We start from the raw sequence: 71,120 nt of genomic DNA on the forward strand, positions 1-71,120 counted from the left end.
CTTTCTTTTTTTAATTAAAAAAAAAGAATCTTTATTTTTGAGACAGAGAGACAGAGCATGAGCAAGGGAGGGGCAGGGAGAGAGAGGGAGACACAGAATCTGAGGCAGGCTCCAGGCTCCAAGCTGTCAGCACAGATCCCGACTCGGGGCTCGAACTCAAGGACCGCGAGAGCACGACCTGAGCCAATGCTGGACGCTTAACAAACTGAACCACCCAGATGCCCCATGTCTTTGCCCGTTTTCTAACTGGATTTTTTGCTCTTGAGTTTGAAGAGTGCTGTCCATTTTAGATACACATGTTTTGCTGGAGATGTTGCTTACAAATATTTGCTGAGTCTGTAGCTTGTGTTTTCGTCAACTGAGTAGAGGATTTCGAAGAGGAAAGGTTTCTGTTTCGAAGAAGGTTAATTTAGCAATTTTTCTTTTAATGGATTGGCGCTTTTGGCCTCAAGTCTAGGAACACGTGGCCTTGACGCAGAGACCAAAGATCTCTGCTTTGTCATCTTCTGGGGTCTTGTATTTGACATTTTTTTAAAATTTTTTTTTTCAACGTTTATTTATTTTTGGGACAGAGAAAGACAGAGCATGAACGGGGGAGGGGCAGAGAGAGAGGGAGACACAGAATCGGAAACAGGCTCCAGGCTCCGAGCCACCCGCCCAGAGCCCGACGCGGGGCTCGAACCCCCGGACCGCGAGATCGTGACCCGGCTGAAGTCGGACGCTTAACCGACTGTGCCACCCAGGCGCCCCGACATTTTATAATTAAGGCTGTGATCGATTTTGAGTTAATTTTTGCGTGAGATGTGAGGTTGAGGCTGACGGCCGTTAGTTTCTTCCCGCCTGTGGCTATCTACTTGCTTCAGCACCGTTCGTCGAAAAGGCTGTCACGGCCTCTTCGTCAAAAGGCAGGTGGGCGTCTTTGAGAATCCAGTTCTACATTGTCTGTTTCGTCCCGTTGATCTGTCTATCCCTCTGCCAAAACCACACTGCCTGGATTACCGTAGATGATGTCGTGAAATCAGATGAAGCGATTCCTCTGCCTTTATTCCTCATTTTCAAAATTGTTCTAGCAGCGGCTCCTGGGTGGCTCAGTCAGTTAAGCGGCTGACTTTGGCTCGGGTCATGATCTCACGGTCCATGAGTTCAAGCCCGTGTCGGGCTCTGTGCTGACAGCTCAGAACCTGGAGCCTGCTTTGGATTCCGTGTCTCCCTCTCTCTCTCTCTCTGCTCCTCCCCTGCTCCTTCTCTGTCTGTCTGTCTCTCGAAATTAAATAAACATTAAAAAAAATGTTTTAGCAATTCAAAGTCCTGTGACTTTTCCATATAAATGCAAGAATAATCAGCGTGTCTAGGTCTTTTTGTACAAAAAGACCTTTGATGGGATTTTAATCTAAATTGTTTTAAACCCGTTGATCAATTGGGGGATAAACTGATATCTTTCCTACGTTGAGTCTTGCAACCCATGTACGTAGGCTGTCTCTCTACATTTATTTAGGGCTTTGACTTCCTTCACCAGCATTTTGCAAGTCCTAGCATCAAGTCCTGCAAATGTGTTGGTAAAGTGGCACAGAAGTATAATCTAAATGCTTTTTGGAGCAATTGTAAATGGTATTGTGTTTTTAGTTTTGGGATCATTAATACATAAAAATGTGGTTGCTTTTTGTTTGTTGGGTTTTTTCCCCCCTGCAACCTAGCTAAACTCAGTTATTGGTTCTGAGTTTTTTAGCAGATTCTTTGGGATTTTCTCTGCAGGTGACCATGTCTTCCTCAAATAGGCACTAAATTTTACTTCCTCTCTTCCAATTTGTATGCCTTTTATTTCTTTTTCTTCCTTGTCACTGGTTAAGCTCTGTGGTAGGAGTGGTGAGGAAGAAATAATGGACATCTTGCCTCGTTCCTGATTGTAGAGCAAAGCCCCGACTTTCATCAGTGTGATGGGGTCAGTGGCTCTCTGTAGTTGTTGTTTATCACTTTGAGGAAGTTTACGTTCATAGTTCACTGAGAATGTTTGTTATGAATGGGTGAACGGTTTTGTCAAATGCTTTCTCTGTCACTCTTTGACAAATGGCTCCATTTCTTGTAAGATTTTGCACTTAGGATCATATGTTCCTAGTATTCTTTTGCTATCCTTTTTTTTACTGAAGGGTCTGTAGTGATGTCCCCTGTTTCAATCCTGACATTAATTGGTGTTCTCTCTCTCTCTCTCTCTCTCTCTCTCTCATATCTTGCTAGAGGTTTACCACTTTTGATGATTTTTGGGAAAAACCAGCTGTTCATTTCATTGATTTTGTGTGTTGCTTTTGTTTTCATTTTGTTGATTTGCTTTTTTCCGTCTTTCTGCTTATTAGGTTTATTTTGCCCTTTTTCTAGTTTCTTGAGAAAGAAATTTAGATTACTTATGTGAGACCGTTCCTTTCTAGCTAAGCATTTAGTGCTGCATGTTGTCCTATTAGACCTGCCTTAGTTACACCCCCACCGACCTTGACTCATTACGTTTTTGTTTTCATCTAGTTCTATGTATTTTCTATTTCCTTGGAGACTTCCTCTTTGACCCATGGATGATTTAGAAGCGTGTTTTTAAATTTTCAAGTGTTTGCAAACATTCCTGTCATCTCTCTGTGATTTTTAGTTGATTCCGTTTTGGTCTGAGAACATATTCTGTGTCATTTCAATTTTTTAAAAATATTTTTGAAGCCCTGGATGTGCTTTATCTTGGGGAGAGTTCCATGAGAACTCGAAAATATTTACTAGTTGTGAAGGGATTGAAATCCTGTATTAATTCCCTTCCTGGCGAAAGATACTTGGAGAAGCCTTTTTCATGACCAAACCCTGAGTGATACAGGACAGTTCCATCCCACACCGCACTGTCTGTTCCCAAACTCTTTCTCATCGGCTGCCGCATTGCTGAGTGTCTTCCCTTTTGGCCCCTCATGACCTTGTCAGTCCCCCTGGTGCCTACCTTATCTTACCTTATCACCCCCACTCCCCATGACAATCAATTCTTTTCTTACCTACGGAAAATTTCCCTCTCTCAAATTAAAAAATGTGTGCCCTCCTCCTCACCCCCATCGTCTCATTAAGAACCTTCTTTGTGATCCGTCCTCCTTAGAATGCAGAGGGGACTATAAGTAGCAAATAACTCTCTCCACTTCCTGGGGGCTGAGCTGACCCCACCCTTGGATCGATGGTGCACGTGTCTTCTTCAGCATCTGTTCTGAGATCTAAGTTGTGGGAAGTGTATTCTAGAGTCTATAATCCTTCTAGACTCCTTGGACAACAACAGCAGAATCTTGGTGTTCTTGATGCCCTGGGTTATTTTGAAACCTGCTGCTGATAGTCCATAGCTCTCTCATGGGAGTAGGGAGCATGCTGTTGTTGATTTGCTCTTCCTGATACTAACCTCAGACACGACGGAGTCAAGAAGGATCAGGATACAAATCTATTCTCTGCCACCGGATGGCCGCGCAACCGTGGTGTGTCATGTAATCTCACACTGCTTTAATCCTTACCTGTAACTTGGACGCCTGCAAAATCGTGAGAGTCACCTGATACACCATGATGAACGCTGGGCATGAGACGGCTCAAAAGATGATAGTCATTCTCATCGTGTGCTGTTTCGTCGTTATGTTGTTGCTATGACATCGCATGTCGGTATCCCTGGCTTCTCTCTCTTCCTAGCTTTCCTCTTCCGTTCAGAGAGCTGCTTGCATACCTGAGAGCATGAGTAATTCCTGGGCACACTGGCAGCGGTCTGTTGAGCCTCTCTTGCGTTTACGTGTGGTTGGATCAGTGAGTTCTAGCCCATGGAACTGGCCGAACGTGATGTGAGCAATCTCTAGGCCTGCTCACAAAACCCTTTCATGCCCTTTGCCCCACCTCTTGGGCGATACGACTTTATCTATTTTGATCATGGTGCCGACTTCAGTGATATCAGACTCAACGATATGCAGGGTGCCTTGCTCCCTAAATTAAGGATGGGAGGCAGACGGCCACTAATTAGTGATCCCGATTAGCTATGCATGATCCAGAAATGCATGTTTAAGTTCATCATGCATTTTGAAATTTGTTTGTCGGTAGACAGCATTTTCTTTAAAAAAAAAATTTTTTTAAGTTTATTTATTTATTTTGAGAGAGTGGAAATGCGAGCAGGGGAGGGGCAGAGAGAGAGAGAGAGAGAGAGAATCAGAAGCAGGCTCATGCACTGTCAGTGCCGAGCCCGATGTGGGGCTCAGACCCATGAACCGTGAGATGGTGACCTGAGCCAAAATCAGGAGTCCGCCACTAAATCGACCGAGCCACCCAGGCACCCTGGTAGAAAATGCTAGCATCTTCTTAACTGATGTAAAAGTTGGTACCGTGAAGTGGTGCCATACAAAAACCATAGTTTCGGCTTAATGTTCAGGCAGTGGGCAAAGAGACTGATCTGAAGAACCGTGAAGACGTGGTTTCTGGCGTTGGGGGCAGCGGGAGGGGTGGCCAGCGAAGGGGCACAAAGAATCTCTTTGGGGTGATGGAAACGTTTATACCGTGACTGCGTCCCTTGTTTCCCTGGATCCGTACGAGTCCCGAAATCCATCAAATTGTAGACATTAAACAGATGCAATTTATCGTCCAGAACCTGTATCTTAACAAGCTGATGCGAAAAAGCAGCTGTCATCTCTGGTAAACTCCCCGTCTAATATCGGGTTCCCAGACCCTGGGGTGGGGGAGGATTCATTGAGCCCTCTCAGGAGAAACCAGCAAGCAAGGGGATGAGTCAGCAGGACAGGGAGGGAGGAATCCAGGACTGTGAGCTCAGGTGAAGTCCCCCCTCTGCCCTGACCTGCGCCTTGTTATAAGGAGGCATCATGTGCACATTTTCTTCAGGTTGGTGTTTTAAGAAATGCAAGGGTGCCTGGAGGGGAGCTCAGTCGGTTGAACGTCCAACTTCGGCTCAGGTCATGATCTCGCGGTCCATGAGTTCGAGCCCCGCGTTGGGCTCTGTGCTGACAGCTCAGAGCCTGGAGCCTGCTTCCCATTCTGTGTCTCCCTCTCTCTCTCTGCCGCTCCCCCGTTCATGCTCTGTCCCTCTCTGTCTCAAAAATAAATAAAACATTAAAAAAAAAAAAAAAGAAATGTAGCATCTAAGCACAGGTGTCCTGATCTAAAAGTCGGCTGCTGGGGTGTGGGTATGGGCTGCTGGAGAGGGACAAGGGGGCCCCCAGCCCAGCCGTGAGCCACATCCAGACCTGTAGGGAGGTGGCCGCACAGTGGGGCTAGAATCAGGCAGAAGGGGGATCCCGGCCCAGCCCCACCGTGTTCTGGTGATGCGATCTTGGACTCATTGCTTAACCAACTTGCCTCAGTTCCTCCTCCGAGAGATGGTAAAACACAAGTGCACTTACCTCGCAGACTCGCCGAGAGAGGTTTACTCCGCACGAACCGCGGAAAGCCTTTAGCAGAGGCCCTGCTGTGATGAAAGTGCTCAGGAAAAGCTGTTTTGCTTATTGAACAGTCATTTCTCTGCCCCTCGTCTCCTCCTGCAACTTCCCCACCGCGGAGGCAGCCCCCACCCCCTGTCACTCCTGCAACAGTCCGAGTCCTTTCTGTCCCCTCATACTGGGGGCTGACGGCTCTTTGATCTTTTCCACAGTGGAGACTTAGGCGCATTTTGTGATTCGTTCAGGATTCGTGCTGTGCAACACAGGCAGAGGCTTGACACGTTTAAAAAGTATCCAGACTGGGGCGCCTGGGCGGCTCAGTGGGTTAAGCCTCCCGCTCTTGATTTCGGCTCAGGTCATGATGTCATGGTTTGTGAGTTCAAACCCTCCATCAAGTTCTGCGCTGGCAGTGAGGAGCCTGCTCAGGATTCTCTCTCTCTCTCTCTCTCTCTCTCTGCCCCTCTTGCGCGCGCGCGCTCTCTCTCTCTCTCTCTCAAAATAAATAAATAATTTAAAAACAATAGACAAAACGTATCCCGATTAATCTTCCTCTGTGACAATGAACCCTCAGGCCTGTCCACCCCAACGTCACACTTCTGGGTGTCCTTCCAGCCACCGGGGGTCGCAGAAGCCTCCCAAACGCCATGCTCCTGAGTCGTGCACAAAGCAGAAGTGAAATTTTCTCTCAGGGGAGAAACATTTCTGGCTGCTATTTGGGCGAAGGAGAAATGAGCTTAAAGATCTGTTATCTGCCGTCCCTTCTATTTCCTGTCTCTCTTGTCTATTTTTGTTAATGTCTATTTGTTTTTGAGAGAGACAGAGTGCGAGCAGGGGAGGGGCAGAGCGAGAGGGAGACACAGAATCCGAAGCAGGCTCCGGGCTCCGGGCTGTCAGCACAGAGCCCGACCCGGGGCTCGAACCCACAAACAGCGAGATCACGACCTGCGCCGAAGTCGACGCTTAACCGACTGAGCCAGCCAGGCGCCCCATTGTTTCTGTAGGCCTTTGGGCTTCACAGGAGGGCAGTGTGCAGTGGACAGAGGGAACCCAGAAACACCCTGGACCCCCAGCGAGCCAGAAGCAGGCCGTGCCGGCTGCAGAAGCCCTCCCACGACCCCCCTGGGAAAATGTGGGTGAGTGGAAGCGTGTGGTCCGAGCTCAGTCTCTGCGCCCCAGCTGGGCCCCGAGACCTGGGGCCCAGGAGCTGGTGACCGGAAGATGGGTGACCCTCAAGGAAGCTCGGACGCTCTACTGCTCTGCAATCACTTCCTTTCACACATGCAAGGCTGAGGTTGACCTGAGCTCTCCTGCAAGAACCTTCTGGCCACCCCCCCCCCCCACCTCCCCGCCCCGGAGCTTCTGAAGGTTCTGTGTTTGTTTCTCCTGCTGATGCCCCTATATTCCCAAGCTGCCTTCTGTTCGGTTTGATTTGTGGCTGTTCCTCTGAAATGTTTCTGCATTCGTGTATGTGACCTTGAGAATCTGGAAGATCACAAGGTATTGGTGTTTGGGGCCAGGTTTTCCTGTGAGCTTAGTGCCTCGAGGAGCAGGGAAGAAGCACCCCAAATCTCCTGGCCCTCCCAAGGCTGAACAAGCCACTCGGGACCTCGGGGAAACCTTTTTGGGCTCTGCCTGTACATTTGGCCCCAAGGGCGTCCTCATCATCAGCTGAAGCTCGGCAGGCACGGGTCCCCCAGCTGGTGGGATAGTGCGGGAGAAAAGAGGAACTCAGTGGATAGTCTACACTCGGGGGTGGAGAGCAGCCCTGCCCTTCACCCTCTCTGTGGCTTTTGCCAAGTCCCTCGCGGACTCTCCATTTTGTCGTCTGCGATGTGAGCATCCCTGCTGACCTCGCGGGCTGCGCGATAGATAGATGATAGAATGGGCCAGAAAGCAGTTTGCAACTGCAGTCATCAGACCGGCATCTCCCAGAGTTCTAAGGAATCCTGGTCTTAAAGAATGTTAACAGGTGCTATTTGAAAGAACACATTTCTTTTTTCTACATTAAAAATAGGATTGGGAGGGGCGCCCGGGTGGTTCAGTCGGTTAAGCGTTTGACTTTGGCTCAGGTCATGAACTCATAGTTCGTGACTTCGAGCTCCACGTAGGGCTCTGGGCAGACAGCTCAGAGCCTGGAGCCCGCTGCAGATTCTGTCTTCCTCTCTCTCTCTCTGCCCCTCCCCGGCTTATGCTCTGTCTGTCTCTCTCTCTCAAAAATAAATAAACATTAAAAAAAACTAAAAAAAAAGGAAGAAGAATCATAGGTGGCTGTGTTTACCCTCACATAAATCAGCCCCCATCGTAAGCTTCTCTAAAGCTTAATCTCTCAATTGGTAGGAAGACGTTGCCCTGACCAGAGCACCCAGGAAGGGCTCCCATGGTTCATTGCTTGCACGTGGAGAACGCTCTGGGGTCCCTCCCGGGAAGATCCAAGCCTCTCCTGAATTCCATATTCCCCGTCGACGTACCCCGAGGTGATTCCGGAACCGTCACCTTTTTAGGCCTCTCCGTGTTGACTTCCCTCTATCGCCATCGCCAACGGCTGGCGTGTTCCACAAGGTAAAGAAGTTCTTCGGTTGCTGAAATCACTCCGGGAGAATTCTAAGTCCCCAGCGAGGGGGTGGAGACTGAGCTCAGGGGCGGGTGGCCACTTACCAGACAGAAGTCCCAGCCCCGTCCCTGCCGGCCACCCTCCTTCTCATGAAGGACACTCAGTGTCCACACCAGGCTTCCACCTTCCCCGCTGCTGGAGGTGCGGTGACTTTTGAACTTGGGGAGTTTGGAAAGGATAGCGGGGAAGGCTTCGCTCAGCCCTGTCCTCTTCGCCAGGAAAGGGAGCTGCCCGCGGCCCTTGGGGTTGCCTTTGCCTCCGTAGATAAAGCATCCAGTTCTGCGGTTTAGTGAACGGGGTCATGTGTGGCCCCTTAATTTCTTAACATCCTCAGAACCAGAGAGGATAAGGGGACAGGTGAGGAGCGCAGGGGTGCTTTTTTCTCTTCCGATGATGCTGAGCACCAGAAAACTGAGGTCGGCCAGAAATGCCATGGAAGTTTAGAGGAGGGGCGGGCAGTTCCAAGCACCTGCTACGTTAAGACACCGTCATCGTGGTGGGGCCCTGGTTGGGCCTTTCCCACAAGCAGGCGGGTTTCATGGGCCACCTCACCTGACCCTCCCGTAGATGGAGGTGTTGTTCTCACCTCCGTTTGCAGATGAGGAAGCCAAGCACCGTTCCAGCTGCCTGGACCCAGGAGTCCAGTCTTTCTAAGCAGAAAAGGATGTCCTCACGGGGAAGCTGGGCCTTCACTGCGGACGGGGTGCAGACCAGCAGAGAGGGGAGAGGGTGAGACTGCCCGAGGCATGTCTGGACCAGTGAGTCCCCCGTGAGGCTTGAATGGGAGACTTGGGGCGGAAAGAGGGTCCCCAGAAATGCAGCAGGAAGCCTTGGAGTTAGGCAAGGCCTCTGGCATTTTCTAACCCAGCCTCTCACCTGTGGAGAGCGTTTTCCTCATTCTCTGGTCCCTGTGGCTGTGGTCCCTGGCCCCCGGGAGCTGCCCTCGCAGGGCTGAATACGAAGGCCACTCAGGCCATGCGTCCCCAGCTCCATCAGGGGGCTCCCAGGATGGTCCCCCTTGTGGGACACGTTGCAGAGACTTCTTGCTCTGTGGGTCAGATATCTGCCTCGTGGCAGCCTCTCCCCACCCGGGGATGCCCCACAGAGCCCAAGGGAAAGGCCGACTCTATCATAATATAGCACAACTTCCTATCTCTTTTTTCCTACCAGACGTTTCCGGTTTCTCTAACTCTTCTCTGGCAAGGCTTCTGCTGACCCCCCTGACACCGAAGCCTGGCTACCAAGCTGGCTCAAACTCGAGCCTCCGGGATGTCCATGAGCCCTCCCGACAGACTCCTTCCTTCCTCCCCCCATCTTTTCTTTGCCATTGGCAGTGGGTGTCACAGTCCCGCCTACATAAGAGATGTTTGATAGACGCTTGGCGAACTGCTTTGACGTCGTCCACGTGGCCAGTTTGTCAAAGGTCACGCCTCTAAGGTCAGAGCTCTTCCCACAAATGTTGGGTGATGCCTGCGCGGTGCCCAGCGTCACGACAGGCGCCCCGGACCCATCAGCACCTAGAGCCCGCACACGTGTCACGGTGGTAGCCTAGCCACAGCTCATGTTTGCTCAGCCCTGTGTATCCTACAGAGTCTTTCTTCCGTATTTATCTTAGTCGATTCCATGGCAACCTGATGATTTACAGGTGAGAAGGCTGAGGTCCAGCACGATCTGCTGATGAAGGTTATGGAGCTATTCGGTCACATGGAAAGGCACTTCTCGGGTCTTCTGGGGACGTCTAACCCTGCGCTCCACCTCGACTCATCAAGGTATCCTCTAGAGCCCTGGGAAATAACTAGGTTATCCCGCGGTCCTCATCTTGCCTTCGCGGGAAAGTTCTGATTTAATTTAAAAACTCCCTTTGGTATTGAAGTATAATTGACGTACAACGTTACATCCGTTGCAGGTGCACAGCCTAGTGATTCCAACTACATTCCCTACCTTATTTCATGCTCACCACGATAAACGTAGTTACCGTCTGCCACTCGATTTTACTTTTTGCCCTGCCCCCTACCCCGGGTCAAAGCAATGTTTATTCAAGAATTATCGGGGCGCCTGGGTGGCGCAGTCGGTTAAGCGTCCGACTTCAGCCAGGTCACGATCTCGCGGTCCGTGAGTTCGAGCCCCGCGTCGGGCTCTGGGCTGATGGCTCGGAGCCTGGAGCCTGTTTCCGATTCTGTGTCTCCCTCTCTCTCTGCCCCTCCCCCGTTCATGCTCTGTCTCTCTCTGTCCCAAAAATAAATAAAAAAACGTTGAAAAAAAAAATTAAAAAAAAAAAAAAAGAATTATCTGCCCCCCTCCAAAAAGAGAAAAAGAGAGAGAGAGAGAGAGGACAATGCCAAGAGAATGCAGAACCCCGAAACGGCTGCTGAACATCAGCAGTGTTCATCTCAAAGATTACTCAACTGAGGGTTTAGTATGTAATTCCAGCAGCAGAAAAGAAGAACTGTACTGAACTTGATAACTTTCTGAAAACTTGCAGAGCAGCGAGCCTGTTGAAAAGGGGAAGCCGTCTTGTGTCCTACCTTCCCAATGCCTCTGATCAGACGGCTTCTCCATTTCGTGCGTGGCAAGACCTAAGCTGTCCCCGGGTGCATAAAGGACTTTGCTAAAGTCACAGGTACCATTTGCCTTCTTTCTGTTCTCTTCCGGGCAAGAACTTACTACATTGCGATAGAAGTCGCTCGCTTAAAAGTGATTTCCGGGTAGACCGCCAGGTTTCCAGGAACAAGGAGATGGAGAGAGGGGTCCAGGCAGGGCAAGCGGTGCCTCTCCAGAGCGCTCTTGGATTGCGGAGGCAGAGGAGAGGGTGATTTAGTAGGTGGTATGGGGCCAAAGTAGGAGAGTTTGTTGTGACACATGTCCATTTTCTTCTTGCTTTCTCCCACTTTCCTTCTTTCCCCCACCCATGCTGTGATACCCTTGCCTCTCCCAGTCATCCACACTTGGCCTTTTGTACCTCATCAGTCAGCTTGCCCACGGCTGGGCCCATCGTGTGTTCGCCGTGCCTTCATAAATTCTCAACTACTGAGGACATGACCGCTCCAAGTTAGCCATTTCGCGTGTATCGATGTTGACTTCGTAAGAAACAGTCCGTGAAAATAGAACTTGCATTTACGTGTGTACATACATCTACATAGTGCAGTTGTATATATACATGTGTATTTTAAGGGTTCATTGAAAATCCACCCTAAGTCAGGCTATGATGATGAATCAGTGAATCAAATGATTTGGTCTTCGTGTCTGGATCTGCAAGGTTGACTGTTTGTTTTTCCTAGACCTGTCCTAGAGGATAGGGGTAGAAATCCCTCCTAATCTTTTGGGAAACCTTGGATTGATGCGGGTGGAAGTTAACAGTTGTTTGACCGGTGTTTAGAGGGAGGGTGATGGGAGTATGGGGACTTTGGTACACGGAAGTGATGGGGGTATTTGTAGCTCTTTTCAGACGGTGGTGATGATTACATTGAACCAGGTAGGCTGAGTTATTTCTCTTGGGGCAAGAATCGTATGACTCAACAAGAAAAAAGCAGATGTACCCAGCATAAAATGGGTAAAGGGCACCGCCAGATAATTCACAGAAAAGGAAATATGGATGATTACCAATTACAGTTTTAAAAAATGCTCAGTAATTAAACAAATATTAGTTACACCATAATGACGTCTCTTTTGCCCATATACGTGGCCAATTTTTTTCTCCTTTCTGTCTTCTTGGTGTTGACGGATGCTTGCTGAGATTAGAGCCATCACCTACTACTGCCCAGAATATATACATCGCTGAACACTTCCTGGAAGCAATTTGACAAAACGCATCAAGAGACTTAGAAAACAGGTAGAAATTGTGCCTTGGGAAACCTACTCTAAGGAACTAATTTAAAAAAATACAAAGATGTTTATTACAGTATTATTTATAAAAGTGTAAATCTGGAACAACTTAATCGCACACCAATAAGACAATGATTAAATAGCCATGAATATCTATACAATACGTTGGTGTCTTTTCAAGTTATATTTCCTTTATTTAAAAAAATTTTTAATGTTTATTTATTTTTGAGAGAGAGAGCACAAGCAGGTGAGGGACAGAGAGAGAGAGAGAGGGAGGCAGAGGATCTGAAGTGGGCTCCACGCTGATGGCAGAGAGCCCGATGTGGGGCTCAGACTTACGAACCATGAGACCATGATCTGAGCTGAAGTCGGACGCTTAACCGACTGAGCCACCCAGGGGCCCCTACAAATTGTATTTTCAAATAATTACTAGCCACATGGAACAGGGTGCAAGATATAACATTTAAAATGTCAGAATACAGAGGGTCACCTGGGTGGCTCAGTCGGTTGAGCGGTTGACGTTGGCTCAGGTCACAATCTCGTGGTTCATGAGTTCAAGCCCTGCGACAGGCTCTGTGTGGACAGCCCACGAGCCTGGAGCCTGCGTCACATTTCGTGTCTCCCCCTCTCTCTACCCCTCCCCCACTCACACTCTGTCTCTCCCGGTCTCTCAAAATTGAAAAAATGTTAAAAAAAAAAATCAGAATACAGAAACGATATAAAAGTGTGATATGGTACCTAGAAAGGAGATCTGGGGCAGAGGTTCTTTCTCCGTTTTATGTGGTTTTACCCCAACCATGCTATTTTGACTACACAGTCATGCCTTCCCTATGAAAACATATTCCTCACAATCATCTCTTTCAACTAAATGGCAGATCAACCTGCAATACGATTAAAATTCAACCACACTTGAAACACCCCATGTTGAAATATAAAGAGTCAATCTAATCTTTGGGCAAGAAAGTTGGTAAGAATATCCAAAATCACCGGGGCGCCCGGGTGGCTCGGTCGATTAAGCGTCCGACTTCGGCTCGGGTCATGATCTCGTAGTCTGTGAGTTCGAGCCCCGCATCCGGCTCTGTGCCGACGGCTCGGAGCCTGGAGCCTGCTTCGGATTCTGTCTCCTTCTCTCTCTGCCCCTCCCCTGCTTGTGCTCTCTCTCAAAAATCAATAAATGTAAAAAAAAAGAAATTAAATAAAAAAGAATATCCCAAATCACTTGGCAGGTGAATAAAACCAAGTCACTTAAAATGAACTGACCACACTCCAGCACGGAGTGTAGCCTTTGCTCTAGTAACTAATGATAATGATCAGCAGATGTGGAAGTCCTTGTGCTGCCCTAAAATACAGTGCTGAGAGGTTCTTGTGTGTTTCTGGGGAGGGAGCTTCCCGGCTCGCCAGGCAGCCCGTTCTGTTCCCACACAACCTGGTAGTTCCCACATGTCCTTCCCCAGGTGGGCCTGACTGTAGTCTCCTCCAATGCCATCAAGTTTCTGCGCTCTGGGAGTCTACTCCCTCTTCTGCAGGAAAAGCTATCACATCAGTCCATCTCAAAGGGACCTAAAACATTGCCTAATCCAAACCTTTCGTAAAAAAGATTAGAGGGACGCCTGGGAGGGTCAGTCCGTTGAGCTTCTCACTCTTGGTTTTGCTCAGGTCATGATCTCATGCTTTGTGCATTCAAGCCCACCTTGGGCTCTGTGCTGACAGTGTGGAACCTGCTTGGGATTCTCTCTCTCTCTCTCTCTCTCTCTCTCTCTATCTCTCTCAAAATAAATAAACTTAAAAAGAATCTTAAAAAAAAAAAAAGATTAGAAAACTTGGGTCCAGACCAAAGACAAATACTGGCAAAAACAAAAACAAAAACAAACAACAAACAAAGAAACAAAAACTAAAATTAATCTGAGGATTTGAAGCCTCTTATTTTTCATACAAAACATTCTGAGTTCTGTTAGCCACGGCTGATGTTTCTGGACCTTTCTCACCCTAGCCTGTCCTGTACTCCAGATTGACATTAACCCTCTTAACATGGGGTACCTGGGACAGAACATCATATTTCAAATGTGTAGTCTGAACCGTGAGAAGCAGGGCGAAAATTATTCGATTCAGTCCGGAAGTGTTCAGTAAGCAGCTGTCACTTGTCAGGAGTCCTACGGGCACAGTGACCAGTTGCTAGTTCTGCACTGTCCACTCTGGTGACGACTTGCACATGCGGTGACTTCAATTTAAATTCACTACATTTAAATAAAATGAAAAGGTCAGCCACATTTCGAGCGCTCAACAGCCATTTGGCGAGGGGTGCCTCATTGGACAACACAGACCCAGAACATGTCCATCATTGCAGAAGAGTTCTGTTGGGTAGCACCACACCAGATAATTCTTTTGACCATTCCAGGTTCTCTGTAAAAAACCAAAAAACAAAAAAAAAAGTGAAAGGTTGGGAGGCCTGGCTTCACTGTATAGTGGGAAGCAATCCAAGTAGCTAGTTGGAGAGGTAATTGGATGAATAAATGAAGGGGCAGCTGGGTAGAGACGTCGATGGAGAATCAGGTACGTGGATTTCCTTTCTTCTGGGTGATCTATTAATACAGATTAAAATTGGGGCACCTGGGTGGCTTGGTCGGTTAAGCGTCCGACTTCGGCTCAGGTCATGATCTCACGGTGAGTTCGAGCCCCGGGTCGGGCTCTGTGCTGACAGCTCAGAGCCTGGAGCCTGTTTCAGATTCTGTGTCTCCCTCTCTCTCTGCCCCTCCCCTGTTCATGCTCTGTCTCTCTCTGTCTCAAAAATAAATAAACGTTAAAAAAAAATTAAAAAAAAAACAGATTAAAATTGAGTTCGCTCTCAGGGTTGCTGTGTCACAGCGTTGACATTCTTTATTTTGCTTCTTGCCTAAGCTCGAGGAGGTTGGAGGGTATATAACTGAGGGACAGAAAACAGCTTCATAAAATTCAGGAGAGATTTCATGTCCCCTGAGAGTAGGGGAGCTGTAAGAATCAGGGTGGCCCAGGAGCGTCTGCGTGGCTCAGTCAGTTAAGTGTCTGACTCTTGATCTCGGCTCAGGTCTTGATCTCAGGGTTCTCGAGTTCAAGCCCCGCTTTGGGCTCCACACTGAATGCGAAGCCTACTTAAAAAAAAAAAAGAAAAGAAAAAGGAATCAGTGTGGCCTGGGTCCTACCTCCAGAAATTCTGGTTTAACTACTCAGGGGTACAGCCTGGCATTGGGATTGCAAAATCTCCCCAGCGTTTGCCAAGAGCAGCCAGGGCTGAGAACAATTGCCGTAGCCAACTTCTTCTGTCTGTGGAAATCCCCTCCCGTAATGTCCCTATCAGGCAGCCACCCACCCTCTGCTTAGGCGTCTCTAGTTACAGTCTGCTCAGCACCTCACGTGTCCTTTGGGATGATCCCCCTCAAGCTCTTTGTTTCTTTTTTTAAAAATTTTTTGGCTGTTTATTTTTTTGAAAGAGAGAGAAAGAGAGAGACAGAGAGAGACAGAGCGTGAGCAGGGGAGGGGCGGAGAGAGAGGGAGACACAGAACCCGAAGCAGGCTCCAGGCTCTGAGCTGTCAGCACAGAGCCGACTCGGGGCTCGAACCCATGGCCTGTGAGATCATGACGTGAGCCGAAGTTGGACGCTTCACCAACTGAGCCCCCCGGGCGCCCCTCAAACTCTTTCTTATGTGGTGTTTGACTTTGCCTCTTGGAACGACCTCCTGTGGTTGACGGTGAATCACATTTAGGTTCTTATCTACACACCAGTACCTCGATCTCTTTCCTACCCAAAGTGTCTTTTCTCCTAGGTGGATGGATACCTCTGGCTCCTTCAACTCATCTTTACCAGGTAGGGTTTCTTCTCCACTGCATTGCAGTTTGGGCAATGTTCACATTCAGTGTCTTGCCTGGGACCTAGCACAGGGCTCTGGATGTAGTCTCAGACCACTTTAAAATGCCATCACAGGCTAACCTGTCATTCTAGCTGACCATAAGGTTAGCCTGTGATGGGCTTTGAAAACAAAGCCGAACCCAAAACTTCCTGCCTAAGATCAGCAACAGGCAGCATTGTTTGAAACGGCAAAGCGTATCTGTTGATAGGAGACTGGCTAAATAAACTGGTTTATCCACACAGTGGATTCTCTGCAGCAGGAACAAAGAGAACCTTCCACTGCTAAGTGAAAAAAGCAAGGTGCATGATGACGAATGTAGTGTTCTGCTTTTATGCAGCCAACAGGGTAAGATTAGAAAATATCTACCTGCTTACGCTTGTGTATGGAAGCCCTGGGAAGGAAGAGCAGTTACCCACACGGTTGAGCGGGGGTGTTGGGGGGCAATCTTCTGCGTGCCTTCGGAGCCGAGGCCCGGCAGTGTTTGTTGTAGATTACCTTTTCAAGGATGTTTTGTAGAAACGGCCTCGGAAGACAGAACATCTCTCTCCAGGGCAGACAGAGAGTTTTGTTTGCTATCTGGTGGAATTCAAATAATGTTTCCCTCCTGGGCAAAGACTGGGCAGGCTTGTTGTCAGCCCCGTATGAACGATTGGAGGTTCCTGGACTCAGATTCCTCGGCTGTGAGGCAAATCTGCTGTACGTGGCCCCCGTGCGACTTGGGGGCAGGGAGAACCGTGCACTTCGAGTTCACGTGTCTGCTGTGCCACGAGCAATACATCCTGTGTCCTTTATCTGATGGGCACGTGCCTTCTGCTGGTATCCTCGAGGAAGTGGCAGGCTTACTTGTTAGCCTACAGGTAGGGTGAGATCTTAGACCCTTCACAGTTCTTGACGGGGAAGAGACACATGGGGATGTGCTGTAGGAAGAGACTTTTTGTTGTGTCTCTTCTCATAGCATTAGGGTTTTTTTTAAACTTTTTTTTTTTTCAACGTTTATTTATTTTTGGGACAGAGAGAGACAGAGCATGAACGGGCGAGGGGCAGAGAGAGAGGGAGACACAGATTCGGAAACAGGCTCCAGGCTCTGAGCCATCTGCCCAGAGCCCGACGCGGGGCTCGAACTCCCAGACCTCGAGATCGTGACCTGGCTGAAGTCGGACGCTTAACCGACTGCGCCACCCAGGCGCCCCACATAGCATTAGGTTTTGAACCATATGATTGTGTCTATTACCTACTCAGTCATAAATATCATGACATTTGAAATAAAAATGTTACTCTTGTAAAAAAAAAAACCAACTTTTGTCATGTAAATTTAGATTAAGTTAATGGAAGTTGTCTGCAGATTACGGGAAGTGATGATTTCTTGGCATCCCCAAGGTGGGCAGAATTAAGTGCCCAGTAGAACTCTCCTGATTCCTGGTTCCATAATTTGCCAGGAATTAATCTATTATCTATCTATCTATCTATCAATCATCTGTCTCTGTCTCTATCCCCTACCTGTCATCTTTGTGAGAGATAATCTGACCTCTGATACCTCTCTGTCGGTAAGGAAATGGATTAATATAATCCGGCGTTCCCATCAGGTTATTTAATTTGGCTGAGGTCCAAACTTATTCGTAGAAATCCAAAGTCCTCATTTAGTATAACTAAAGATGTTAACGAAGGCTGAAATGTCTGGTTGAAACCATTGGATACCAATCATTGTAAGTTTTCTAGAACCTTGGGTCATGGACCACAGACCGGATATTTGTGGAAAGAGAAGCATTTCTGTTCAGATGGAAGAAATGTTTGCTCTTCTGAAGTCATATTTTACTACCTTGGACAAGATCTTAGATATTCTGGAAGGGCCCAAGAACTTGAGACACAAAGGTCAACAGGTGGAGGGGAGGAGAGCTCATATACAGTTCTAGGCGTCTATTAACATACACGCTGGGTCAGTGTTCTAGATGCTCTCGACCGTGTTAGTTCAGATAATCCTCACCTCACTCCTCAGTCCACGGAATACATTCTTTGCTTGGCTTCTGGGACACCAGCTCTCCTGGTTTGGCTCCTACCTCACCGTCCACTCCTTCTGAGTCTCTCGTGCTGCATCCTTCTTTTTCTTCTGAACTCTGATTTTTTTTTTTTTTTCTGAGAGAGCGAAAGAGACAAAGCACTTGCACACCCACAAGCCAGAGTAGTGACTTTACTAGACTGACGTAATCATTCGGCCTGTGGCTTTCTACCTGCCGTTCCTGGTTTTAAGCAAACTCCCCTGTTGTCAAGGATCAGCACTCTTCATCAGTAGGCACAGCAGATTTCCCCTTCAGTGAAGTTTCATTACAAAATGATTTAAAAAAAAATTTTTTTTTTAACTTTTATTTATTTTTGAGACAGAGAGAGACAGAGCGTGTGTGGGGGAGGGGCAGAGAGAGAGGGAGACACAGAATCGGAAGCAGGCTCCAGGCTCCGAGCCGTCAGCCCAGAGCCCGACGCGGGGCTCGAACTCCCGGACCGCAAGATCGTGACCTGAGCTGAAGTCGGACGCTTAACCGACTGAGCCACCCAGGCGCCCCTACAAAACGGGTTTCACATTAGCCGTATCGTTTTTCACCCAGCCGACAAGAACTCGTTTGCCTTTACTTCTAAAAGCATTCAGGGGGTGCCTGGGGGGGGGCTCAGTTCGGTTGAGCATCTCACTTGGGCTCAGGTCATGATCTCACAGCTTGCGAGCTCGAGCCCCGGTCGGGCTCTGTGCTGTCAGCACGGAGCCTGCTGCGGATCTTCTGTCCGCCCCCCCCCCCCCCGCCCCCATCTGCCCCTTCCCTGCTTGTGCGCTCTCTCTCTCCAAAATAAATAAGTCTTAAAAGCAAAAAAAGCATTCAGACAAGTCCGAGAAACACTGCAAACGATTAGCTCAGGGTATATCTCTGGCTTTGGCTACCGTAGACTGTAGCTCTAATATTGTGGAGAGTCATGACTTCCACATACAGTAGACACCCACAGTGAGGAGCCCTTTCCAGAGAAAGGAGCCCACCATCACGCCAAAGGTCCCCGTCCTGTGGGCAGATGCTGACGGGCAGGTGAGGCTATAGAGAGCCCAGGTTTCTTTGAGTCAAGAACACTGCGGATCAAGTCCCAACTTAGCCGTTTGCTCTCTGTGTGATCATAAGTTAGGGAATTTCTCTGAGAGGGAGACACGGAATCCGAAGCAGGCTCCGGGCTCTGAGCTGTCCGCGCAGAGCCGACGCGGGGCTCGAACCCACAGAACCGTGAGATCGTGACCTGAGCCGCAGTCGGACGCTTAACCGACTGAGCCACCCAGGCGCCCCGAAATGTTCATTTTCTAATCCCTTCAAGACCACACGTATTCAGAAAGTCTCCTGTTTTTATCTTTTTCCGGCTTAGGTCCAATGGTTTAGTGGAATGCATGCAAATGGAATCAGGAATATTGAAGAATATGTGGCAAAGGTGATGTTTGAAGCCTGAGGAGGAGAGGGTGGTTATTCACCCATTTACAGAGAAGGAAAATAGATGGCACTTCGTGCCACATATCAAACTAAATTCACAGTGGGTTAGACATGCGTAGGTATGAAATGTTGAACCGCAAAGATACTAAGATATATACAAACATTCATGACATCTGGGATGTGGATGTCCTCACTGAATGGAACCCCAATGCGATAATAGCGTGGGTTTTAGAGCAAAAGGGCACAGGATCAAGTCCCAGTTCTGCTGTGCACAGAATAGCCTCAGGCAACTGACCAAGCTTTGCCGAGCCTCTGTTTGCTCATCTATAAAGTGGGGATGGGAAAACCTACCTTGCAAAGTTGTGAGATCAAGCAAACTATGTGAAATGTTTGGCCTAAGGAAGGTTCAATTATCATAGACTTTTTTTTAATGTTTTTTTTTTTTTTTTTTAATTTTTTTTTTCAACGTTTATTTATTTTTGGGACAGAGAGAGACAGGGCATGAACGGGGGAGGGGCAGAGAGAGAGGGAGACACAGAATCAGAAACAGGTTCCAGGCTCTGAGCCATCAGCCCAGAGCCTGACGCGGGGCTCGAACTCACGGACCGCGAGATGGTGACCTGGCTGAAGTCGGACGCTTAACCGACTGCGCCACCCAGGCGCCCCTAATGTTTATTTATTTTTGAGAGAGAGAGAGAGAGAGAGAGTGGAGGAGGGGCAGAGAGAGAAAGAGAGGGAGAGAGAGAAAAAGGATCCCAAGCAGGCTCCTGGCTGACAGCAGAGAGCCTGATGCAGGGCTCCAACTCACGAGCCGGGAGATCATGACCTGATCTGAAATCAAGAGTCAGCAGCTCAACCGTCTGAGCCACCCGGGTGCCCCCTAAAGAGAAATTTCTCAGAAAAATCTCCCTTCCCCCAGTCTGGTGGTTGTATGTTAACTCCACCCAAGCTCAAAGAGGGAAACCAAAACATTAAGATCTTTAAAGCAAAATTCAAATGCTCTCTACCTCATGTGACTTCCACGTCAAGTTTCTTAGATCTCAGGGTGTGGTTTCAGGTGCTGATGAGTACGCGCTTCAGCTTATAATTTGCCCACGTTTTCACCCCACTTACCTTCTTCCAGCTGTCCTTGCCAGAAGAAGGCATCTGCCGTTAGTGACAGTTTAATTGGTAAGGGAATTTAGACAACTTCCACATCTTACAACTTTAAAAATTACCTGGGACGCCTGGGTGGCTCAGTCGGTTAAGCATCCGACTTCGGTTCAGGTCACGATCTTAAGGTGAGTTCGAGCCCCGCGTCGGGCTCTGCGCGGACCGCTCGGAGCCCGGAGCCTGCTTCGGATTCTGTGTCTCCCTCTCTCTCTCTCTGCCCCTCCCCTGTTCATGCTCTGTCTCTCTCTCAAAAATAAATGAGCACTTAAACATTTTTAAAAATTACCGTCCCCCCCCCCCACAACTATTTTCATTATTTGCTCATTGCGTTTTATATGCATACAGTTTCGCGATGTCGCCGTCTTCCTGCACGCACTTTATAATTCTCTTCATCTCCCACGACCACTTGCTGGTGATTCCACCTGGTTTTAGTGAACTAGTTTTAGTGACTGTAGAATAATCTATTGCATCAGTGGACTACGATTTGTTCAAAATCTCCTTCGTGTGTCAAACCTTTCAACAGTTTCCATTTCTCTTGTTTCTTTCTGTTACGAAACGAGGCCACAAGGAACATCTGTACCTTGTGATTTGATTCGGCGGATTTCTTCCCCTTGGGGTAAATTCCTCAGAGTAGAACCACTGGCTCAAAGCCACGTGTACCTTGTTGATTCTTGTTGTTTATAACATTTCAGAAACTTATTGAACCAAGTTACATTACATCAGCAATGTCTTACTGTTCTCGGCTTGCCCCAACCTCACCAGCATTGATGGAGTGACATCACTTACTTTTTTTTTTTTTTTAATGTTTATCTATTTTTGAGAGAGAGTGCAAGCGAGGGAGGGGCAGAGAGAAAGGGGAACCGAGGTTCCAAAGCACGGAGCTGACAGCAGAGAGCCTGATGTGGGGCTCGAACTCACAAACGGCGAGATCATGACTCGGGCTGAAGTCGGAGGCTCAACTGACTGAGCCGCCCAGGCGCCCCTACTTTTTTTTTTTTTTGACATTCCAAACTTCAATATATTTTCTAAAGAAGAGTCTCTAATTCTAGATGACGGGGGGAGGGGGAGGGCTCCTCTCCTTCTGACTCCAGGAATTGCGAGAGGAAGAGTCCAAGGTCACCGAAGAAAGCAGTTGTGCTCGGGGGTTCCTGTCTCCCCCATCCAGGCTTTGACCAGAGTTAGAGGGTGTGAAGGGCTGTTTGATAAATTGGGGAGGGGGCCCTCGCAGACCCTCCTCTCTGCAAGTCGCTTTCTTATTCACGTGGGTGGCCGGCACAGTTAAGCTGGTGGTCAGGGGGAAAAATCGTTTCATCTGTACCCTCGAGTGTCCCTGGGTTTGTCTATGGCACGGACACGGAGTCAAGGAGCAGTGTGTCTGCTCAGTGCCTGTCAGTTCAGGAGAAGGTGCCAGAAGTCTGATGACGTGGCAGCCACAGAGGGCCCCCCCACTCCGGCCAGGGCTGCAGAGGTCACTATGCCCAGGGATGATTGAGAATGAATGGATCGTGAGGCCATGAGCCACAAAACAGCAGGTGCCAGCAGAAAGTTCAGGGTCGGGACCAGGTGGCCCTTCCTCAGCAGACACCAGCCACATGACTAGGACTGACAGAAGACCAGGGCGCCTTCTTCCCACTCCCCCCATGCAGGCCCCTCCCCCATATCTCCACTGCCATCTTCGAAAGGCCCAATGAGAGGAGATGAGAAGCCAAAATTAAGAAGCTGGCAACGTAAACAGGATGAGAAAAAACTAAAGCCGTCCTTCAAATGAATGGGTCAGGCTAAGTTTAAACCACTCTGGACTGCAATTTGTGAATCCTTCTTCCTGCTGCCCGGTGGAAAGCTGGTAAGATCCAAATCGTTTTTGGAGACTGAAGAAACTTCATTTGCGTTGCGTAGCTGAGGTGCCCTGTGAGCAGTTTTAGAGAACCAGCTAAGGTAGTGGGAATGCAGTTTTCGGTAAAACTCGCACCCGTGCATGCATATCTGCATCAAGAAATGCTCCTGGTGGTGAAATCTGGGGTGGTTTTTACTTTTGTGTTTTTGCTTTTCTTTACTGTTGCTGCCTGTTGGCTGTTACTGTACCATCCTTCCCAAAATGCAAAAAGACCTTTTTTAAAAAATGTTTATTTATTTATTTATTTTGGGAGACAGAGCGCAAGCAGGGGAGGGGCAGAGGGAAAGGGAGAGAGAGAGAATCTTAAGTAGGATCCACACCCAGCGTTGAGCCGGACATGGGGCTCGATCCCACGACTCTGAGATCATGACCTGAGCTGAAATCAAGAGTCGGATGCTCAACCAACTGAGCCACCCAGGTGCCCCCAAAAAGACATTTTTGAAAGCCTAACTCAAACCTCTTGACAGTTTCAGACCTCCTGAAACTGTCATTTTGCTCTGGACTATGGAGACAGATGAAAACCATTTCAGTTTTCATATCTCTGACCCCATGTAATTAGTCGTCAAAGGACTTGGCTTCTGACTCTGGAGAACCTGCATTCCTCCCTGTGCCTTGCACCCCAGAACCCCCAAAAGATTCTACAGTCTGATCGTGGTCCTGTTGAAAGCGACACACAAATTAAAGTTATGATCATCGAGTTGAACAAAACCCCAGTGAATTTTTTTTGTTTTAATTTGACTTGTTTTTAGATCAGCCTCAGAGAAAAGGAAAGATAATAGAAATATTAAGTAGAGGCTTCTATACTTTTGCTCTTGGGAGCAAGTGACTCTTTATTTTTTGCTTTAGGCATTAAAGTTTACAGGCATGCTCTCTGTGATTAGAAATGCGTGATGGACAAAATAATGGGTATTTTTTTTTTCCCTCAGAGGCTGTGGATTGTGCCGTTAGGGGTAAGAATGCTGGAAAGATCATACAATCAGCTGTTTTTCAGTGCCGTTTTCCACCTAAAAGCCTGAGTGTGTTACTTATCAGTGTGCTGCCCTAGGACAGAGCCATGAAAATAGATTAAGTTCTATCGAAGAGACCCTATTTCTTCCTACGTTGATATGAAACATCTTCTCATTGCCTTCCTTTTGGTTCTGCTTCTATGAATTTTACAGCTTTTTTGATCTTGATCCTGAACATAACTTCAAGTGGTATCATGATTCTTGTGTGCGGGATGAGTAAATGAGGCTCGAAGTTCAGCTCTCGCCCCCAAGTCCTACAGCTGGTGGCAGGAACGGCCAGGGATGCCTCCTGCCCGTGTCCAATCTCGCTTTGACTACCCAGGACTTTGACAGGTGCTGACCTTTGGGGTCCCGGTATTTTATTAAGAAGCAAAGACAGTGCCTCGCCATTGGCTCTAATTATTGCCCTCCTGAGATTTACCTTGAGAAATGCCACTGACCTATGGTCACATCCTTATACTTGTCCCTTCCTCAGAGAAAGGAGAAAGTCAGTAGGACTTCTTCCGAGGAGACAGGGCAGAGATGAACAGGAACTCCTTCCTCATCTGTCTTTCCTTCTTCTCCAGTGAAGTCTGTAATCTTTTTTTTTTTTAATTTTTTTTTCAACGTTTATTTATTTTTGGGACAGAGAGAGACAGAGCATGAACGGGGGAGGGGCAGAGAGAGAGGGAGACACAGAATCAGAAACAGGCTCCAGGCTCTGAGCCATCAGCCCAGAGCCCGACGCGGGGCTCGAACTCCCGGACCGCGAGATGGTGACCTGGCTGAAGTCGGACGCTTAACCGACTGCGCCACCCAGGCGCCCCTGAAGTCTGTAATCTTAAAAGCAGGCACTGGCTTTAGGGATCCTTGTTTAAAAAACATCAAATCTGCTAAGAAATTCCGTTAGCCTAACCCTCCTACTCGGCAGGGACTTTATGAAGCAGGGACTCTAGGGGGTCTGCTGTTGGCATATGACTGGATTATCTCAGCATTATGAGAAGCAGGAAAAGGGAAGCAGCCTTTGTTTATTGCTTATAACTGTAATGGCTATAATAGTTGGTAACAACTAGAATGGTGAGGTCTTTCAAAGTTAAACAGGTTTTTTTTAATGTGTATTTATTTTATTTTATTTTTTATTAAAAAAACTTTTTTGACACTTATATATTATTGAGAGACAGAGCATGAGCAGGGGAGGGGCAGAGAGAGGGGACACAGAACCCGAAGCAGGCTCCAGGCTCTGAGCTGTCAGCACAGAGCCCGACGCGGGGCTCGAACTCATGGACCGCGAGATCGTGACCTAAGTCAGAGTCGGACGCCCAGCCAACTGAGTCACCCAGGTGCCCCAAAAGTTAAACTTAGTGGCTTTTTGTTTTTGAATTTGGTGAGGAGAAAACTGGACAATGAAACTGAAAATCTAGCCTGAACTTTTATATTTACTCGTTAGAGGATTTGGGGTAAATTACTAAACTGCTTCGAGGTTGAGAGTTTCCCCATCAGCTCTGATGAACGGCGCATTGTTAAGGGGCCACAGAGAGGGGTAGTTATTTGTAATGATAACAATCACTATGATTGCATCCATTTGGTTTTGAAACAGGCAAGATGATTCCAGAAGTCGTATATAAACTGTAAAACATAAAATTCAAAATGCCTGAAAAGATATGGCGACAATAAAGAGCATAATATTATTATTATCACTCTCCAGCCTGCTTTTTCCTGTTTTGTGTTTCTTCAAACGCTTGCAGAAATGAACGCCTTCTTTCTTCACCCCATCCGCCCCCTTTCTGTTTCTTTTCCCTTGGTGAATCGCGCTGACTTTCAAAGCTTCACATCTTTCATGCCTGACGCCTCCCCGCACAGCATCCCGGACATACTTCTAAACACACGCTAAAGATCATTGAAGCATCTAGGTTGTATCTAGGTTGTTTAATCATATGTGGTTTTGTGGGTAAATGGATAAATCAATGGGCGTGGCTCGCCAAGGGTGACCGTACCTAATTGTGGGGTTGTTTTTTGTTTTTGTTTTCGTTTGTCGTCATCATCGTCGTCGTTGTCTTTCTATCATAGGGACAATGGAGGCTTTGATGGCCGGAACTGAGACGGTGACAGCGGATGCGTCTGTCAGGACCACACTGTTCGACTATGAGTTCTCGCTGCCATGTGAGAAAATCAACGTCAAGGAGCTGGGGTCCCGCCTCTTGCCCCCACTGTATTCCCTGGTGTTCGTGGTTGGTCTGCTGGGCAACGCGATGGTGGTGGTGATCCTCACGAAATACAGGAGGCTCCGGATCATGACCAACATCTTCCTGCTCAATTTGGCCATTTCTGACTTGCTCTTCCTGTTCACTCTGCTGTTCTGGATTCACTACAGCAGGTGGAAAGAGTGGGTGTTCGGCCACTTCATGTGCAAGCTCCTCTCCGGGCTTTACTACATGGGCTTGTACAGCGAGATTTTCTTCATCATCCTGCTGACCATAGACCGGTACCTGGCCATCGTCCACGCCGTGTTCGCCCTGCGGACCCGGACCGTCACTTTCGGTATCATCATGAGCGTCCTCACCTGGGGCCTGGCAGGGATAGCAGCCCTCCCTGAATTTATCTTCCACCAGTCCCAAAATGATGCTGAACAGTACATCTGTTTGCCTCTTTATCCAGGAGGCCAAGAGGATAACTGGAAGCGTTTCCATGCTCTGAGCATGAACATCCTCAGTCTGGCCCTGCCTCTGCTCATCATGGCCGTCTGCTACGCGGGAATTATTAGGACACTGCTGAGATGCCCCAATAAAACCAAGTACAAGGCCATCCGGCTCATTTTTGTCATCATGGTGGTCTTTTTCATGTTCTGGACCCCCTACAACCTGGTCCTCCTTCTCTCTGCTTTCCAAACGATCTTCTTTGAGGTCAGTTGTGAGCAGAGCAAATGGCTCGATGTGGCCATGCAGGTGACAGAGGTGATCGCCTACACGCACTGCTGCGTTAACCCCGTCATCTACGCCTTCGTCGGGGAGAGGTTCCGGGAGCACCTCAGCCACTTCTTCCGCAGGCACGTGGCCACCAACCTGGGCAAATACATCCCGTTCCTTCCCAGCGAGAAATCAGACCGAGCCAGCTCTGGCTCCCCGTCAACGGGGGAACAGGAGCTCTCTTTTGTCTTTTAGGCCAGATGCGGAAAATTACCTAAAGCGGATGAGCCGGGCAGATGAAGGAAACACATTAAGTCCATCGCGTTGACTTTAACGCCAGCCCTTTGAACTTCTAGCTCGATGCCGAAACTTGTAAAGACATTAAAGCGTATACACAATGGGGTCAGCAGACCCGTGTGCCCCGGGCATTAACGGGGGTCACTAGTTAGTCAGTTCACTTGCCGTCCACACAGAAGTTTGCTCGGTTCTCGGAAGAGTTACATCCAGTGTAATGTACCCAAGTGTTAGCTAGTCACTATATGCAGCTATGAGCAGGTAAATCATTTTATAGTTTAAACCTTAACTTTAGCTAGCTGTTGCATAAATGAAACGTATTTCACAAAATACAATAAATCAGTCACAGTACTTTTAATGTGCCTAGCTCTCTCCTTGCTTGATGAAAAGGCTTTTCCTTCTTTTTTTAGCTTATGTGTACGTACTCTCCAGCAGCATAATGGCACGTCACCTTTGTTCCGCGTATTCCTTTTTTTTCTGAAGTTTATTTATTTATTTTAAGAGAGAGAGAGAAACTCCGACGCAGGCTCCTCACTGGCAGCACAGAGCCCGACGCGGGGCTCAAACTCACGAACCACGAGATCATGGCTTGAGCCAAAACCAAGAGTCAGAAACGTAACCGACTGAGTCACCCAGATAGCCTTCTTCCCTCTTTTTTTTTTTTTTTTAAGATTTTATTTTTAAGTAATCTCCACACCTAACACGGGATTTGCACTCACAACCCTGAGATCCAGTCGCGCGTTCTACGGACTGAGCCAGCCAGGCGCCCCTCCACTCCTGCCCTGAGTATTCTTAATAGTGAATGGATTTCCTGTTTACACCGAATGACCAAATTTCCCATGAGCGACTCAACAGAAGAATCGTGATTTGATATGTTCAGTGTAGAGAATAAAGGCCCTGCTGGTAGAAACTTCTCAGAGCCCTGCAATGGTGCAGACACTGTCCTCTTAAACACCAAGCTCACCGTTCGTCCAGCAACTGCGCTTAAGGTGATGTGGACAGGACGCGCTAACATTGCTCTCGGTTGAGTGAAGGATGAAAAAAGCGTGTGAGACAAACAATCCCTGACCTGTGAACTCTTCCATCTGGTAGGGGGTGTGAGACAGAGACAGATGACTCCAGAACGAAGAGGAACACACTCAGGGCTCTGCCTGGGCCAGGGAGGGAGAGACCATTTCTAGCTGGAATCTGAGGCAGAAAGACTTCACGGAGGAAGTGGCTTGTGGGCAGGTCTTTGAAGAAAGGACAGGATTTGGAAAGGGAGGAGATATGGGGGAGACAGCCGAAGCCAACAGAATGCCCAATACAAAGGTGAGGGGGGAGGGCACAAACTCACATGGACTGTAGGGCAGGGTGGGAAGGTTGCAGTGGGCCATGGATTTCAGGCAAAGCATCTTGGGCTTTTCTGGGAAGACAAAGGGAGCTACTGAAGGGTTTAGAGCAGGGGAGAAGAACGATCTTCGTGGTGCATTAGGAAGATAAATCCAGTGAAACAGGATGGAGTAAAGACCCCAGAATCACGCAGGGACGTGGGTTAGAAGACAAGGGTACGTGTGAGGCAAAGCGAGATCGATGGCTAATAAGAGAGGGGTCAGAAGAACCCAGAGAGGAATTTGGCCAAGAGGCACCATGACAGAGGAGTCAAAGCACCGGGAGCAATAGAAGACTGATTGAAAAGAAGAAAGCAAAGACCAAACAGAATGTATCATATGTCAAAAAGGAAAGAGAAAGAAAGAAAGAAAGAAAGAAAGAAAGAAGAAAGAAAGAGAGACACATGCGGATTATTTGCTGGGCTCGGGTGGGCTGCCCATCTCTTAAAGGATGGGAAAGGAAGCAGGGGTAGCCTTGGGTGTCTTTGGGAAGAAATGTGAGTGCAGAACACAAGCGTGACTTTCCTCCGAAACCGCTTGTGCCTTTTGGCTTGTGGACTGTGGAACCACATTACCAATGAAAGATAGACACAAACCTTTAGAATTATATGTTTAAAAGAAGAAGAAGAAGAAGAAGAAGAAGAAGAAAAGCTAGGCTGCTCTTCAGATGTGGTATCCATTCCACCAGCCACGAGGGCATTGGGAACTTTGAAGTACCTTTGATCTCTTTTGTGGTTCAGCCAGAATGTACTCTAAAGAGCAATCATGTGAAGACTTAACTACACATCACAGGGTTTCCTCTCGCATTGTGAAGTGACATCTGTCCTTAGGTAAGCACAGGTGCGGAATATAGGTGTTGGTTCATATCCCCAGACCCCTGAGAGCTTTTAGGAGCCCTATGACCTACACGGGACCGCACATAACCAAATCATGGGCCCAGCATGCTCCATTTGGCCCCCCAGCCCCAACACTGTCCAACAGAACTAACTACGGCGATAGAAATGTTCTCAACCTGCGTTGCCTAATAGGGCCACCAGTCTTTGAAATACTGAATTTTTAATTTGTTAAGGTTTATTTACTATTGAGAGACAGAGAGAGACAGAGAGGGAAGGGGAGGACAGAGAGAGAGGAGTACAGAGGACCCGAAGCAGGCTCCATGCCGACAGCAGAGAGACTGATGTGGGGCTCGAACCCACAAACCACGAGATCGTGACCTGAGCCGAAGTTGGACGCTTAATCAACTGAGACAACCAGGCATCCCTGAATTTTTCACCCCTGCCACCTTGTCTCTTTGTATCTATTCCACCTACACATCAAGCTTCCGGGAGCCAGCTAACACTCATCTTCAACACTGTGTGACAGATCAGGGAAAATACCAGGGGCTGTAAAGCCGAATAAGACCCACTTCTAGGAAACTCACTCACTGTTCAGTGGAAGACACTCATCTGAATCCAATGGTGATAATGGAACATGGTGGGTATTTCTCCTGTAACAGAAAGCGGAAGGGTGAGGTGAAGCCAAGTGCGCACGGAAAGTCACCTTCTGCTTCAGTGGGGTTCCCCCAAGAGCAGTTCCTGAGCGATGATTTGAGAGCAAAGAGTTTATTTGGAAAGTGCTGGGAACTCCGGTGGGGAGCGGGGAAGGAAGACAGGAAGGGGAGGGTGCTAGCAGAGGGTTCATTTTGAAGTACCTTCTGCCGGGGGGGGGGGGGGGGGTGACTGGAGCGCCAAACCACTGGAAGACCCGTGGCCACAGCGTAACTCCTACTCAGCTATCCCGCTGGAGGGGGGAGTTGGGGTATTTATATTCTGCCCTGTCAGTCACTGGCTGATGGCTGCTCCCAGGGGATGTGAATTCCCCAGCACTTCCGGCCTGACTGGCTCTGGCAGATGCTTTTTTCCAGCTGGGGGGAGAGCTCCCAGGCAACACGATGTAGATGCTGGATGTTGGAAGCCAGCCGGGCACACTCAGTTAAGGCTTCAGGGATAACACATCGGCCGCATATTTGAACATGTTTGTGAACAACTTTCTGGTGAAGCCAAGGGTGGACGTGAGAGTGGTGTCCAGGCAGGTGGGTCAATGTGTCAGAAGGCACAAAGGCACAAAAGGGCACTACAGACAGCCCGCTGTGGCATGCCTAGGAGTCGCCCAGACAATGGCAGGTGGCCTTGAACAGGCCTCAGCTTTGACTCCCTGCTCCTCCTTCTCTCCGTTGAGCATCACAGTCTGCTAGTTTTTTGTTTTTTTTTTTAAGTCTATTTGTGTATTTTGAGACAGAGAGAAAGCAGGATCAGGGGAAGGGCAGAGAGAGAAAGAATCCCAGGCAGCCTCCTCAATTGCAGCATCGTGCCCGATGCGGGGCTTGAACTCACAAACCTTGAGTTCGACCTGAGTCGAAACCAAGAGTCAGATGCTTAACCGACTGAACCACCCAGGTGCCCCACACTCTGCTAGTTTAAAAAAGATGATCCTTGGGGTGCCTGGGTGGCTCAGTCGGTTAAGCATCTGACTTCAGCCCAGGTCACGATCTCACGGTTCATGGGTTCGAGCCCCGCATTGAGCTCTGTGCTGACAGCACGGAGCCCGGACCCTGCTTCGGATTCTGTGTCTCCCTCTCTCTCTGCCCCTCCCCAGTTCGTGCTCTGTCTCTCTATCTCTCAAAAATAAATTAAAAAAATTAAAAAAAAATAATAAAGATGATCCTTTCCCAGCTTGAGTTTCTGAGGGTTTCTTCAAATCCCAGAACGAAAACTCTAAAGTCTGGTTCTTAACAAACCTGGTTCCTGTCTTTCATAGCTGTGGGCTTTCAACAACTTCATTCGGGTTTTCTTCCACTTCTGCCCAGTTTAAATCCCCGGTATAGTTACGATCATATTTCTCCATCCACTGACCTCTTCTAGGGATCTGTGAATTAGGACCCACGAGCCGAAAACGGCCCATGGCCCACTCTACACATAAAGTTTCACTGGAACGCAGCTGAGCTCTTTTGCTTATGAACAATAAGCACAGACCATGAGTCTGTGGTCAATCCCATAGATTCTGTATTCCAAAGTAGACTATAAGCAGAACTTCCACAGGAACTTGGAAAACAGGTTTTCTGACTCTGGAGACCGCCTCATCTATATTGGGGACATGAGTGCACTGATGAAAATGGGGAGGTATTTGAAAAGGGGTCCTTTGTAGAAAACTGCGGGTGCCATGTGCCCTGGGCGGGAAGGAAATGGCAGGTGGGTGCTTGTCTCTCACCTCAAGCCTGGCGAGAACGATGCCACTGGCCTCCCCTGGGAGCTCGATAGGAGTCGCCCTGGTTAAAGAGGCGTTGTGCGCAGGCTCCGATCGGCCGAGGGGGAGCTAGTCCGCTGGCCACTGTCCTATGCCATCAGAAAAAGAGCTTCCTGTTGCGGTCTAGACTTCTGGCCCTGAGCGAAGCCTCTCCATTTTCAGACAGGGCGAGATTTTTCCTGGCTTAGTTTGAGATCCTGGAAAATTGACCCCAACAGGCGGAAGCTCATGCCTGACCTGCAGACACCGGCTTCGGTCACAGTTGCAACGTGAAACGTGGACGCTAGAGGGCACTCGCCCACACCAGGGCCCAGGGGTCCCTCAGGCAGCCAGCCCACGTGGTAGCTGGGAGGTGAGGTTTTGAGGTCACAGCAAGACACTCAAGCTTGCCTGTATCCGGTGTGGTCCAGCTGTGTTGCAAAACTTGAGGGGATGCCATTTTTATCCCCAGGGATCGTGCGACGCCGTGCCCAGGAAGGCGCAATGGAAGGCGGGAAACACAGGTTGGATTTATTATCATCTGGGCCAATTCCTAGTTCGGGGATGTGGGATTTTGGTCAACTGGTTATAGCTCAAGGCCTATGAAATTCCACGACCTCCTCCTAAACCAAAATTCAAATCTTAGTCCAAAGGCCCATGCCCAAGCCCAAAGCAACGGGTGGCGGGGGGGGGGGGGGGGGGGGGGGGGTGCTGAAAACACGCATGAATAAAGGAGAACAGAGGAAAACAATATCGGGGCCGGGCCCTTGTGAGGCACACCGTGATTCAACATACAGCTGCTTGGGGTGGGGAGGTGGGCGCCGGGGGCGGGTGGTGGAAATAGACAGACTCGTTAGTGCCCGCAGGGGACCTTTTAATATACAGATGCCCCGGCTGCCAGTGCGTGTGACCCCATCCGGACTCGGAAGCCTGGCAATCGGAACGAGAACTCCTGTGACCCAGAGCAAGTGCGAATGAGCCCGTCCTGTGTTGCGCAATCGGGAGGCTGTTCATCTGTCAAACCCCAGCTGGTCACACTTGCTGATGACTTACACTTACAACTGTCCTGGTCTTTATGAGGGCTGGCGGGGGGGGAGGGGCAGCGAAGGGAAAGGTAAAAACCAAACCTTGGTCGCTGGCCACAAGGTGACACTTGATCTAATCAAAGAGTGTATATCTAGGACATCCTGGCCAAGGCGCTCGGATCTGCTCCCTGCCCTTCTCCACCCTGCCCTGCCCCTGAACAGCTGCCCTGCACGGATGCCGCCAGGATTCTCTCTTGCTCTCGGGATGGAGGCCGTGGGGAGCTCCTGGAGGAGGTTGGAAGAAAGGGGGAGAGTAGGATCAGTGTGTATTCCCCCAGCCCTTCCTGAGGCAGCACCGGGGGCCGGGAGCACCCCGACTGCGGTGGGCCTCTCCACTCTGCTTCGCCCACCCCTCACCCCTTCAGGGCCGCTAACAAACCCAGCTGCTACTCATCAGGGGGCTGCTGTGCCCCTTCATCCTGCTCTCACCTTGGTTAGCTCCTTTATTAAACTCGCCTCAAAGTGCCCAATTTGAGTGTGTCAGTTATTTCCCATAGGGACCCCGAGTGACACAAGGAGACGATATATAGCACAGGAAAAGAAGCTGGCGGAAAAAAAGACAAAAATGGGATGTTACATAAGCATTCCGGGAAGACTTCCTGGAGAAGGAGGCAGGAGGCTGGGTCTTAAAGGCAGGAAGCTATACCTCTGAGGAGAGCTGTGGAAAGGGGCTATGCAGGGCAGCCTTGGGATGGGGGAGAAAGTTCGGGGAGCAGAGACTAGCAGTAGGTGTGGAATGGAGAAATTGGGAAGATTAGAAGTGAAGGGTCTGGAAGCAAGGACACTTTGAGACCTGAATTAAGAACCTTAAAGCCACAGGTTTGAACGTGCCCTGTCGGCAATGGGGAGTGACACTGCTCCAGACACAATGCGGGGTGGGGCGTGGGGCTGCCTGGCTCGTGATGATTCCCAGCAGTGACCATCACCAGGCCCCTCCCAGGTCCCCTTGACTTGTTTGATCCAAGGGCGACTGACCTTAGCCTGACAAGAACTAGGCCCCTTGGAATTTGAAAACTCAAATGAAGACATACAGAGATGGGTATAAGGTGTCGACCCTGTAATGGCCGTGGCCTAGAGAGAGGCTGCATGACCTCCTGAGCTCGGGTGGCCCTTCCTTCTTCCATTCCAGGCGCTGTCCAGACCACGCCCATGCAGCCATTCTTAGCTAAAGCTGGGGTTGTTTATAAACCAAGGTTAACTGACGTGGAAGTGAGAGCAGGTTGCAGGCGTCAGACTTCCACGGGGGTGAGGCTCAGACCTCACGTTCCCGAGTGGGAAGGTGGTAGCCCAGGTGACCCGGTGATGAAACAATTCGTCGTCCACTGGTGACAGCAGAGCCTGGCCAGCAGTGGATGGTGGGTGGCAGGAAGATGCTGTTATTCACCAGTCTACAGAGGGGGAGGCCTGGCAGACCCAGAGGGTGGGACGGATGCCTCTGAAGGTGCCAAGCGACTTAAATTAAGGCGGGGGAGGAGGGGGGAAGAACCCAAATACTGAAATTTTCTTTTTTTTTTTTTAAATGTTTATTTATTTTTGAGACAGAGAGAGACAGAGCATGAACGGGGGAGGGGCAGAGAGAGAGGGAGACACAGAATCGGAAGCAGGCTCCAGGCTCCGAGCCATCAGCCCAGAGCCCGACGCGGGGCTCGAACTCACGGACCGCGAGATCGTGACCTGAGCCGAAGTCGGCCGCTCAACCGACTGAGCCACCCAGGCGCCCCTGAAATTTTCATCTTCAAGTCAGAGTAAAACTTAGAGCCTTTCTGTGACCATGTTGGGAAAAAAAAAAACACCTCTTTATTACTTAACAGCTGCCAAGTTAAGGCTGTTGGAAACCAATCAGAGCCTAAATCGGCAGGCATCTTAATTATAACGTGAGTTGAATGCACACACTGGCCAAAAAGCACATGTGAATATTAGAGCATGAACCGGGACAGACTGAGAACGTGCAGGAACGGGGACATCTGGTAGGATGTAGAGGACCCGGGAACGCCCCATCTTCCATCACCTTCTGGCACGCTGCCTCCTGCGCCTCTCTCCCCGCAGGAAGCCACTTTTCCCGAACATGAGAGAGCTAACCGTTCGCCTCATGGCCCCCTCCTCACGGTTGTGCACCTAGTAAGTAGGAGTTGAATTTCACACGGGCCAGAAGATAAAATGCAGAGTCAGAGTAGGGGGGAAAATTCCAGAAGAAATGACAGAAATTGTTCCATTTAATTGTGCAGTTAGCAAAGATCTGGGTTTGGGTTTTGGGAGTGATAAAAGTAGGCAAAACAGCGTTTTGGCTTGGGCTAAATTTCCGGATACGCGTGCTCGCCAGCAATATTGAACTCGGTGGCAAAGGTTCGAAGAGTTTGCTGATTGGACTAAGACAGATGTGGACCAAATGCTGGTCTACGCTCGGTGAATGTGAAAGGTCGGGGATCCACTGGAATAATCTGGAAGGAGGCTGGAACATTATATTACCTCTGCCATGTGGGTTCTGGCCAATCTACTTCACTCTTTCCCTCTAGAGCAAGGAATACAAGATAAGAGAAGGAATGTACCTGGAATGGTAGGGGGAGGGGCTATAATTGAAATATGACTTTTGACCTTGACGAGGGAGAGGGCACACTAAGCATGCCTTGTTACCTGCCAGAAACAATGGGTGTGGCCAGTAGAAAAGCCTCTTGAAGAAGGATGATAATCAGAACTCAAGGGGTGATCTGACACCCAGAGACCTTTGTGTTCATTCATTATGGGAACTCCAGAAATTGACTCATGTCTTACATAAGAAATTTTCAGGTCTGGTAACAAAACAAAACAAAACAAAACAACAACAACAACAACAACAACAAAACCAACCAGACCAATCTTGAGTTGCTTTAGGAGACAATATGGCCTCTCTCCAAATTCTCAGAAGTGAGTCATTTCATAAAACCAGGGCCTCTTGAAGCCACACATCTTTGAGGAAGACCTTTACAATATTGTCACACAGCCCCAGGCTTTCCAAATGAACCTTGTGCCAAATACCGAGAACGTCAGCACCCTTCCTCAGCCCCAGCTTCAAACACTCTGCAGTCAGGCAATAGTCCCCCAGGCAGGAGATCAGAGGATTCTTCTCTGCAGAAACAGATGACCCCAGAGAAACACACACACACAATAACAATGGGGATGGAACTAGATTATCTTATGCTAAGCGAAATAAGTCAAAGACAAATATCACACGATTTCACTCATATGTGGAATTTAGGAAACACAACAGATGAACATAGGGGCAGGGAAGCAAAAAAATAAAATAAAAACAGAGAAGGAGGCAAACCATAAGAGATTCTTAACTACAGAAAACAAACTGAGGGTTGCTGGAGGGGAGCTGGGGGGGAATGGGCTAAATGGATGATGGGTACTAAGGAGGGCACTTGTTGGGATGAGCACTGGGTTATATGTAGGTGATGAATCACTAAACTCTACTCCTGAAATCATTATTACACTATATGTTAACTATCTTGGATTTAGAAAGAAAGAAAGAAAGAAAGAAAGAAAGAAGAAAGAAAGGGAGAGAGAGGGGGAGGGAGGGAGGAAGGAAGGAAGGAAGGAAGGAAAAAACACCTACAGGTACTGATGTTCAAGGGGTCCCCCAGCATAAAGACCAGCACCCTATCACCTATGGCAAAGACCGCCATGGGGACAAGCCCCGCCCACTCAGTGCTTCCAATCAGCTGTGGTGTGTCCTATTAAATATAAATGGAATGCCAAGGATTGCCAAACATTTGAGGACAACTATCTATGTGGAAGGTCGTGACTGGAATAACATCTGGGAGAAAAGGAACTCAGAAAAGAGAAAGATGAGGGCATAAAAAAACTAAACACAAAAACAACAACCACATATACATTCTCAGACAAACAAAAGAAGCGTGTGGATCTCTGAAGCAAAGAGAAAAGGGGGAGAGAGAGAGAGAGAGAGAGAGAGAGTGATAAATAGGTAGGCACCTAGGTAGAAATTGGAAAACATTCTTGGAAATTAAAAATATGATACCAGAAACCGTATAAGAAAAGTTAACAGAAGGTTTGAAAGACGAAGCTGAGTAGAAAAACGAACTGTCAACAGACAATAGTAATCATCAAAACCAGGACCTGGCTTTAGAAACCACACTGTGGCTTAGCCACTATGCAATGGGAGAGAAAAGAGAAAAATCAGAGTCTGGTCGGAGGAAAGAAGGGGAGAGGCGTGTAGGACGGTGTCCAAAATTTGACCAAAGGACTTTGGAACAGACTAGGGGGGAAACGTTGGAAAGGGTATTATCACGTAATAGCAGCGGTAGTGATCCAGAAGTTTCCAGAACGGAAGTACATCACTCTCTTGCATGAAGGGGTACAGGGGTTCAGCTCAGTAATTGGACACAGACTCTCTCCAAAGCACACTCTTATGAACTTCTAGAACAGCAGGGATAGACAAGAAGAAAAAAATGGTCAACAAAAAGGAACCAAAATGGACCAGACCCTCAACAATACTGACTGATGGAAGACACAACCTGGAAATGTACTTGGAGTCAACGTGTGGACCAAGTATGCAGGGACAGTATGGATACTTTTAGACACGTGAGGACTTTAACATTTGCCTCCAACTTACCCCTTCTCAAGAAGAGACGGTATTCACACTTCCACAAAATGAAGGAGTAAGAAAGAGGGGTTCCTAGGATCCTGGAAATGGGGTTCAACACAGAAAAGCAGCCAAGGGAACTTCAGGACCCCCGCACCTCCCCCTCAGAGCGGTCAGCCTGGACCCGTCTTGAGAAAGAACATAGAGTTCGTGAGGTTTGAGCCTTTTGAAAAATTTTTGCTAGGCAATAATTGACGGGTCAAATTAGAATATTTTGGGGGAATTGGTGATAGGTATTAAAAAAAAAAACCCTAAGCAGAGGCGCCTGGGTGGCTCAGTTGGCTAAGCGTCCGACTTCGGCTCAGGTCACCATCTCGCGGTCCGTGAGTTCGAGCCCCCCGTCGGGCTCTGTGCTGACAGCTCAGAGCCTGGAGCCTGTTTCAGATTCTGTGTCTCCCTCTCTCTCTCTCTGACCCTCCCCTGTTCATGCGCTGTCTCTCTGTCTCAAAAATAAATAAATGTTGGGGCACCTGGGTGGCTCAGTCGGTTAAACGGCCGACTTCGGCTCAGGTCACGATCTCGCGGTCCATGAGTTCGAGCCCCCCGTCGGGCTCTGTGCTGATGGCTCAGAGTCTGGAGCCTGTTTCCGATTCTGTGTCTCCCTCTCTCTCTGCCCTTCCCCCGCTCACGTTCTGTCTCTCTCTGTCTCAAAAATAAATAAAACATTAAAAAAAATTTTTAATAAATAAATAAATAAATAAATAAATGTTAAAAAAAAACAAAACCCTAAGCGGATGGGGAAAGGCGTGGGGAAGAATCCTCTCTCAGTGCCAGGAACACAGCACGTTGACTCCACAGTGGATGATGTTACGGTAGTCATCATAACATGAATGCTAAGTGTCGACTCAACCAGAAACTGGAAAATAACCCCACTGAGAAGATGCGGGGGGGGGGGGGGGGGGGGGCGGGAAGGAAGTGTGAGGGAGCGAAAGCCTCCGCTACAAGAACAGGAAATCCATCAAAAATGTCTAAAATCGATACACCACGATATGACAAGTAGAAGCACCAGGAGAAATGGCCAGGAGGAATGGCGGCGGTCGCCTTGGAGGGGTGTGCAGGGGTCGGGAGAGGGATTTCTCAACCACGGCTGCCTTAACTTTCACGAAGCGTTTCTTGAAACGCTCTGCTGTTCTCAGATGAGGAAAGAAAGGCAAAAAGAGAATAAAAATAGAAGGGTGAGAGTAAACCACAGCAGAATTTCCGATTGGACGCTCTAAGGCCATGACCGTTGAAAGAGATGAACACAAACTTGACCATGAGCTTCTTAGCAAGTCCGAACACAGAGCACATAGTGCCCGACATGGCCACTCAAATATTATTGGATTATCAGAATACTATGAAACCAGAGGCCGACCAACTACACATTTTAGGGAAATGCTGAACGGTCCAATGTTTGGGAGGACTCAATACCTGGCCACGTCTAAGGCCCGAAAGGATGATCACAGCCCTAGAAAAAAACTTTTCTGGGATTTAAGAACAAACTGAAATGTGTGATTAAAACTGCAGTTGTATTCTTCAGAGTGAGTGCTCTAAATCTTAACGTTTGACATCATGGTGCAGAGATGATCGATCACTCCTCCGCACCGTCAGCATTCGGTGGCTCCTGTGGTCGCTAACGTGGCACATGTAAGACACTACAGACTTAAGCCTCCCAACCGAGGTTGGTGGAGGAACAAGGTTCTCTGTTTGCCAGTTTGGGGGAGGGCTTGTGGACGGGCTATCGTCACCGAATTACTAAGCTTTCTCTTCTTTATCTCCCATGGTCATCAACCGAGGTTTGTCTCTTCCTCAACTCCTGGAATTAAAGATACCATCGCTGGTGATAATGCAATTTCATCGTGCAGTGTGAAGAGAAGGCCTTCAGAACAGTCTTCTCAGAAGCCAACTATCTGAAAACCCCTGAAGAGTCAAGTCCAATCTTCTGAGCTTTTTCTGCTGGGGGCTCCGGTCTGTCTCACGACAGGTGCGGCCCGGTGGCACCTGGTCGGGGCTAGGGCCACGCCTCTTACCCCTATCCCAGGACGCCTCCATCACGCAAGGCACCCGAATATGTCCCAGCTGGAAGTGCATAGGACTCAAGGTCCAGCAGGGCAGAGCTTTGACCAATGGGAGAGAGGAGCTGGTGGAGAAACGTGTCTGCCTCTATTTCCCAATCCTGAGAAGCATCTCAGCTTCTACCTGAGTGGCAGTAGTCACAGCACACCCTTGTACGACTCGCTCCTTCCCTGCTTTCCCACCCCACCTCTCGCCTCTACGACCCGAGGTCACATACCATGCTGAAGTTCCGGCACAAAAGCCTGGACCTTGGGCTCTGCCTTCCGGAGAACCCGAGCGAAATCACAGGACTACGAGCATCGCCTTCCCTCTCATCTTTACATTTCTAACATTTTCCCGTCCACTCGGGGCTCCGTACGAGCACTTGAGAAAACTTTGTGCTTAACACTTGAGTCTAATAAAATACCATGAAGTGACGTGACTGGCATTCAACATTTTGTATCTCAGATTCCATCTGTATCTCAGCTCTCATTGCACACACGCAGCTCCAGAGGCAGAGGGATAGCAGGACCTTACAAGCAAATCGAGTCCGAAATACTTGTGCTTTCAAGATGACTTCTTTGGTGGCTTCCAGTAAATCAGCTATTTTTCCACAAACAGCTGTTGGTTGTTAGCAAGTTCTACTACGCCAGTATCATTATCTGTAAAGTGTATAATTACACTTTCTTCTGATCAGTCAGCCTTCCTAACACATCATGGAGGCTATGGCATTTGTTTCAGTGCTTGGAATAAACACGTACCAAAGTGGCTCCACCGTGTTGGAGATGCCCGTAGAGTTTACCCTCGGCTGACCACGGAATAATCCGAGTGGCCGTCTACCTTCCTGCTTCTGGCCAGCAGTTCTGCCGCATGATGCTGTGCTGTAGGCACTTTCTGAAAGGTGTGAGCAGAACTTTGCACGTCTGTGATCCCTAAATCACTCAGAGCCCTGCCACATGTTTTCTGTTTTCAATGACAGTTACATAACCTTGGCACCAAGAAAGGTCTTCCACTAAATACGTATTTTTTCCCCTTAAGATTTGCTTTTTGTGATCTGTATACAAAATCCAGAAATCGGGGCGCCTGGGTGGCGCAGTCGGTTAAGCGTCCGACTTCAGCCAGGTCACGATCTCGCGGTCCGTGAGTTCGAGCCCCGCGTCGGGCTCTGGGCTGATGGCTCAGAGCCTGGAGCCTGTTTCCGATTCTGTGTCTCCCTCTCTCTCTGCCCCTCCCCCGTTCATGCTCTGTCTCTCTCTGTCCCAAAAATAAATAAACGTTGAAAAAAAAAATTTTTTTCAAAACCCAGAAATCTCTTGACAGGCAAGTGAAGTAAAAGCATAATAGAGTTCAGTGTTATCCCCCTGAATCTCCATGATCTCCATCCTTTCTTGTCTGCCTTTTAAAGTTATTTGTATGCTTATGAACATCTCTCTGCCCAATGCCGCCGACACAGTGTATTTTGAATATCGTCCAGATAACACACACTCTCTCCTATTACTGGTTTTAACTTCCTTTTATTTGTTCTATCTGTTTAACCATTTGAAACATCTTACTTTTCACACCTTAAGTTGACAGCTGGTATCATCTTTAGTTTTTGCAACATTTCCCTCTTGCCATAGTCAACGTACATTTATAATTTTTTTTAATGTTTATTTATTTTTGAGAGAGAGAGAGAGAGAGAGACAGAGCATGAGCAGAGGAGGGGCAGAGAAAGAGGGAGACAGAATCCAAAGCAGGCTCCACACTGTCAGCATGGAGCCCGACTCGGGGCTTGAACTCACCAAACTATGAGATCAAGAGTCGGAACGCCTAACCGACTGAGCCACCCAGGTGCCCCTGTCTTTCTTACTATTTAAAAAAAATTTTCTTTTAACATTTATTCGTTTTTGAGAGACAGAGCACAAGCAGAGGTGGGGCAGAGAGAGAAAGAGAGGGAGACACAGAATCCGAAGCAGGCTCCAGGCTCTGAGCCATCAGCACAGAGCCTGCCGCGGGGCTCGAACTCACAAGCTGTGAGATCATGACCTGAGCCGAAGTCGGACGCTCAGCTGACTGAGCCACCCAGGTGCCCCAGTCGACGTTCATTTATATTTCAACTGGTTGATAGGACTTCAACACAAGAAGCAGGTAAGGAGTGTTTTCACTCTCAGTGACCCTGAAATGCTTCCCTACGTTGGAAGTGAATATCCGACTATTTACAATGAATTTGTGCATCTGTCGCATGCATTTCTCCAAGGGGGCCTGGCATGATCCCATGACCGCTGAGCAGCCATAAATTCACAAATCCCCAAATGACCCTGGCATTTCGACTTTTGCCCTTCTAGTGCCTAAGGTCAAAGCTCGAGCCAAAATTAGATTCCTTTAACCACGCTCTTTACCCATCCCATATTACCTCAACCACATTTTTGAATGGCACTGAATTCTCGAATACACTATGTCCATACTGGGTACGTGCCCAAATCTCTGTGTGATGTTTTGTTTCTTGTGACTCATAAGGGGTTAAAATAGAAAAAAGGAGAACAACACCTGTGTGGTTATTTCAAGAACTATAGATGTATCGGGAAGTCTTTTTTTTTTTTTAATGTTTATTTGTTTTTTAGAAAGAGAGAGACAGAGCGCGAACGGGGAAGGGGCAGAGAGAGAAGGAGACACAGAATCGGAAGCAGGCTCCAGGCTCTGAGCTGTTAGCACAGAGCCCAATGTGGGGCTCAAACTCACAAACCGTGAGATCATGACCCAAGCCCAAGTCGGATGCTTAGAAAACTTGAGCCACCCGGGCACCCCAGTCTTAAAAGAAGCCTAAAGGTGCATTGGTAGACTGCTTTTCTTTTTCCTACTGTGCCTGAAACATCAGATTTTTTTTTTTAACTTCTATAAACATTCAGCTAAGGTAAGCAGCTGAGACCCTATCTCGAAGACTGAGATGATCTAGCTTCTGAAGCAGAGCCAGACCGTACGGGTCCAGGAACCACAAGGTGGTGACAAGTGGAGAGAGGTGGGAGATAGTGACACAGCTCATGTTTTTACCTAATGATCCACTCATAAATATGACTTCCTGTCCCCATACCTCCAGGGTGTTAGTGCTCAAGTGACCCAAAAAAGGTCCCCTCATTGGAAACTGAGAATGCCACCTGACCTCGTTGTCATTTCTTTGTACAATTAGAGAAATGCCCTCCCTGCCAAAGATATTCTGGAAGATTACATATGTGAAATCTGGGGGAACATTTTATGCATCTTGTATTATTATACCCCCAAATGTCCTATACAGACAGGTCTACGGATGTCTCAGATGGCTGAGAAATGACAGATTGGGCCACTCCAAAGGACTCCACGCATGGAGGTGGTGGTCAAAGGAAAGGGGAACATGAAACAGTCGTGGAGGAGGGTCTTAAACACCAGTTGCAAAAATAAGTCTTGTTTCTGCCTATCCTTCTGTTCCTCTTGACTTCTCACAGTATTGTGTATCAGATATGTTGGTCATGGTTAAATTTAATCTTTATTTATTTTTGAGAGAGAGAGAGAGAGAGACAGAGACAGAGCGTGAGCAGGGGAGGAGCAGACAGAGAGGGGGACACAGAATCCAAAGCAGGCTCCAGGCTCTGAGCTGTCGACACAGAGCCCTGATGTGGGGCTCGGACCCACGAACTGCAAGATCATGACCTGAGCTGAAGTCGGACGCTTAACCAACTGAGCCACCCAGGCACCCCAGTCATGGTTAAATTTAACATTTGGTTCCCGGGCTGCAGATTATCAGAGGCTCACAGTGAAAGTCCGGTAGAAATGGACATTTCCGGGAGAGCAGGGCAGTGAACTCAAGAACGTGTTTCCAGGTGCAGTCATGGGCTGCTCCCCACCCCCATGAGGGGCTGAGTGCTTTCGCAGTTGACTGACTATATCCAGGGTCACCTTTGGATAATCAGGAAGAAAGGTCAGGTGTGTGTTTGCATGTGGCCAATGGGTGCACCCTTAGAAACTTCCAGAAAGGTGTCAGCGAGCTCACAGAAATTCCCGCAGTGACCATGGCCGTGCCACCCACTCTGCTCCCTGGCAGGGGTGCTGACTCATGCTGCGTGATCACGTTTGGAAAATGTCAAACAAAATAATTTTGAACATGTGAATGAAACCATTCCCGGGCCGATGGTGGGTAGAACTGAGTTATCTCAAGGCCCCAGAGGGCCTGTCCATGAACCCCTGCTGCTGAGGCCCCCAGAATTTTCACTGCCGGGCCGCCCAGCTCATGCTTCCACTCCATAAACTTCCCATGCCTCCTTCCAGCAAATCCATCGGGAATGGAAGGGTCAGTGTCGGTAGTTTTCCGAAGAAACTTAACTGACGTGGACATGAAACATGGGTTATTTTAGGAAGATCGATCCGGTACCAGAGGACACCGAGTTGGACTGGAGATGGTGGGTTCAGAGAAAAGTATGAAGAATTATCGTGGGAGAAGAAACAACCACGGTACTCAGACAGGAGTGATTTCCGGATGTATATGTTCTGAGGAAGGAGTGTTGAGTGGGGTGCATGCGTGCGTGTGTGTGTGTGTGTGTGTGTGTGTCTGTGATGTGCTCCAGGTTGCACGTCGAAACCCCAGAACTTACCGGATGAGGACCACAAAGTCGGTATTGTGCCTCACAACTTTGTGGGTCAGGAGTTTGGTAAAGGCTTGGCTGAGCAATTCTTCCCTGTGGGGCACCGGCTGGGATGAGCCGGTGACGGTCAGCTGGTGGGGAGGCTGGTCTGGAGGACCCAGGACGGCTTCACTCCCAGTCTGGATGCTGCTGAGAGGCCAGGCTCGGCTGGCCGTCCTCCCCGGCCCCCAGGGGTCTTCTATACCTGGCATCCCCATCAGGACAGCCAGACTGCTTATATAACTGCCCACGGCTCCGAGAGCAAACGTTCCAAGACGTAAGCCTCCAGTTCCTAAGGCCTAGGCCAGGAGCCGGAACGGTATCCCTTTTGCCACAAGCTATTGCTCAAAGCAGTGACAGAGCCCACTCGGATTCACGGGAGGGGAACGTAGAGTTCGTGTCTCAGTGGGAGAAATGCCAAAACATCTGTAGTCACCGTATCTGTCGAGGTTGTGGGGTGTGTGTGTGTGTGTGTGTGTGCACGCGCGCGCGTGTGAATACTGACTTCTGCGGCAGCAAGATTATCTAACCAGTAGACTCCTTAAAATCTCGACTGCAATCAAATAGGAGACGAGAGGATACGTCTCTTTATAGAAGTAGCCCGGCTAATAAATAGAAAGAAACAGTAGAATGATAAGATCTCCACTCTGTAACCCGCAATGAATCCGTACATGCAGGCAACGATCATCCGTGGCTGCTAACATCACAAGAGGAGGGACTATCTGCTCCTATCAATGAGTATCTGAGGGAAGCCTGGGTGGTTCAGTCGGTTAAGTGGTTAAGCATCCAACTCTTGATATCCACTCAGGTCATGATCTGAACCCTGTCTTGGGCTCCCTCCCTCTCTCTCTCTCTCTGTCTCTCTCTCTCCCCCGGCCCCCGTCTCTCTCTCTCTCTCTCTCTGCCCCTGTCTCTCTCTCTCAAAGTAAATAAACATAAAAAAATTTAGTATCTGAAAGCCTTTTATGGAGGAAAGACCAGAAGCATACATTTTTAAATGTTAATAATCGTTACATGTTGGGGTCTCTTTCTCTTTTGTGTGTGTGCTTTTCTTTTCCATTTTTGACGGTTTTCAGATTACAAAAATAATACATACATGTCGCGAGGGACATCTTTAGATATACAGACGCGTAAAAGCCAGGTGATCATCTCTCCTTCCGCCTTCCCCTTCCTCACACAAAAAGAAACACGAGCACATCCGCACATGCAGAGTTTCCTTTGCCTGCTCGCCCGGATAGATCATCGGATGATAGACACTCATTTCTCTTCAACCTGCTAATTTTGCACTTTATTGTAAATTACTGGCATCCCCCCATTGAACAGATACTTAGCTCCCTCCATCTTTCTTCTAGTTTCTTTATGCAAAAGTACACATTTGCACATGCAATTTTCCATTTATGGTCATAGTATACTTGCATGGGTGAAGGTAGGTTTTTCTTTTTCATATAGTTTTTGTCTCTCTCTTTTTTCCTACCAGTCTCTCCATGCCTGGTCTTCCTGCCTAGAGTCCCCAGGTCTCACGGATGACCACGTTCTCCGTCCCGGTACGCCACATCGTGCACAAGGTTGGGTGCTTTCTCTTGGTCTGGTTTTGTCATTGTGTGCAACACGTAACACCTAGCTCTTTGCAACTGGCTTCCTCGTCCAACAGTACCTAAATTTTCCCAGTTCAGCTGGTTTGGTTCCAGTTCCCTCCTTTTAATGGCATGCTAGTAATTCTAGGGTGTGGGCAGGCCATAATTTATTAAACCTTTCTAGTATTTAGAATTAATCACTTTCGAGGTGTGTGTGTGTGTGTGTGTTTAATTCATTTTGAGAGAGAAAGAGAGAGAGACAGAGCACGAGTAGGGGAGGAACAGAGAGAGAGGGAGAGAGAATCCCAAGCAGGCTCCACACTGTCAGCGCAGAGCCCAATGTGGGGCTCGAACTCACGAACAGGGACATCATGACCTGAGCCGGAATCAGGAGTCAGACGCTTTAACCGACTGAGCCACCCAGGCGCCCCTCCAGGCTTTCCCCCCCACCTACTTAAACATCCTTACACACCAGTCACTGGAACTTTTATTTCTACGACATCCATCCCCAGGAGTGGGGTTGGGGTGGGGGACAACCCAGGAAATACGCTCCCAGTTGGACAGACCCTGCCCCATTGTTCTCTGAAACAATGACAGCAATTTACTTTTCCACAGGACTGTGTCTGAGGAAATCCCTCACACCTGCCTCCCCCTCCCCAGCTCCTTACCCACGCATCCCCACCCTCCCCAAAGTGGTTAGTCGGATGGGCATAAAGTGGTATTTCCCTTTTAATGTCATTTGTGTGTCTGTGCATGTTTGTGTATTTTTTAGCCATTTGGATTTGCCCCTCTGTGAACTGCCCATTCGTTAGGGATAAGAAAGGAGATGGGGCGCCTGGGTGGCGCAGTCGGTTAAGCGTCCGACTTCAGCCAGGTCACGATCTCGCGGTCCGTGAGTTCGAGCCCCGCGTCAGGCTCAGGGCTGATGGCTCAGAGCCTGGAGCCTGTTTCCGATTCTGTGTCTCCCTCTCTCTCTGCCCCTCCCCCGTTCATGCTCTGTCTCTCTCTGTCCCCAAAATAAATAAAAACGTTGAAAAAAAAATTAAAAAAAAAAAAAAAAAAAGAAAGGAGACATACTCCCAAATGCGGAAGGGATTGCACAGTTACAGGTGAATTCTGCATGCCGCACCAAGGCAGAGCATTCGAAAACTTTGAGGAAGTAGGAGAAAAGTTTTAAATTAGAAACCCGGAAAGTTTTAAATTGTGAAAACTCAGCCAAGAAGAGGGAGATACAAATAGATCAATGAATAGAAAATTAAAAAGGGAAAGTAATATCTACTTAAAGAAAAAAAAAAGGAACCCAATGTTTTCACAGCTAGGTTTTTGCCTAACCTTTAAAGAATAGATTTTTTGTGATATTACCATTTTTGCAGCTCATAGAAATAGATGGGAAACTTCCTAATTAATTTTGTGAAGTCCGCCTGTTATAAAGATAGCGTCAACTATGTATGAGTGTCACTTTCAAGTTCGTAATGGTCCAAAACGTGACTAAAGAAAATTCAGCAGTGCAGAAAAAGAATAATAATAACAGTGATGTCATGTAAACATGAAGAGGTGGCCCAAATTAGGACCCCTCTTCTCTTAATGCATTCGATTGGCAAACTAAAGAACAAAAACCAGGGGCCCCTGGCTGGCTCAGGTGGCGGAGGGTGTAGCCCTTGACCTCAGGGGCATGAGTTCAAGCCCCCACACTGGGTGTGGAGATTACTTAAATGAGTATATAAATAAAAACTTACCAAATTTGGCTATTGCTGAAAGTGCTGTTATAAACACTGGGGCACGTGTGCCCCTATGAATCAGCACTCCTGTGTCCTCTGGATAAATTCCTAGTAGTGCTATTGCTGGGTCATAGGGTAATTCTATTTTTAATTTTTTGAGGAACCTCCCTCCTGTTTTCCAGAGTGGCTGCACCAGTTTGCATTCCCACCAGCAGTGCAAAAGAGATCCTCTCTCTCCGCATCCTCGCCAACATCTGTTGTTGCCTGAGTTGTTAATGTGAGTCACTCTGACCGGTGTGAGGTGGTATCTCATTGTGGTTTTGACTTGTATTTCCCTGATGATGCGTGATGTGGAGCATCTTTTCCTGCGTCTGTTGGCCATCTGGATGTCTTCTTTGGAAAAGTGTCTATTCATGTCTTCTGCCCATTTCTGTCCAGCAACTGATGAATGGATAAAGAAGATGTGGTTTATATATACAATGGGATACTACTTGGCAATGAGAAAGAATGAAATCTTGCCATTTGCGACCACATGGATGGAACTGGAGGGTATTATGCTAGGTGAAATAAGTCAGTCAGAGAAAGACAGATAGCTGTGTTTTCACTCATATGTGGATCTTGAGACACTTAGTAGAAGACCATGGGGGGAGGGAAGGGGGAAAAATGGTTACAAACAGAGAGGGAGGGAGGCAAACCATAAGAGACTCGTGAATACAGAGAACAAACTGAGGGTTGATGGGGGAGTAGGGGAGAGGGGAAAACAGGTGATGGGCATTGAGGAGGGCACTTATTGGGATGAACATTGGGTATGGTATGTAAGCCATGAACCAGGGAAATCTACCCCAAAAACCAAGAGCGCACTTTACACTCTGTATGTTGGCCAATTTGATGACAAATTATATGTGTGTATGTGTGTGTGTGTGTGTGTGTGTGTGTGTGTGTGTATATCATCCCACATCCCAAATGGTAAAATATTAAAACTAAGCCAGTAAGGTTCAAGAACCACATATAGATGTCTGCCACTATCATTATAATTTAACCTTATCTTGGGGGCCTGGGTGGCTCAGTCAGTTGAGTGTCTGACTCTTTTTTTTTTTATAATATTTTTTTTTCAACGTTTTTTATTTATTTTTGGGACAGAGAGAGACAGAGCATGAACGGGGGAGGGGCAGAGAGAGAGGGAGACACAGAATCGGAAACAGGCTCCAGGCTCCGAGCCATCAGCCCAGAGCCCGACGCGGGGCTCGAACTCACGGACCGCGAGATCGTGACCTGGCTGAAGTCGGACGCTTCACCGACTGCGCCACCCAGGCGCCCCGTGTCTGACTCTTAATTTCAGCTCAGGTCATGATCCCAGCATCATGGGATCAAGCCCTGCATCAGGCTCCATGTTCAATGTGGAGCCTGCTTGAGATTCTCTCTCTCTTTCCTTCTGCCCCTCTCCTCTGCTCTTCCTCTAAAATAAATAAAATGAAAAAAATTTTAATAAATAAATAAAATAATTTAGTATTATCTTAGAGGGTCTAACAAATACAATAAGTACAACAAGAAAAAACATGGGTAACCCTTTGCATGTTCATATACCCAGAAAACCCAAGAGAAAAAAAAAAAACAACTTCTAGAACACACGAAAACCAATAGCTTTTCTTTATGCTAGCCATAGTGGCCCAGGAATTCAGACGCTTTAAGAGAAAGATAAGCCTATTTGATTATAGAAGTCTTTCAAATTTTTGTAGAACAAAGTAGGCCACAGCAAAGTCAATGTCACAATAATTGTTTGGAAAAACATTATATTTGCACTGACATGGCCAATAAAGCATTAAAGTCGACACTGTAGAGCGTTCTAAAAAATCTGTAAAAGAAAGATAAACAACGCACAGAAACATGTGTTAAAAGTCACACCTTGATGAGATAAGGAATTAGTCTTTATACCACAGTTAGCAGGTGCCCCCCACCCCCGCCAAATGGTGGCTTCTAGCAAAGCAACTGTGCTAGATCATCTCTTAGATTACAACTCTGCTTTCAACGCGTTTTAAGAATTTTTTTTCTCAACGTTTATTTATTTTTGGGACAGAGAGAGACAGAGCATGAACGGGGGAGGGGCAGAGAGAGAGGGAGACACAGAATCGGAAACAGGCTCCAGGCTCTGAGCCATCAGCCCAGAGCCCGACGCGGGGCTCGAACTCCCGGACCGCGAGATCGTGACCTGGCTGAAGTCGGACGCTTAACCGACTGCGCCACCCAGGCGCCCCTCAACGCATTTTAAAATACACTAATGTGATATCATAATAAACAGTAAATAAATAATATCAAAAATAACAATACAAAGGGGAAAGTGTATGTACCTCCTTTAAACCCCGCCCGCACCACCTGAAATGAGATGCCCTCCAATGCCGGTCTCCTATCTTGTACCAGTCTGTCTTCACTGTGAAGGAAAATGGGAAACTCTGGGGACCACCCGTTAGGTCTCTGGAGCAGTGTTTTCTGGCTCTGGCTTGATGACACCCCCTGTGAATTCCAGTTCATCCACACGGGGCCCTGCGATCCTGCTGAGCCATGGAGGACGCTCCCCCCACCTTGCCCTGGGTGTTCCCAGCTTTCTTGATACTCACAATCCTTTGGTGTGGCCCCAAAGGACAGATCATCTGGATTTGGGATACACATTTGGGTGGTGTCAGTAACCTTGGCCACCAGCCATTTGGGTGGAATCGGAACCTGGGTCAGGACATCCTCGTGGACACTGCGTGAGATGCCCCACGTGACATTGCTTCAGGTGCAGCTCAGGGGCCCCTGCTCCAGGCCAGTCCCCACTTCCTGCCATTATGGGTTGATCCACAGATGCCAACTGGGGCCACCTGGACACTGCCTGTTGACATGGGGTGAAGTGAAAGGGTAAGGGTCCGTGAGTTTTTAAGCTGCGTCCCGGTCCCAGCCCATGTGGAGAACCTCCATGACCAGTCCCCTTCCTCCTGGAGGCTGGGTGCGTCTTCCGCAGAAAGCCCAGAAAGTGACAAGAGGGACGGCAGAGGCCAGGTGTGGTAACAACGGAAGGGGGTTAACAAGGGGGGGATGGGGAAGGCATGAACAGCCTCTGTGCCCTGGAGGGGGGGGGGCCATGACAAAGGAAGGTGGGGAGTCTCTCAGGAAAACTGACAAAGCCAGGTGACATATCCCGGGAGTGAGTGGGCGTGGAGACTGACAGGGGACAGGGAGAAGTAGACTTTCAGACAGCAGGGAGGGAGATGAGTCACAGAGATCATTCAAAACCTGCAAGAAGGAAACGACTTCAAGCGCTTGAAATCAAAGGTTGTTAGTTTCAATCGTTCTATAGAAGATAAGACAGAAAGGCGAAGACCAAGAGGGGATTTAGACACAGGAATTGAAACTGAGGCCGCCTGGGGCAAAGATGCTTTCTTCGAAGTGCCCTTCAGGCCGTGAGACCCTGAAGATCCACTGGGCTGGTTTTATGGTTTTCTGATAGCTCTCCTGGTGCCCACCAGACATTAGCAAGCGATGTCCGCTGAGCTACGCATTATGAGATGCACTGGGGAAAAGAGCTACTCCCCCACGTGAAACCATCAGAAAGCAATAAACAACAGTGCTAACTGGCCGGGGCCTCACTCTTCAGCGTGAGGTCGGCGGCCCAGCACCATCCACGTCCCCTGGGAGCTTCTCGGAAAGGCTGCATATCAAGGGCCGCCCCAGACCTACAGAATCCGAATCTGCACTTTAGCAAGATCCCCAGACGGCGGGCAGGCACGTTAAGGTTCGAGAAACACGGACAGGCGCTAAGGCAGAGTGCCTGAGGTTGAGGTCCCACCGAAAGCTCCGTGGACAAACTGGGTGGGCGAACCTCGGATCTGGAGGTCGAATAAACTGAATAGTGCTGGATTGAGAGAGTGGAGGCAGCCCTCGAGGCCCGTTTGAATGCTTCACACGTTTGAACCCAGGGGGACAGCTCCGTCCGGCCTGCCCTCCCCCCGCCCCCCCCCTCCCCCCAGCCACACACACACCCTGCAAACTTCTCTGAGATGTTTGAAGGCAGGAAACGGCTCTGGTTATCAGACGTGAAGCAATACTGGGGAGCCATCTTCACAGCACAGATAAGGAGCAGGATATCAAGCCCCCCAGCCCTGTCCAGTCACAAGAAATCAATCACCCAAGACTTACTAAAATACAGATTCCCGAAATCTTCCCCTGAAAATTCAGATTTAGAGAGGTTTGGTGTGTGGCCTTCCATCCGACTTTTTATCAGGAGCCCCAGGAATTTCATACTTGCAGGCACTACTGTCTTTTAAATCTTCCATTCATGCCTTGGACGGGACATGTCATTGAGCTCCCAGGAGACACCTGCCCGGCTCCTCTCCCACATCAGGGTCACATGACTTCCACCCCAGCCCCACCCTCCGGGGATGGAAGGAGAGCCGTGGCTCAAGCTCAGAAAGACAATGAGCTGGAAAGTGGGGTGACCTTGAGAGGCAGCCTCTTGTTTCTATAGAAACTACAGAACTGACCCTCCCCCCCACACACACACATACACAGAAACTGGCCTGGGCTGCCAAGGTCAAGGCTTCAGACTGCCATCCTGTGCTGGCCGTCCACATTCCAGATGCATGCCCAGGGTTTCTCCAAGAGGCCATGGGAATGACCTCGCTGCACCAGGCCCCTCTTTCTCCTACACACGTGACCTTCCTGTCGGGGAAATTGGTGAGTGTGGTTGTAAGTAATCTACTTCCTCTCTGCAAAGGTGTCCCAGACTGTTACTTTTGCTTTTAGAAAACTCCTAAAAGACAAATTTCAGCTCATGTAATTCTGAAAGAAGTTCCCTTCCACACATACACTAAGAACGGCCCTACTCCCTTAGCAGGGGACGGTCCTCTGGGTCCAGAAAGGGGAGATTAATCTGCACACATTGAACGAGGCAGGTGAGGTGGGTGCTGCCCTCCTTCCCCACCTCGGAACACCCAGTCCTGAATTGCGCGTCCACGGGGCATGGCCAACCTACGCGGAGGAGCGTTTCATTCTAGAATGGCTCCTTCCGGCTCATGGCCGTTAGGTCCTCCGTAGATTTTGTTTGAGGAGGTTGATGACGTTGACGTTGCCCCGGTAGCGGCTGTGGTGGGCGCCATGAGGCACTAGTTAACAGGTGCTGCAAGAAAAGCAGAACAGGAGGAAGACAAAGGGACTCTCCGGTACCCTAGAAGCTCTGGAAGCCAGTGGCTTGCCGTGAGATTTACGGAGCCTTCAGTACGTTGATGGGGGGACTCTCCGAGGAGGAGGGCTGGTCGACGGGGCTTCCCAAGCTTACTTAGCCTCATTTTTTGTAAAGACGTTCTTCTGTAAAGTACTTCGAAACCTACTTCCCCATGCCCACATCTTCTCAAAGAAAACCCGTGGAGACATTCCTCGCCTTGAATCCGATAGAACCTTGCCTGATATTGGTGAGTCCTGAGAATCTGAAACTAGAGGCATTTCGCTCGTTTCTCTTGGCTGCAGGACCGGGAGCCAAACTGTCAGAGCACCGCTAGCAAGGGTGTGGAACCTGGGAGCACACACCCTCTGTGGCCCGCAAATAACCTCTGTGGCCCGCAGGTCACCTCAAATCTTTTTGCAAACACAACACGCACCAGAAAACGACAACACGGCAAGCCCGGGACCCATAACCTGTGACTCACAGCTCCAGGCCTTTGTTTCTAGATAACCAGGATGTACCAGAACAAGGCCCTGAACGTTGGGGGCCAGACACCGGCCACAACAGGACGAAGCACCCCGCCCTGCTCCACCTGAGCCCCTCCCACCTGCACACGACAGAATCCCAGCCACAAGGGGTGGCTTGACTGCTTATGGCCGCGTCCTGACCAGAATCACGGTTAGCCAGGAAGGACGGTGGGTTTGGGCAGTCAGCTGGGGTGGGAGGTCTGCCGTATCAGGGACCGCCTCTAATGCCCGAGGTGAGTCCAAGATGCAGAAAGCAGGTGGACGGATAGGAAGGGGAGCAGCAGGGCCCAGAGGGTGGCAGAGCCCAAGGGTTAGGCAGAGCCCCCTGGTGCTGGGAGTCCCGCCGACACAGCCTCAGCTGTCAGACTTCTTGGCACATCTCCTTGGCCGTAAAGAGTCACGCCCCCCCGCCCAGGACAGAGCTCATTCACTGCCTTTGCTCTTCAGGGGTGTTTCTGAGACCCCTCGGGCAGCCCAGGCTCTCCCTCCTCCCAGTCCTGCTTCCTGCCCTTCCTTCCCCCCAGGTTAGCCCTGGGGAGCGGGAGGGGAGGCACAGGCTGAACCAGGAACAAGCCACGTCTTTCCTTTTCGCTCAACCTAACAGGCCTCTCTGCTGAAGTCAGGGCACATTTCTGAGGCCCCGAGCTGGTGCTGGGAGTGCAGGGGGTGGGCGGATACAAACACCAAGTGTCACCACCCCCTCTTCCCACTCAAGGAGCCCACAGGCTCAGGCTCATGCAAAGGGGCTGCGAAAACATGCGGGAAAGATACCACACAAAACACCGTAGGACAAACATAAGGTCCAGCGAACGCCCTGGGGAAGGTGTTATCGCCAGTGTGGACTGTGCGGGGACAGGGATTAGGAAATCGGGAGGTGCTTCACGGGGGAGGGAGCCTTGGAAACGGCATCGGAGGAAGACAGGGCAGAACAGCACTCCAGACAGGGCCGTGCCCGGAGGGTGGCGACAGATCCAGCCGGGCCAGAGTGGGAAGTGAAATTGAGCACCAGTTAAGAACACGAGCTTCTGAGTCAGACGGCCGGGGGGGCTCGCCTCCCAGCTCTGCGGCCTCTGAGAGAGGGACATGGCGAGGGTTACTTACTTCTGACGACCACGACTCTGTCATCTGTAAAATAGCAAGGACACGTCCCTGCTGCAAGCCGAGCCATCCCAGCCTGACGGCAAGGCCCGGGCTGTGGACAGATTGGTGACTGCAGGGCGGTCCGCCGACAGTGAAGCTTCTTGTATTCCCGCTTTTAGATAATTTGGCCTTAAAACTACCTGGGGTATTGTCTGTTGGGGAATCGCCCTCGACAGGCCCCCTGGGAGAAGAACCATTAGGAAAGAAAATACGGTTCCCGCAAGAAATTGTGCGGCCTTACGTTTAGCCCTTGCCATCCCCTATGGAGACTCCTCTACTTACAGGAAGGATAGCCTCATGCATTTGCCAGCAAAGGAGGCCAATAAAGGAGACAATATGGATTTGAAAGCCTCACTCGGGCAACTAAGGAGTGTATCTCTGGGCACAGGTGACTTCAACCCCTAGACCCACCTGGCCCCCCGGAGGCATTCCAGATGATGACTGAACCTAGTCGGTTAAGCTACAGAATGGTTCATTAATTCCTAGGTGCACTGTCTCTCTGAGAATGTATGAGGCATGGGTTTCTAAGGCTTTTTCGGCCCCTTCCTGGCACCTCGGACCGAGGCAGACACATTGTTCTTCTGGCCTCATGTGGTTAGGAGGTCATGTCCCTGTAACTGACCTGAGAAATGGAGGGCCTTTCCTGCGAACCGCAAAGCAAGTGCTTTATAGACTATAGATAATTACAGATACACGCAGATACGCAGATACAGATACGCAGATGCATAATGGAATAATGAGAGAAATTAATCAGTAATCAAAGGGCATGCGGGAACATTAGGAGTAAATCGCCATGTTACCTCTTAAAGGTTGATGACCCACAGGAACATTTTTAAAATCAGGTAATGTTAGAAAAACATAGATGACGTATGCGATGAGGAAATCACTGGCAAATGTAATGCCCCGTTCGCTGCAAGAAGTCGGCCAGTTCAACACACTGCTGTGGTCTGTGTTCATTTCTATTTTAGTTTTGGTTTTTGATTTTAGTGTTTTGATTTTTAGTTTTTTTATTTTACTTTTGTTTTATTTTCACCGACGCCGTTCTTCCTTCGGGAACCCCTGGTTGCTGGAGCCGGTCTCCGGCGCGTCCCCTTGTCCCCAAGGGGTTCTTGTGGGGATCAAGTAGTTATAATCTGCAGAGCAGTGCATAGATGCCTGGAACAGCATTGGCCTCACTGATGATCATACAAGCAGAAATACTGACGACGTGGCCATTTAAGCCAGTGGTTCTCCAAGTTAGGTTCCCACAGCAGCAGCCCCCTGATAACAGGGGGCTTGTTCAGAGATGCAGATTCTCGGGCTCCCACCCCAGACCTACTGAGTCAGAAATTTTAGAGGCGGCACCCGGTAGTGTATTTTAATCAGCCCTCCGGGGAAACTGAGGTGCACTCAGAACTTGAAACCTGCTGGTTTGAGCCAACAGAGGAATAGATTTTAAGGATATGGGGGGGCCCTTCGGGGGATCCGAGGGCAGAGGTAAAACAGGACCTCGAAGGGGCGCCTGGGTGGCCCAGCCGGTTAGGCGTCCGACTCTTGATTTCCGCTCAGGTCATGATCTCTCGGTTCGTGCGTTCGAGCCGCACATCGAGCTTTGGATTCTCTCTCTCCCTCTCTCTCTGCTCCTCCCCCACTCACGCTCTCTCTGTCTCTCTCAAAATAAACTTAAAATAAAACGGGTAGCCAAGACGGGAGCCCAGGGCAACAGGCGCCTCCGCTCTCTTCTTGCCCTCCACTCCACTCCTCCTGTAGCTGCAAAGGAGGATCCTGTCTGTCTCCTTCCACCGGCTGAGGGTTTCTGCCACACAGAGCGGCCAGGCCGAAAGAGGCTCACCGCTTAGCCTGGGGTTCTAGGTCACTATGGAAACACCTCACCAGCCCTGCCAGAGGCCGACTGAGGCACTGGATCCGAGCACAGTGCCCCTTCCCCACTCCCCACCCCCCACCCAAGTGGATGGGAGTAAGTGTGAGTCCACGGGGTCTCCGGGGCTGGGAATGCCAGGCAGGTGCATGGGGAAGAGGTCAAGGCGAGGGAGGGAAATTTAGGAGTTACAGGCTTTGCGCCCAGTGCTACCGAGCAGGGGTATCAGCCACATGCTGTTAGAAAACCAGTCTGGGCCTCCCCCCTGCCCCACCCCAGACCCACGGAACCAGAAACTCTCCAGTGGGCCTGCCGGGTCGTGCTTTACAGCAAAGACAAGTCAGAGAACCGCTGTCAGAGCGGGCTCAGAAAAGGTGCAAAAACCCCCGTGGATGAGAGAGACGAATCATTTCTATAACCTTGTCCATCTTTCACCCCACTTCCTTAGAGTCATAATGAAATTGGCAGAAGAGAAACCAGAAGAAAAAACATCCCGGGTGGTGACTCCGCCTTCACTTTTCTCGCCTTAGCGCCGTGTGCAAAGCACGAGCCGACTTCCCAATTCCACCCTCCGACCAGCAGGGCTGGGATAGAGCCTGATCTTTCCTCTGCACTTTCGGGGAAACCGAGGTCCCCAGGGGTCACATGCCACTGCCGATGTCTCGCATTCATTGACAGAGGCAGGGCTGAAGCTCAGGCCTCCGGGCTTCAACCTCTCATGGTGACAAATGGAACTTTTCTCGGTCAACGAGAGAAGTCACTGAGAAGGTAGATCAGAAGAAGCCAGCCCTCGCGAGTCCTGTGCAAAGAATAGAGAGATACAGAAGCAGCCAGTGGCGTTAGCATGAGGGTTGTGTCTACCGTGTCATTATGTGGAATCCCCGACCAGAATTGTCAACCGACATCCACTCTCAAGCCTTAGATCCCACCATTATAATTATTAAGGGCTTTTCATGCACAAGATCCACGGGCGAGCCTAAACCCAGGGCGACCTCAAGATTAGAATATTCATAAGGCTTTGATGAGAAAGGGAAGGAGAGAAGGAGGCATTTTGCAGAGCCACAGCCAAAGAAAACGGCAGCCCCGAAGTTTTTCGATTTAAATGGATCTGTAAAATATCCAAGAGGAAAATAGCTAAAACACTGCAGAGAGAGATGTGAAAATGATCTGCTTTACAGGCTGACCTTTGTGAAACTGCAGAAAGAAAAATATTCTCAGCAGTTAATGTGTCAGCCTCAGTAAAAGGAAATAGCAAGTCAAGCTTGAATTAGGGTGGCTCAATGTGGCCTGTGTGGGGTGCAGAAAGAGGTGAACAAACAAAAAACAACCAAAAAGTTTAACAAGGATAAAAGAGGAAGCAGACTGAACCGAAGCAAAGACATCTTTGGTTGCTCTCACCTCTGGGTTTTAGCAGAGGACGGGAAAAGGGGTGGGCAAGGACAGTTGCACAGGTTGTGCCCTGAGCAATGCTGGAACTTGATGTATATGTTTATTGTAACTACCTGGCACCTCATTTATTTAATAAAAAAAAATGACTTGGGTTCTTTTCAAATAATTCCTGTGTTTTCTATATAAAGTCCCTAACTTAGGAGATACAACCAGCCATTTAGACTCACCATCTTGCTGCCAGGACGTGATAGAACATTGTGAGTGACCAGATCTGCTCTCAGGAAGAGGTACCAACTATATGGCAGCATTTTTCTACTTCTGGAGCTGGAGTCAAAACTCTCCTTACTATTATTATGATTTTTAAAAATTTCATTTTGTTGGGGTGCCTGGGTGGCTCCATTGGTTAAGCGTCCGACTTCGGCTCGGGTCATGATCTCACAGTTCATGAGTTTGAGTCCCACGTCAGGCTTTGTGTTGACAGCTCTGAGCCTGGAGCCTGCTTCAGATTCTGTGTCTCCCTCTGTGCCCCACCCCTGCTTGCACTCTGTCTCTCTCTGTGTGTGTGTGTTTCTCTCTGTCTCTCAAAAATAAATAGGCATTAATAAAAAAGATATTTTTAAATTTCATCTTGTTTATTTCTGCAACTAATATTCTCAAGGTCTCTGGATTTGCTTTTTTTTTTTTTTTTTTTTTTTTTTTACCTCATTCCAAGATACCTCCAAGCTCTACGTGATGCGGAACGGTCAGACCACTTCACTCTTAGAAATCCTTCTCAGGGGCCCCTGGGTGGCTCGGCCAGTTAAGTGCCCAACTTCAGCTCAGGTCATGATCTCACGGTTCATGAGTTCGAGCCCCACGTCAGGCTCTGTGCTGACAGCTCAGAGCCTGGAACCTGTTTAGGATTCTGTGTCTCCCTCTCTCTGTGCCCTTCCCTCGCTTGTGCTCTGTGTCTCTCTCTCTCTCTCAAAAACAAATACAAACATTAAAAAAAAAAATTAAGCAAACAGAAAAAGTGGCCTCCTCACTTCCACAAGGGACAGGAAAGGAAGGCTGCTGGCCCCGGGAGAAATTGGTTTCCCACAAGTACACACTGAAGGGAGGCGACCTGTTTGCTGTTGGAAAATCTCTCACCTACCCCATTGGCAGTGCGTGGGGGTGAGGCCAAGGCTATGCACCTGCTTAGTTAATATCAGTCATGTGTCCTGTGGCTATATCCGGGATTTGACTCCTTCGCCCCACCTCCGTTGTTACTTTCCCCTAACTTGTTTCTCCACTTCTGTGTGCCTTAACAGGCTATGCCCAATGCGGCTGCCAGAGTGACCCCATTAAAACATCAGTCCCGGGGCGCCTGGGTGGCTCAGTTAGTGAGACGTGTGACTTTGGCTCAGGTCACGATTTCACAGTTTGTGGGTTTGATCCCCACACCGGGCTCTGCACTGGCAGCACGGAATCCACTTGGGGTTCTCTCTCTCCCTCTCTCTCCCTCTCTCTCTCTCAAAAAACAAATAAACCAAAAAAGAATTTTTAAGAGGATTTTTAATCTTTACTAATCAGATGGGTGGGAAATGTCAGCCCAATACTGTTTCAGTTTATATTTTCTTGACTATGATGGAAACTTAGCATAGTTGCATGTTTATTGACCATTTATATATCAGTCTGGAAATCCACTGGGTAGAGGGGATATTTTAATAATTCCGTTTCTTAAAAAGTTTATTCTGTTTTTATATTTTTCAGGAGTTAATTCTGGCAATGGTATGATTTTCTAGGAAACCATCCGTTTTGTCCATATTTCCAAATGTATCGGCATAAAGCACTCCAGGTTATTGTCTTATGATGGTTTTTCTCTGTTCTATGTAGGTATATATTTTGTGGTGGTTGCTAATATTGCTAATTTGTGTCTTTTCTTCTCCCCCCCCCCCCCACCCCACTTCATTGTCTTGCTAGAGGTCGGAAAATTAAAACCAAATAGCCTCAGGTCAGATTTGCCACCAGATGAATTATGAACTCAAGTTTCGGTTTTCAGAATCTTTTGGATTTCAGAATTGGAGACCTCATGGCTGCTTTCATTTCCATGTAACTCTTATTACTTGGTGACTTTTGTCCTGCTTTTATTTTTAAATCATGGTGCATTTAGAAACATATTTGGGGGGTTCCAAAAACATGCTTTTGTGTGGTTTTTTGAATTTATATAAAGATTAAAAAAATGTTTTAAGTGTATTTGAGAGAGAGAGAGTGCAGGAGGGGCAGAGAAGGAGAGAGAGAGAGAGAGAGAGAGAGAGAGAGGATCCCAAGCAGGTTCTGCACTGTCAGCACAGAGCCCGATGTGGGGCTTGAACTCATGAACCGTGAGATCATGACCTGAGCCAAAATCGAGAGTCAGACGCTCAACCTGCTGAACCACCCAGGTGCCCCCTTTAAATTTTTTTTAAAATGTTTGTTTATTTTTGAGAGAGAGAGGCGGGGGAGAGGGGCAGAGAGAGAGGGAGACAGAATCTAAAGCAGACTCCAGGCTCTGAGTTGTCAGCACAGAGCCCGAGGCAGGACTTGAACTCACAAGCCATGAGATCTGAGCCGAAGCCGGATGCTTAACCGACTGAGCCACCCAGGTGCCCCAAGATGGTTTTTGATTTAATAAACTGCAGTCGGGGAATGCGGTGTGTGCGATACCATTTTGTTCATATTTGCTAATAACTCTATTATGAACTTGTACGTGGTCAACTTTTATCAAAGTTCCCTGTTATATTCTCAGCTTCAGAGCTCCCCAGCTGGTGAACCATGAATGGGCTGTGTATGTGTCTCAACCCGTGGATTTCTTCAGTGCTGGACACAGATGGGTGGGGCCTTATCATGAGCAATCTCCCCTGGGGTTCCTGGCAGACAGCCCCTCAACCAGGAAGCTCGCCTGGTAACCCCCATGGGCAGCAAGAACACGACCTCCGCGCAGCCTTTGCATTCTGTGGTCATGGGCTGGGCCCCCGCCAGGAGACATCTCTGGGGGCCATCCACGACTCCAGCCAGCTGCAGAGCTCTTGGCTCCCCATCAAGGGCATGGGGGTCTATGGAATTACAGGACAGCTTGTTCATGGTCCAGGTGCCCAGGATATGGGGAACAGCCAAGGCCTCTGGTTGGTAGAGGTCGGGGGCCAGGCAGGCTCCATCTGCTTATTTGTGGCATCCGAACCGGCTGCAGGGGTGACTGTTCTGACAACGAATGCATGATTCGTAAAGCGGAGTTGCACCAGGTTTTAAACTCGTAATATAAAGCATCTGGCTGCCTTTGACAGTTGTGTGTATCTCAGTATGACAAGAAACGTCAACATGACATTTGTTAACGAAAGCCAAAGAACGACTAGATTCCTCAGGTATAATTTCAGCTGTTGCAAAAGTTTGCATCGTTGTGAACATTTTGCTTTCATTTTTTTTTTTAATATTGTTTTGAGAGAGACAGAGGGTGGGCAGGGGAGGGGCATAGAGAGAGAGGGAGACACAGAATCCGAAGCAGGCTCCAGGCTCCTAGCTGTCAGCACGGAGCCCGACGCGGGGCTCGAACTCACAGACCGCGAGATCGTGACCTGAGCCGAAGTCGAACACCCAACCGATTGAGCCACCCAGGCGCCCCTGCTTTCATTCTTCTTACCTGCTCGAGTGAAGAAAGTTTCTCACTGATGGTGATAAGAATTTGTAATTATTGTCATCAAAAATCCTGCTCTGCAATGCGTCCAGCAGCCTCAAGCAGAAATGATGAGAAAAGCTTATGTCTATAGGAGCAACCTCATTTCTCATTTAAAAATGGGAAGATACTTTGTTTATAAAACTTATAAAAAGTTAATATTTAATCCTTCATAATACTTACACCCAATGATTATAATAAGATCATTTTTACAGTGTAGAAATCAAGTAATAAAAATTATAAAATAAAATTAGAAGAATACCTTCTAATCAATTATATAATTGTGAATTTTACATTGCTCATTGTAACTATAATATCAACAAAATGAAAATTGCTTTCTTAATGGGTCATTCCTGTAATATTATTTAGCGTTCTTCTTTTCTTAATGATTTTGCCTTAAATTCTATTTTGATCTTCTACCTCAGCGTTTTTTCTTTTCTTTTTTTTTTCTTTTTTTTTTTTTTTTTTTTTAATTTTTTTTTTCAACGTTTATTTATTTTTGGGACAGAGAGAGACAGAGCATGAACGGGGGATGGGCAGAGAGAGAGGGAGACACAGAATCGGAAACAGGCTCCAGGCTCTGAGCCATCAGCCCAGAGCCCGACGCGGGGCTCGAACTCACGGACCGCGAGATCGTGACCTGGCTGAAGTCGGACGCTTAACCGACTGCGCCACCCAGGCGCCCCCGTTTTTTCTTTTCTTTTGGTTACTTTTTTTCCAGGGTAAGCAGTGCCTGACAATTTATGACTCTTTTTTTTTTTTTTTAAGTAGGCTTCCCACCCAGCACGGAGCTCCGCTTGGGGCTGGAACTCACGACCCTGAGACCGAGACCCGAACTGAGGTCAAGAGTCAGACGCTCAACCAACTGAGCCACCCAGGTACCCTAATTTATGTCTTTTGATAGTGATGCCAACCCATTTACTTTTTGCCATTTTTTTATGAGTATTGATATGATCAGACTGACTCCAGCCGTCCTATTTTGTTCCCGTTCGCCAGCTTTTCCCTTTTAGCTCATTCTTAAATCCCCTTCCCCATCTTTAGAGTTTGTTTCTTTCTCCTCTGATGTTTTTGGGAGCTAGATACGATACTTAATTCTCTTTGCAGTTCCTCCTATGTTTCTATTTTTTTGCAGTAAAACCACCTATTTTTTTATTTTAAATTTATTTTTTTTGTAATTCAAGTTAGTTAACACACAGAGCAGTATAGTTTCAGGAGTAAAACCCAGTGATTCATCACTTACATACAACACCCAGTGCTCATCCCAACAAGTGCCCTCTTTAATTCCCATCACCCATTTAGCCCATCCCCCCCCCCACCTCCCCTCCATCAACCCTTTGTTGGGTTTTATTTGTTTCTTTGTTAAGAAACTTCCAAACTTTTTTCAGGATGGCTGTGACATTTTACTGTAGTGTCACCAGCATTTGATTTGGGCCGATCTGATAGGTATTTAATGATAGCTCATTGTGACTTAATTTGCATTTCCCTAATGGGAAGCAATATTGAACATCTTTCCATGTGCTGTTTGTTTTTTTTTTTTTTGCCATCTGAATATCCTCTTCGGTGAAATGTCCATTAATACCTTCTGTTCTTTTTTCTTTTTTCTTTTTTTAAATGTTTTTATTTTATTTTTGAGACAGAGAGAGACAGAGTATGAGCAGGGGAGGGGCAGAGAGAGAGGGAGACACAGAATCCAAAGCAGGCTCCAGGCTCTGAGCTGTCAGCACAGAGCCTGACGCGGGGCTCGAACTCACGGGCTGTGAGATCATGACCTGAGCTGAGGTCGGACACCCAACGGACTGAGCCACCCAGGCGCCCCAACTTCTGTTCTTTTTCAAATTGGATTGTTTGGTTTTCTACCACTGACTTTTGAGAATTCTTTGCATATTCTAGATGCTAGTCCTTTGTCAGGTACGTGAGCTGCAAATATTTTCTCCACCCTGTAACTTGACTTTTCATCCCCTTAAGAGAGTCTTTTGCAGACCAAAAGTTTTTAATTTCAATAAAGTTCAATTTACCGAGTTTTTCTTCTTCTATGGATTATGCTTTCAGTGTCAAGTCTAAGAACTCTGCCTAACCCTAGATCCCAAAGATGTGTTTAATAGAAGCCGCATTGTTTTATGTTTAACATTTAAGTCTATGATCCATTTTGAGTTGATTTTTGCATAAGGTAGGAAGGTCTTTTATTTATTTATTTTTGGACTTTCTGAGCATTATTTCTTGAAAAGTTTGTTCTTCCTCCATTGAATTGCTCTCATGCCTTCGTCAACAATTAGTTGGTCATATTTATGGGGTCTATTCCTGGATTCTCTGTTGTGTCATTTATCTATGTGACTATGTTTCTGCTAATTCCATACGGCATTAATACTGTAGCTGTATAATTAGCCTTGAATCTAGGAGACTGATTCCTCCCTCTTTATTTTTCATTTTCAAAAGCATCCCAGTTAGTCCAGTTCCTTAATCTTTTCATATAAAGTATAGGATAATCTTGTTTATATCTACAAATAACCTGACTGGGATTTCGAAAGGAATTGCATTAACCCTGTAAGTCATTTTGGGGCTGATCGAGGTCATTACTATGTTGAATCTTCTAATCCATGAACCCAGTTCATTTATAAAGATCTTTTTTTGATCTCTTTCATCAGCATCTTCTTGTTTTCAGCATATACACCCTGTACACGTTTGGTTACTTCTACCTGAACATCTCACTTTTGAACAACTGTAAAACGGTATGGTGCTTTTAACTTTTGTGTCCACATGTCCGTTGTTAGTATATAGAAACACAATTGAAATTTATTTGCTTATCCGGTATCCTGCAACCTTGCTGAACTCACTCATTACTTCCAGGAGTTTCTTTAATAGGTTCCTTGAGATTTCCTAGTAGACAATCAAATCGTCGGCAAATAGGGACAGTTTATTTCTTACTTTTGGATCTGTATATTTTTTATTTCCTTTTCTTGCTTTATTGCACTGGGTAAAAAGATATCGTGCAATGCTGAATAGGAATGGTATGAGTGGGCATTCTCAAGAATGCCTTTTGTTCCTGACTTTATTGGAAAAGCATTAAGCTATCCACCATTAAGTATGATGCGAACTGTAGGTCTTTTGTAGCAGCCTTTCATTAGTTGAGAAAGTTTTACCCTATTCCTGGTTTTCTGAGATTTTTTTCCACATATGCGTGTTGAATTTTGTTAAATGCTTTTGTGAATCTATTGATAGGGTCATGTGCTTTTTCTTTTTCTAACCTGTTAACATAGTGGATTGCACTGATTGATTTTCAAAGATTAAGCCAGCCTTGCACAGGGATGCAAGGCTGGCTTAATCTTTGAAAATCAATCAATGCAATCCACTATGTTAACAGGTTAGAAAATGTAGAATTGTTTTTAAATATTGCTGAATTCTATTTGTTAATATTTTGTTAAGGATTTTTTACGTCTATTATCATCAGAGATATTGGTCCATAGTTATGTTTTATTGTATTGACTTTTTCCCGGTTTGGGTATAAAGGTAATTCTGGCAATATAAGATTATAGCTGTTCCCTCCCTTTCTATTTTTTGACAGAGAATGCATAGAATTGGTTTTAATTCTCCACTGAAGTCATATGGACCCAGAAGTTTCTTTTCTGGGGAAGTTTTAAAATTATTCATTCGATTTCCTTAATAGTTATAGGGAAATTCAAATTATCACGTTCACCCTGGGTGAGTGGTCATAGTTTGTGCTTTTGAAAGAACTGGTCCATTTTATTTAAGCTATGAAATTGATGTTTGTAGACTCTTCTGTGCTATTTTTGCTTTTTGTTAGTCTTACTGGAGGCTGTCAATGTTACTGATCTTTTAGAAGAACTAGCTTTTGTCTCAATGATTTTCTTTATTGTGTTTCTCTTTTCAATTTCTCTGATTTCTACTCTTATTTCGACTATTTTCTTGTTTCTTCTTGCTTTGGGTTTACTTAGCTCTTCTTTCTGTAGCTTCCTGTAGTGGAAGCTTAGACAAGTGATACGAGATTTCTCCTCTTTTCTAAGATAAGCATTTAGTGCTGTAGATTTCTCTCTTGACCCTCCTTTAGCAGTGTCCCACAGATTTTGATATGTTGTGTTTCTTTTTCATTGAGCTCAGTATATTTTTTATTTTCCTTGAGACTTCCTTTTTGATGCAGGGATTTTGTAGAAGTACATTGCTTAGTTTCCAAATATTCGTTGATTTTCCTGTTATCTTCCTATTTTGATTCCACTGTGGTCTGAAAAACACATTCTGCATTATTTCAACTCTTTTAAATTTGTCGACGTTTGCTTTACGGCCTAGGACATAGTCTACCTTCGTATGTGTCGTGTCGATGCTTTAAAAAAATTGTATCCCATCAGTTCTCTAAATGTCAATTATCTCCTAGTAGTGAGTAGCGTTATTACGTTCTTCCATAAACTTGCTGATTTTCTGTCTGGTTGCTCTATCAAGTGTTGAAAGAAGGATGTTGAAATCTCCACCTATAACTGTGAATTGATCTATTTCTCCTTTCAGTGCTATCAGTCTTCGCTTCACTTATTTTGTGGCTCTGATTTAGCACATACACATTCAGGATTTCTGTGTTTTCTTGGTGTAGTGTCCCTTTTATCATTCTGTCCTCTCTGTCCCTCTTGGTCTGTTAACGTCCTCCTCTGTCCTGGTTAATTTTCTTTCTCTGAACTCTGCTTTGACCGATATTAAGATAGCCATTATTGTTTCTTTTGGCTAATGTTTGCACCATATATACATTCCTGTCCTTTTGCTTTCAATATACATGTGTTGTTGTATTTAAAGTGAGATTCTTATGAGAGCAGATAGTTGGATCATATTTTTTTAAAACATGCCTATCGTTGTGTTTTAATAGGTGTGTTTACACCATTTACATTTAATGTAATTATTAACGTGTTACACCTACCATTTATTTTTATTTTCTGGATTTTCCTCTTTGTCATTTCTCTATTTTTTAATCTGCCTTTCTGTGAGACATTTGTACATTTTTTTTTTTTTTAGAATTCCATTTTGATTTAGCCATAGCGTTTCTGATGAGATCTCTTTTTTTTTTTTTTCACGTTTATTCATTTTTGAGAGACAGAGAGACAGAGTGCAAGTGGGGGTGGGGCAGAGAGAGGCAGACACAGAATCTGATGCAGGCTCCAGGCTCTGAGCTGTCATCCCAGAGCCCGACGTGGGACTCAAACCCACAAACCGTAAAATCATGACCTGAGCTCAAGTCGGACGCCCAGCTGAGCCACCCAGGCGCCCCAAAGAGATCTCTTTTTGTATAGTTTCTTTTTTTTTTTTTCGGTAGTCATTCTAGTTATTACCCGTTATATGCATAACAGCAGAGTTTACTGGTACTGACATTTCAGCAATTTAAATGACATGTAGAAACTTCCTTTTACTTCCCTTTATCCTTCCCCATTTATATTTAAATTGTCTTAAATATTTCCTCTCCATATTATTTCAAGCCACATCAAACAGTGGTTCAATTTCTGCTGCAAGCATCAAACATTTAGGAAACTCAAGATCGAAAGGAAAATGTATTTCTTTTACCCATATTTTTACTCTTCATTGTTCTTGCCCTTTTTGACATTCTAAGATTTATTTTATTATTTCCTTTCTGTTTAGGTGGTTTTCTGGTAACAGAATCTCTCTTTACTCTCATCTGATAATGTCTTGATTTTTCCTTCACACCTCAAGGCTATTTCCACTGGGTATAGAATCCTGGAGTAATAGTTGTTGTTGGTGGTGGTGGTGGTGGGGGTGGTGGTGGTGGTGTGTGTGGGCATGTGTGTTTAGCACTTGAAAATGTCGTGCCACTAACTTGGGCTTTTCTGATTTCTGATGAAAACTTCACTATCATTCTAATTGTTTGCCTCTTATAGGTTAATAATTCTCACAGCTGTTTTCAAGATATTTTCGTTGTCTTTAATTTTCAGAAGTTTGACAATAATGTGGTTTAGTGTGGACTTGGGGGAGTTTATCTTGTTTTCAATTTTCTCAGCTTCCTGAATCTGTGGGTTTCAAACTAGGCCTCTTGCCAAGTTTATAAAGCTTTCACCCATTATGTCTTTGAGTACTTTTTCAGCCTCATCCTTTGTCCTCTCCTTTTGGGACTCTGATGACATGAATGTTAGATTTCTTTTCTTTTCTTTTCTTTTCTTTCCCCCCCCCCCCCCCCACAGGTTCCCGAAGCTTGGTTCTTTTTTCTTTTTTTCTAAATATTTTTTTCTTTTTGTTGTTCAGTATAGGTTATTTCTATTGTTAATTCTTCAGATGCACTGAGCCCCCCACCCCCGAACTGCCTTGTTCCTTCCATTATGCTGTTGAGCCCTCCCAGCAAGATTTCATTGTTGTTGTATTTCTCAGTTCTAAAATTTCCTTGTGGTTCTTCTCTGTATCTTCTGTTTCTTTCCTGAGTTATTTGACTTATTCATACGCTTCGAGTGTGTTCATCATTGCTTATTGAAGCCTGTATATGATGGCTGCTTGTAAATATTTGTATTTCTAACATCACTGCCATTTTGGTGTTGGAAGCTATTGACTATCTTCTTTTCATTCAAGCCGAGATTTTACTGCTTTGTGGTACAAGGGACTGCCTATTGAAAGCTGGACATTTTAAGTCGCATAGTATCAGACGCTGAATCTTATTTCAACCATGTGTGTTCGCTGTCTTCCTTTGACACTGCTCTGGTAGGAAAGAGGGCTGCCTTGTTACTGACAAGGTAAGATCTAAAGGTAAGATCTACTGACAAGGTAGAAATCTAAATTTTTCACTTGGTTGGTCTCCATTGACACGCAAGGGGGAAGGAGGACTCTTATACTGCTAGGTGGAACTGGGAGTTCCTACTAGGTTTCTGCTAATACTATTCTAGATGGGAGGGGTGGGCGTGCCTCATTACTGTTCTCCCACTGACATCACATTATCGCTGGACCTTGTTAGTGATGGATGGTGGTAAACGTACTGCCTTCCCACTAGCTTTCCTCTGACACCACCCCAGCGGGGAGTGGGAGGTGTGCTTTTTCACTGCTGGGTGGGAGCTGAAGTCCAGGCTTTTCACATAGTCTCCATCGACCCTGCAGGGAGGAGGGGGTGAACTTCATTACCACGTGGTGGTCGTGGAAGCCCCTGCTTTCTACCTGACCTTCTCTGTCACCATACCGCTATGGGAAGAGGTGAGAGGTTTGGCCAGTCTTGTTACAACCTGTGGAGGGTGAACGTGTATGGTCCCCACTGGCCTTGGAGGGTATGGCTGGGGTTGAGACCACAGCCTTTTCTGTGGTGTTTGGCTGGAGTCGAGCATTTAAGTGTCTAAACGTTTTTTTGTCTTTCCAGTCCTTTGGCTCGAGAGAGCCAGCTTTTGTTGGAGCTATTTTTTGTCTGCATCTGTTGTCATTTCCAGGTTTCTAGCTTCCTCAGCACCCGGGGACATAGGAGACACAAAGAAAAGCCAGAGAACTCTCCGCTGTATTATTCCTTGCAAGTTCGAAGGTCTCAGGCTGGCCCGCTGTCTTCTCTCCACCTTTCAGAGTTTCCCTATGCTTGTTTAATATATGACGATTGGGGTTTTACTCATACTTAGGGGGAGGAACTGGGAAAAATACTTTTTCTTCATCTCCTTGGAACTTTCTGCTTGTTTACTTTTACGCCTCTTTCCCACAGCTAGCCTGTAAGGCTAGACTGTAAGTTTTTGTAGACTTTTTCATTTCTGCCCCTACCCTCTGACCTAATTTCCCTGCGATGAGTTCACCATGCTTATGAACTTCTGGTTTAGCCCCTCTTGTGCATGCTTAGGCAATAACTTCTCAGTTCCACCCCACTTGCCCACCCCTGGTTTTGTCGTTGCTTAATCCCTTGGCCCGTCGCCACCCCCCTCCTCTGGCAGAGCAGCCAGCTGATCCACTACAAGACGATGTAAATCCACTAACAACAATTCACGCCACACCAGCCCCATTTCCCTTTTTTAGAGAAGTTACTCAATTGTTAAGTCCAGGAATGCCTGACGAACCTCCACGACAACAAGGTATCTGGTAAACTTTCTGCTGCCGACTATGTATCTTGGCATCTGGAGGCTCACGAGAAATCTTTTTTTTTTTTAATTTTTTTTAATGTTTTATTTTATTTTTGAGACAGAGAGAGACAGGGCGTGAGCGGGGAGGGGCAGAGAGAGAGGGAGACACAGAATCCGAAGCAGGCTCCAGGCTCCGAGCCGTCAGCCCAGAGCCCGACGCAGGGCTCGAACCCACGGACCACGAGATCGTGACCCGAGCCGAAGTCGGACGCTCAACCGACTGAGCCACCCAGGCGCCCCGAGAAATAAATTTAATTGGATTGGGTTGAGTAGAGGCTATGGAATAGCTTACAGGAGAAAAGAAGATTGACTGGGTCAACACCGGTATCTAACAATAGGTGATTAATAGGCTAACCTTACTGTCGAAGAAGGTGTTTAGGGGTAAGTTAAAATGCATCATATTGAACTATTTTCTAGTCAATGATTTGTTAGTTCCTTGAATGAGAACACTGAAGCTATGCCTTATTTGGAGAAGTAATTGGCACAAAGTTGGGAATGACAGCTAATGAGTTAAGTAACAGAATCAGATTTCTGGGGCATCTGGGGAGCTCAGTCGGTTAAGCGTCCGACTTCGGCTCAGGTCACGATCTCGTGGTGAGTTCGAGCCCCGCGTCGGGCTCTGTGCTGACCGTTCAGAGCCTGGAGCCTGTTTCAGATTCTGTGTCTCCCTCTCTCTCTGCCCCTCCCCTGTTCATGCCCTGTCTCTCTCTGTCTCAAAAAAAAAAAATAAATAAACATTAAAAAAAAAAAATTAAAAAAAAAAAACAAAAAAAACCACTAGTCATTAAAAAAAAAAACAAAAACAGAACTGTAGTATTGGTACAAAAGCAAATGAATACACCAATAAAGTAAAATACAGAGGATTGTAATAGATGCACAAAAATAAAGTCATTTACTACCTGGTAAGTGTGGCCTTGGAAATCAGTGGAGGGAAAGCGCATAATTTTTTGGAGTAAGGCTCTTCACTAAATTCTTCCAAAGTTAACTAACCCCAGGAGGGTGCATTTCTGAGTGGGGTATTTCAAAAGTTAGCTGATGCCCCCAGGATACCGGGGCTTAAAACGAAATCACACGCCTCTGTATTATATGTCTTAAAGCCAAAGTGTTATGAAGTGAATTCCAGATGACATCACAGCATTCTATTACCAGGGACCACAGGGGATACTTTCATTAGCTGTTTCAGACACCCATCCCTTACCGCCAGCTGGCTTCTCACCAGCTTTGGCCCCAGCCAGGCCAGGAAACCAACCAATCCCAGTCTCCCCATGGCCCTGAGGGTCTGTGGCCCGTGCCTTTCCAGACACCAATGTCTATACTAGTCAAGGCTCTTAGTTGCAAGCAACAGGAACAACGGTAATTGACATAGGGACGAGGAATGTCACTGAAAGGCTAACAGCGGCTGCCATAATATGAGGAGACTGGGGATCCAGACTTGGGCAGTACCCAGGGCTCACCCATTATCCTGGTGACATGAATACTCTATTTCTACTGCTGCCCAGCACCGGCTCCTCAGTGAGCGCCACCCAACCCCCACTCCCTGCAGATGGAAGCGTCCAGATGGCCGCCTACGGTTCAGCCTAGATGACATGCTCATCCACAAGGTGTCGGAAAGTAAGAGGATGACATTTCTCCCTGCTTTGACTTCCCAAGTGGGATCTGAGTTATTTCTGAAAAGGGAAAGAGGAAGCCATAATAATAAATGTTCTTTTGACCCCATCAATTATATATCTTCTTTTCTCCCCAAGTCTCGAACGAGGTCACGTTCTCTTCTTTCTCCCCAGGTCAAAATCAATATTCAGGAAAGTGTCTGATTAATATTTGTAATGTGAAGGACGCATGGCTGATAACAAGGTACAGTGGAAAAGGTACTGGTTTCTGATAGAGCTTGCTTCTGGTAGTATGTGGCCTCAGAAAAATTACAAAAACTATCTGAGCCTTTGGTTCCTCGTATTTAAAATGAGAATAGCATCACTCACCTCAGGGGGTTGTTGCAAAAAGTCAAAATGTCACAATGTATCTGAAATGCTTATTATATGAAGGACAGAATATAGGACCTGAATAAATGTACAGCCCTACCATGTTTCTGGATAAAGAGACTACTGTTGTTAAGATGCCCATTCTCCTCAAGTTGAACTATAAATCAATACAGTATTCGTAATAGTGGCATTTGAATTTTTTTTTAACGTTTATTCATTCTTTGAGAGACAGAGCACAAGCAGGGGTGGGGCAGAGAGAGAGGGAGACACGGAATCCAAAGCAGGCTCCCGGCTCTGAGCTGTCAGCACAGAGCCCGACGCGGGGCTCGAACTCACAAACCATGAGATCGTGACCGGAGCTGAAGTCAGATGCTCAACGGACTGAGCCACCCAGGCGCCCCGTAATAGTTTTATTTTAACTGGAGAAAATGATCCCAAGTTCCCATAGAAAATAAAATATGACACACCAAACTATATTTGAAACAGAAGAATCAAGTCTCACCCTTCCAGAGATCAAAACATACACGGAAGCAACAGGGTACAGAGCAAGACAGAGTCACTCACGTGAAGCAGTGACG

The 71,120-nt window shown here is 47.5% G+C and overlaps 1 protein-coding gene across 11 annotated transcripts; it reads left to right on the forward strand.

Annotated features, from left to right (window-relative positions):
- Positions 1-6,314: 6,314 nt before the first annotated feature.
- LOC125161326 (C-C chemokine receptor type 3-like) lies at positions 6,315-26,750 on the forward strand. Of its 11 annotated transcripts, none has more exons than XM_047851092.1 (8): positions 6,315-6,553; positions 7,758-7,979; positions 8,630-8,789; positions 9,677-9,800; positions 10,514-10,651; positions 10,967-11,860; positions 15,652-15,692; positions 25,284-26,750. In XM_047851092.1, exons 7-8 carry the CDS (start codon positions 15,656-15,658, stop codon positions 26,372-26,374), a joined length of 1,128 nt encoding a protein of 375 aa, XP_047707048.1. In that variant the 5' UTR covers positions 6,315-6,553; positions 7,758-7,979; positions 8,630-8,789; positions 9,677-9,800; positions 10,514-10,651; positions 10,967-11,860; positions 15,652-15,655; the 3' UTR covers positions 26,375-26,750. The 11 variants fall into 11 exon arrangements, with proteins under 11 accessions (XP_047707048.1, XP_047707054.1, XP_047707049.1 ...); XM_047851098.1 differs by lacking the exon at positions 8,630-8,789 and adding an exon at positions 21,983-22,179; XM_047851093.1 differs by lacking the exon at positions 8,630-8,789 and having other exon boundaries at positions 10,967-11,112; positions 11,770-11,860.
- The last annotated feature ends 44,370 nt before the right edge of the window (positions 26,751-71,120 follow it).

This window comes from Prionailurus viverrinus, chromosome A2, assembly GCF_022837055.1.
Source record: "Prionailurus viverrinus isolate Anna chromosome A2, UM_Priviv_1.0, whole genome shotgun sequence".
Taxonomy (NCBI): domain Eukaryota; kingdom Metazoa; phylum Chordata; class Mammalia; order Carnivora; family Felidae; genus Prionailurus; species Prionailurus viverrinus.

Excerpts from the sequence above, each read along its gene's own strand:
- LOC125161326 (XM_047851092.1), top strand. The coding sequence starts at position 15,656 with ATGGATACCTCTGGCTCCTTCAACTCATCTTTACCAG. Across the intron at positions 15,693-25,283 it reads CTTCAACTCATCTTTACCAG|GGACAATGGAGGCTTTGATG; the intron begins GTAGGGTTTCTT and ends TTTCTATCATAG.